The 72,089-nt window shown below is 42.1% G+C and overlaps 1 protein-coding gene and 1 pseudogene across 1 annotated transcript; both read left to right on the forward strand.

Annotated features, from left to right (window-relative positions):
* The first annotated feature begins 10,385 nt into the window (after positions 1-10,385).
* LOC100775018 lies at positions 10,386-10,722 on the forward strand (annotated as a pseudogene).
* A 16,183-nt stretch (positions 10,723-26,905) lies between these two features.
* Positions 26,906-42,176, forward strand: CUNH1orf185 (chromosome unknown C1orf185 homolog). The gene is made up of 5 exons (XM_027402280.2): positions 26,906-26,915; positions 27,319-27,424; positions 32,135-32,270; positions 36,842-36,878; positions 41,791-42,176. The coding sequence occupies exons 1-5, from the start codon at positions 26,906-26,908 to the stop codon at positions 42,174-42,176; spliced, it is 675 nt and encodes a 224-aa protein (XP_027258081.1).
* Positions 42,177-72,089: the final 29,913 nt, after the last annotated feature.

Below are 72,089 nucleotides of genomic sequence, written 5' to 3' on the forward strand. Positions count from 1 at the left end.
TCAGCAATTAACTAGTCCCACAGTGGCTATCCCCAATAAGTGGGTAGCCAGACAACTGATAGTTGCTTTGTCCACATTCAGGTGCCTCAGCAGTTCCAACCTGCTGCCAGAAGGCCAAAAGGTACCTGAAGAGTTGGTGGTGTGTTCTACAATGAGAGTTTGGAAACTTTGCTTCTGGCATCAGCAAAGGACTCAGTAGCAACAGGACAAATCTAATTCAGAGGCAAGAGTGAAGCCAAGGAGCAATAGGTGGGATGCTCTTCCTTCTGCTGCATCCTTTCTATCCAGGACACTCCCAGAAGACGCTGCTCACAGTCAGGGTGAGTCTTTCTATCCATCAAGGAAATCAGGACACTTCTTCGGGTGAGGTTCCCAGCATAGGAGATTATAATTTGTGGTAAATTGGCATTAAAACCAACTATATTAAAAACTGACTCCCAGAAGTTGTTCTCTGACTCCTGAGTGGACACATAACAACAACAAATTTTAAACATATAATTTATTTTATCCTGTTCATTTGTGTTTTGCCTGCATGTATGTCTACGTAAGGGTGTCAGCCCTGGAACTGGAGTTACTGACAGGTGTGAGCTGCCTTGTGAGTGCTGGGAATTGAACCAGGGTCCTCTGAAAGGTCAGCCAGTGCTCTTAACCTTTGAGCCTGATAGTCTAATTTTAATATTACTTTTTTACTTGTTGAAATGCTTCAGTAAAATGACACTTTTCCACGTCTATTATCTGGTCACCCAATGGTGTAGTGTATGTAGGAAAGATACTATAAATTCTTGACCTTCCAAAGGTCAAACATAAATGCCTCCTATCATTGAACATGAGCAATGTTTTATCATTGCCGATTCACAGAGTCTGATAGGTTTGAGATTTTTTGTGGTTATAAACCTCACTGAAGCTCAGTGGGTCACATCTGGGAAAGTGAAAGCCATGTCACATTCAAGTCTGTGTCCTTTTAACTCTAGGACTCGTTGCTAGCTTCCTTGTTAAATAGACTGGCAGGACTGCCCCGGCTATGGACCAAGGCTGGAACACATAGAAGACCTGGTTTCTTAGGTCAGCAAATGTTAGTTCAAGTATCTGGCTATGATGTTTGCTAATTTGCTTTCTTTTTTGGGGGGGGGGAGGTCAGAGCTAAGATAAACACATATACACGTGACATCTCAAAAGTTCATGCTAGTACCCCAAGTTCAAATTGAGTACTACATATGCCCAACTTGCATTGAAATTACAGGGTGTTAAAACCATTGGAAGTTGGCAAAACATACTTAATCCAGTCCACCAAACCCCATAGCTTAGTAACATAGTACACTATAGAGTATTAGCTGACAGCTGCAGTTTGTGGCTGCTGCCCAGTGCATGATAGTGCATCTCCTACCATCTGCCTGACAAAGATTAAAATACATATCCTGTTGAATGCAATCAGTTCTGGGGCATTGTCATTAAAAAAAAAATCCTTGAATCAAACCAGGGATCCTCTTTATGGGCTTTTTCTAAGACCCTTCTGTCTTCTATAGTGTTTCTCTAGTTCCTTTCTTTCCTATTGAGAATCTTGGCTTCTAAAAATACAGAGATGTTACCAATAGCAACAGGAAACTTTAATGTAATTTGTCAGTAACTGATAAATCAGATTTTAAAATATAATAATATCAAATATTTATATATGGATTGACTAAATTGGCAAGGTTGACTTAATAGGTGTACTTAAAGCATTGATTGCATCTTAAACTAAAAATTTGATTTTATTACGCAGGGTCTCAATAGGAAACAGATGGTACATTTGAAAGATGATAACTCAACAGGGCTTATTATAAAGGAATACTTACAGCTGAAAGAATAAGGCAACCGCAGGAGATGGTTCTGGGTTTAATAGCTGCAAAGCTGTCATCATCCTGTGCCCAAAGACACAATGGAAGGAGAGAGGTAATTTGAAAAGACAGAAATAGACGGAATTAGTGACACTGGGAGGAACTTTTTGATGAATATGCCGCCAGGTGAGGAAACAGGGCAATCTAAGGCAATTCTTAGCGTGAACTCAGTCTCCCTCCAATCTCCTGTTGGCTCTTCACCCAGCTTACTTGCTGCAAGAACCTGATGGTGTCTATGCTTCTTCCAATGCTGTTTTTCAATATCCTGAAAACAGTAGCTAAAGTGACCGTATTATAACACAGGGCAGATCCGGTCATTTATCCGCCAATGATTTCCATTTACTCACAGTCAAAGTCTATAGGAGAAAATGCAGGCATGATCTGGCAACCAGAATACTTGGCTCACTGCACTTCTAAATAAGAAGCATGACACACCATGCCCCAGAAGGCAGAACACTAAATTCTGAAGTATCATGAGTAGATGGTAGCAGGGCTGTGGACGAGCCTGCACTCTCCTCATGTCCTTTTAATGTGCTTCTTCCGCATAGAGGCCCTGGTGGTGAGAGCACTCACTGTCCAATCCCAGGGAATGTGCTAACCAACCACAGTCAATAGGCTTCCACTATACAAGTAAGTGGTCGTTCACATGCAAGAAAGCAGCAATGTTCCCTGAAACAGTCTCTGCAGTGTTTATCTCTGTGCCCTTTACGGACACACAGCATTGTGGTCCTGTGGTGGAGGTGGTGGGGGCAGTAACTATAGCAAACATCAAAGCCCTTCTTAAGATTCTCAAGACTCTTCAAGATAGGAACACTCATTATCACTGACCTTATCTTACTAGCTGTAGGGAAAAAGGGCCAGCCAAAGAAACACACCCTGAGCAGAGCCAAAGAAACACACTTTGGCCCGGCAACCAGAACCAAAGAAATACACCCTGACCCTGAAACCAGAGCCAAAGGAACACACTTTGTCCCTGGAATCAGAGCCAGCGAAAGAAATACACCCTGTCCCTAAAACTAGAGTCATAAGGCTAAAAAGGACCAGTGAAAGAAACACACTTTGGCCCTGAAACCAGAGCCAAATCTGACCCTAAACCTGTGCACAAAACTAACCAATCCCTGAGCAGCAGGAGATCTAGCCATCCTAAACTCAGAAATTTCTGAAATCTCACCAATCCCCACCCTGGAAAAACTCCACCCCTTAAGAATCCCTACATAAACCCTGTGTCTGTTCAGCTTGTGGCTGTTCATGCTGTTCGGCTACAGGGCAGCCATTCTCCTTGATTTTTCTCTCCCAATAAATCTCTTGAATGATATTTGGGTGAGACCTTATTTCACTGGAGCAGGGACGACCCAGGGCGGAATGGATCGGAGAAGGGCTGTAACACTTTTCCCTGGGGAAACCTTCCCCTGTCCAACTGAAGTTGTTACACTTGATCTGGGCGGGGGGGGGGGGGGGGGGGTGCTCTGATACTCTGGGGAAGCCTCTCCCTGAAGCAGGGCTGTAAGCTGCTGTGCTTACTGTGACCTGTGGTATTCCCTGGCTCCCGAGTGCCAGAATACCCTTCCATTCGAGCTATAATATTCAGTATTCTTTGACTCCCAAGTACCAGAATCTATCCCTGTCTATCCCATCCATCCATCCATCAAAATGCTTACACTAGCCACTCTTCCATATTCTTTCCTAGTCACAGTGACCTTAAAACCTCTGCTCTTGAAGTTTGAGGGATTGTACTTCCTACATTGCCTGCCGGGCTCGGTCTCTGACTTCTCTCAATACAGCTTTTTTTTACCACCTCTTTTTTAAATTGCAGAAATTCCCACACCCATTCTACCCCCCCACCCCCAATTCACCAGTTTGCTTTTCTACTCAGCACTTGCCAACCAGGGTGCAATGTCACATCTTCCCAGTTGTTATTTATCTTACTGCTTCCATTTCCAACAAGAATGTAAACTTCATAATGAGAACTTTTGTTCACAAAAGTTCGGAATTGACAAACATTTGTTGGATTCATGAATAAAAGAATATGATTTTCAGAAGTAAAGTTAATGTATCTTTCATATTCATTCAAAATATTCATATGTTTTCATCAGTTTGTGTGTTTTTCTATCAGTCTGGTTATTAATGCCAGCCGTGTTTTGCTAATCACAACTTAAAACTCAAGTGTGTTCTGCTACATATTGTCTAGGGCTAAATGGACTTGGAGGCAAAGGTCAAAAATAAAGGTACATGGGCCTGTGCCCACAGAATCAGACAGGGATGTGTATACCAGGTATTCCACTTGATAGGGCATGTAATTAAACCACCACGTGTTTCCACTAATAGAGGAAAGAACACACTGGCTTAGGATGCCAATCTAGTTATGACTCTGGGTAAGCTGTTCATTCTTGGGCCTCATCTTCCTCGACTATAAAAGAAAATATCCCCTTTATAAGATGCCTATAAAATGTGCAGTAAACACCTGAAATACAATTAATCAAAGTATCCACGACTGTAGGAACATAGGGCACTCATGAATTTTCTGTCTAAGGTACCTACTTGAGAAACAACTTTTTCTCCAGACTACTGCCCTCTTAAAGATGTTAGGGCAGTTGTGTTTCAATAGTTCTGATAATAATCCATATCACTAGCAGACAAACCAGAAGCATATTCCTATTGGCAGATTTCCCCCGTAGCTACACATTCCTGAGGAAATGGAAGGCAATAGCATGGACTCGTTCCTCTTGCATCCCTTTCTGCTTCCTATTACAGGTGGAATCTCATTTGGATGAGTTGAACTTTAAACATCTGTTTCTACATACTAAGGTTATTTTTTCTAGCAGATGGGGCCACAGTATTTTGTCGACTTGGCTAAAACAAAATCTTATAAGTAAAAAAAATTTTTTTTTTACAAATACTGTAGAAATCAGGGTTTGTTTGTTTTTTTTTTTTTTTTCCTAATAAAGAGCAACTCTCTTTTGTAAATGCTACACACCTTGGCTGAGGCCGCTTCCAAGAAAATAAGCCAAGGGTTGGGTTGGGTAGGTGAATGACAAAGTAAACTGGACAGCAATAGAGAATAAAAGACAAGGAATGCAGAAGTCTCTCAACTAAGGTCTGTTAGGAGCAAAATGGGAGCCAGAGTTCCACAGGAAAACCCATCCGTTCCCTTGAGGCCTACTTCACACACTGCCTCCTCCACAAAGCCTTTCCAATTCCCTTTAATCATAATAATTCTGTTCCTTGTATTTCTGCTTGTGCTGAATCTGGGCAGCTGCATTTACCAGCATCCGTCCTGTACTAAGAAAGAGAACTGTTGTCTGCCTTGTCCTGTCCTGTCCCCCACCCAAGACTGCCAGTTCAGACATTAGGACAAATAATGATTTCATTTTTATGCCCAGTACCCAGCCTGGAACCTAAGACATGGCTGATGTTTAATATATGCTCATGGAATCTAATATATATGCTAACTGACACACTTGGATTGAGTATTGTACCTAATCTGAGTGCTCCTTGAGGGCAAAAAGCATTATTTAATTTTCTCAAGATTTGGTATATGGATGTTCACTGTTACATGTTGATTGAAAAAAAATTACTTACCAAAATTAATGTCAAAGTTGATGAGACCAAAGTCAACTGTTTAACCCTTAATTTCCCTCAGGACTTTAATGCACACACAAATGGATTGCATGTGTCTAAAATACACTGTGGGTGATAGTAAGTGACTAAAACATGCCTTGTGCTCCAGGGACCCAGTCTAGGGCTCCTCACTCTGGCCATTAATTACCTAGGAGGGACAAGGGTGAAGTTCCCCAGGGCAGGGCCTTGGAAGAACTGGACAATCCACTGGTTCTGATGAGCTGCCAAGGAAGGTTATTCGAACCTGAGCCAGACAGTGAACTGTGGAGGAGGAGGCTTGGTCTCCTCTGTTCTACATGAGCCTAGGGACAGTGGCCAACCATTCCCCAGAAACAAGAGTTTCCGATCTGAACCCCAGGTTTCCGGCTCACAAGGACTGGCTTTAGCCTCTTGCTAGCCCTGGCATTTCCTCCCTGGAATTCATCTTTACCCCTTCAGCAAGTTTCCGGTGCAAGGCTCTGGCTGATTTTCAGCTTGTCTTCAAGGCGCTGCCAAGTTACAAAAGTGCTCAACTCTAAGGCCCTTTTGATTGTCCCGGTTATCTTCCCAGCACCCCGGCCGGCCGCCCCATTTCTGCAGCCTAGCAAGCTTCAAACTCTCTGGGGGGAAAAAAACAACTCTATATCCCTTTTCTTTGATGGAAACTGGCCGCTCCAGGAGGTAACCCTGTGGCACTCCTGCTCTCTCATCTCCCTTTGAGTCCACTGGTTTGGGGAGTTTTGAGGTCAGTGGCTTTCCTCTTGCCCAGAGTTCCTGGAAAAAGGAGCAAATGCCTCTCTCCTCTCTCTCTCTCTCTCTCTCTCTCTCTCTCTCTCTCTCTCTCTCTCTCTCTCTCTCTCTCTCTCTGTCTCTCTCTCTCTCTCTGTCTCTCTCTCTCTCTGTCTCTCTCTCTCTCTCTCTCTCTCTCTCTCTCTCTCTCTCTCTGTTGTGTGTGTGTGTGTGTGTGTGTGTGTGTGTGTGTGTGTGTGTGTGTGTGTGTGTGTGTGTGTGTGTGTGTGTGTCCCTCCCTTCTTTCATCTCCGGCTCTCCTTGTCTCTGCTCTGTCCTATTCTTTGGTGTGTGTGTGTGGGGGGGGGGGGGGTAATGCATGCCTGTGTGTGGCCGCCTGAAGTAGAGGTTTAGTTCTTCCTCAGTTGCTCCGCATTTTATTTATTGATGGAAAATCTTTTTTCTGAATCCAAAGCTTGCTGATTCTGGCTAATCTGGTTAGCTGGCTTACCCCAGGGATGCTCTGTCGAGTTCTGGGATTATAGGTGGCCTGATTTTTATGTAAATTCTGGGGATCCGAACTCCACCCCTCATGTTTGTTCAGCCAGCACCTTATCCACCCGAGCAATAGCCCTGGATCCCTGTGGATTTTTTTATGTGTTTCCAATAGACCATAGTAAGACATTACTTTTTTAAAAAAAACCTATGAAGTACTCTGACAAACTAGGGATATAAAGGCTGGCAAGAAATCTCCCATTTGGAATATTCACAATTTTTGAGGTCAGATGTAAGTAAAACATTAAACACCTAAAACTCGGTGTTAGTTACGTTTTTCATTGTGATGGCAGGTAACTGACAGAGCCACTTAAGTCAACAGAAGTTTGTTTGGGATCACAGTGCCAAGGGACACAGTCCACCCTGGTGAGGGAGGCACAGCCCTGAGAGCTCTTCTGTAACAATGGGTGCACATGGCGGTAGCTCTCACATGCTAGCAGATGAAGAAGCAAAGTGCTGGAGCTGGAACCAGAAGCAGGTAGGGCTTTCAAGGCCCACCCCAGAAACTCACTTCTGCCAGGCCATAGTCCTAAGGGCTTCTGCACCCTTCTGATGCAGAGCCACCAGGTAGGGACTGAATTTCAAACACATGAGATGAGGGGCGCTACATTCAAAGGGTAACAAATATGTGTTGATACTGTGATAGAAGGCGGAAGATAGGTAAATAGAAGGCGGAAATGATTACTGACCGTGAGAGTCAGAGAACACTTCAGGGGAAAATGATACCCAAGCTTAGGGGTGACTGACAAAGTAGGATCAGTTTGGAAGAATACAGAGCAGATTGTTAACAGTGGAGAAGGAAGTGTGTGTGTGTGTGTGTGTGTGTGTGTGTGTGTGTGTGTGTGTGTGTGGCCGTGTGAGCAATTGGGGGAGAGATAACTTTTTACTCTTTATTTTGTGTTATGTAGATGTTTTAAGAGGAAAATGCAAAGAAAAGAAAAATGTAGGCTGTCGGTGGTGGTGCATGCCTTTAATCCCAGCACTCGGGAGGCAGAGGCGGGTGGATCACTGTGAGTTCGAGACCAGCCTGGTCTACAAGAGCTAGTTCCAGGACAGCCTCCAAAGCAACACAGAGAAACCCTGTCTTGAAAACCCAAAAAGGAAATGTAATTACTTGTGCCACTTAAGAAACATGTTATTGGGCTGGAGAGATGGCTCAGAGATTAAGAGCACCGACTGCTCTTCCAGAGGTCCTGAGTTCAATTCCCAGCAACCACATGGTGGCTCACAACTATCCGTTAGGAGATCTGGTGCCCTCTTCTGGTGTGCAGATATACATGGAATCAGAATGTTGCATACATAATAAATAAAATCTTAAAAAAAAGAAACATGTTATTTATTTTACTTAAGCTAATGTATGCCAGTGTAAATGCTTTGCACACTACATTATTGCATTTAATTCTTGTATATGAAATCGATAGGCTAAAACATTTTGTTTAGTTCTAAAGTTAATAAATTCTGAGCCTAATTTGAACCCCAAAGGTTTTTTTTTTTGTTCATTTGAGATCCTATGCCAGATGTACTTTAGGGTTTAATGAAACCCAAGATAATGTTATTTATGGACTATAACGTTTTATGCTGACTGGAGTGTGGGAAGGATAGACCTAGAGTTGAAGCCAAAGAGTAATAGCAAATTAAGGTGGGGGGTAAGGTCAAGGCTTTGAAAATATCAAACAAAAAGTAAAGTTAGGTTTGAGTGGTAAATCCTGAAGTGCAAATCAGAGAAAAGCATACTTTAGTCCGAGAGTGCAGAGGTTAAATTTTCAGTGATGCCAGTTTGCTGGGAGATGCTGTGAGGATAAAGAACAACACAGGGGCTAACGGTTTCAGGGCACCACTGGACACTGCGCTCCGCTCCTGGTGCACACCACCCCATTGACTCCTCTTCACAAGGGGCTCACATGACTTCCATTTGAGGGAGGTGATTTTTTTTAAACCATTCCCAAATTAAGCTAATAGAATCAGACTTTCATAAAAGAGCTACAGTTTACATGTAGTTAATCACTTTATACATTGTTTAGAAGATTTTTTCCCAATATTTTTACTATTTCTTCAGATTTAAAACAAATAATCATAACTGGGCATGGTGGTGTATTACACCTTTAACCCCAGCACTCAGGAGGCAGAAACAAGTGGATCTTTAGGAGTTTAAGGCCAGCTTTGGCTACACAAGAAGTTCCAGGCTAGCCAGGGCTACACAATGAGACTGTATCTGAAAAAATCAAGAGGGATGGAGAGATGGCTCAGCAGTTAAGAATGCATACTGCTCTTCCATAGGACCAGAGTTCAGTTCCTGGTGCTCACATGGCAGCTCACAACCATCTGTAACTCCAGCTCCAGGAGATCCTGACTCTTTTGGCATCTGTTGGCATGTGGTGTAAATACATATATGCAGACCAAACACCCATATATACATAATGAAATAAAAATAAATTTAATAATTTTTAACTTACAATAAATAAATAATTTTTAAAGGGTGGAGGGCTGGAGAGATGGTTCAACAGTTAAGAGCACTAACTGCTCTTCCATAAGACCTAGGTGAAATGCATGGCACCTCCATGGTGGCTCATAACAGTCTACAACTCCAGTTCCAGGGAATCTGACACCCTCTTCTGGCCTCCTCAAGCACCAAGTACACATGTGGCACACAGATTTACATGCAGGCAACAACACCTATGCCCATAAAACAAAATAAGAAGCAAATTAAAAAAATTTAAATCAAAGAGTATCTTAATAATGAATTGTTTAATATTGAAAGCAAGGTGATTTAAAACATTAGCTTTGTTGTGTTCCGGTTCTGTTTTATAAGGCTTTTCATAACAAATGAAAGAAAGACACTAATGATCAGAGTTAAGCTGAATTACTTATATGTTGGTTAGCCACTATTTTCATATTCAAAGCAGACCACTCTATGAAGATTAAATTCTTTAAAGGTCGGGAGATGATTTTATTAGAACAGGTGGGGATTTTAACACAAATTATGAGATAAAGTAAAGAATTGTTAACAAAACATTGCCCTAGAAATTGTTTAGAAACTGTAAAGCAAACAAAAGAAAATGCCAATTAGATGAAAATGTCTGTTCACAGAGCTAGATGGAGAGATTCACCCCAGTAAATCCCATCTCTCAGGAGGCCGAGGCAGGAGGATGAAAGGCAAGTCCTGCACTGCATAGGAAGACCTGTCTCAAACAAACAAGCAAAATGTGTACTTACAGAACATAAACAATAGAAAAAAACCAATTCTCCTTTAATCATAAAAGAGCATTTTAAAAAGTGGTGGAACATAAAGGTATCAGATTACATGTTACAAAGCTGAGTGTAGTGGTGTGTGCCTTTAACTGCAGCCCTTTCCAGGTGGAGACAGAATGATCCAAGTTTCAAGGCCCAGTCTGGCCAGTCTGGACTACAGATCGAGTTCCAGGAAAAGTCAGGGCTATGTAGAGAGACTCTGTGTTTAAAAAAATAATAGTGAATTTGTAGAAGTAGTTGGCAAGAATATCTATTGAACATACTTTAATAGATATTGACAGTGTGGCCTGACACCTGGCTCATGGATGCATTTAGAAAAGTCCTTAAAAATAAAAAGGAGGGCGCACTGTGACGCTGCTTGGAGCTGCCAAGGCACTAGCAATGGACACGCAGAAAGACGTCCAACCCCCCAACAGCAGCCGATGATATATATTTGCAGAGAGTGTCACACAAAATGAAATAAAGTCCAGGGATCCAATCAGATGCAGAGAATGTGGATACAGAATAATGTACAAGAAAAGAGCAAAAAGATTGGTGGTTTTTGATGCTCGGTGAAGAGTGGGAACTCAGGAGTGTCTTCATTCGCCCCTTTGCTGTTTCTCTTTATAGCTTTTGACCTAGCTTACTCATGACTACAACTGTGTACCTATGGTTTCATTTTAGAAATGTGATTGTATTTTAGTATCCTTTAGTATAAAGGAAATTTTGGTTTAACATATGGCTTTTAATTTATTGCGCTTGTAATCTCTCACACAATGAAGATTAAAATTGTTTCTCCAAACCACACTTTTATTCGGTCTTGTTAAAGAAAGTAAAGTTTCAGGCTATCAAACCGGTGCTTGCCACCTACCTAACCAGGTGACTTGCCTGGAACCCACATGGTATGGTGGGAAGAGAACTAACTTCTGAAACCTGTCTGTCCCGGACCTCCACGTGCACACCAAGACTTGAACATGTGTGTATGTGCATACCCACAAAGAGAAAATAAATAAAATGCATTTAAAAATTAAATAAAAATAAAAATAAATAAATAAATAAAAAGGAGTCAGTAAATCCCTCAGCATTAAATTTAGCCAGCTCTGTTCTTCATCACATTCATCTCTTTCCTCTGGGTGTAGGTGTGTGAATATACCATGTGTGAAGGTCAGAGGGCAACTTGTGGGAGTAGGGTCTTTCCTTCTACCACATGGATTCCAAGAATTGAACTCAGGCTTGGCACCAAGTGTCTTTATCCTCTGAGCCAATTATTTTCAGAATGTCAGAAACAATTATTTCAAACCAACAATGAAAAATAGATGGCTTTCGGCATACATTTTAAACTCAAATTCAGGGGAGTTTGAGAGCATTAAAAGCTTATTATGGTGCACCCAATCACTTCATTCAAAACTGTTTTACGTGTTAAAGAAGGAAATAAACAGGGATATCTCATAGTATTTTATATAAACATGTCATGGAGGGCTGTGGTCTTTATTGTTGGTGGTGATGGGAATCGAGCCTAAGGTCACCCAAATTCCTACCACCATGAGTGTATTAGTCATTTTTGTTGTTGTTATTGCTGCTGTGTAACAAAACACCTGAGAAATTTACTTAAAAGAAGGAAGACTTACTTGGCCTTCTGCTTTAGAGGTGTTGGTCTGTGGTCACTTCTGTCACTTCTTAGCACTGTGACTTACAGGCTGGAGCACCATGAGGCAGGACATGGGAAGCCACAGAAGAAGAAAGCTGCTCACCTCATGGTGGAAGGAGGCACAAAGGTGGAGGAAGTGTCAGGGGAACACATGTACCAGCCCTAGTGACTCACTTCCTCCAACACAGTCTGTTCAGCTATGACTTTGTCAGTAGATACCAATGGATTTAATCATTGATGAAGACAGAAGCATAATGACCCAATCACCTCTCAATAGAACCAAGAGCTGGGGACTCTCTTCAACATACATGGCTTTGGAAGGGACACTTCTCATCCAGCACCAAGCCAGCACTCTGCCACTGAGCCCTGGGAGTAGCTTAACAAAAGAAACATTTGACAAATGGTCTCAGAAAAAAAAAAAAAATACCAAAGCTTACTCCCCAAATGGGAATATTACTGAGTGTCCTTCAGTCCTCCGGACCTCTATTGAACAAATAAACTCAAAAGAGTCAAATTATAGAGAATGTAGACCTGCTGTTAATAGGAAGAGGACTTAGGGATAAAGCAAGCATATTGGAATGGTTATTCAACTTATTTTAGAAACCAAAAGAGCGCAGCACCTTCAGAGTTTATTCAGGGAACACTACAAGCCTTATGCCTTTTAACTTGACACCCTCAACTAGCAAAGAGTGAGACTGAAATATAGCCATGTGATTCAGAATGTTTTGTAAGACTCCACCTCAATATCTAACATAGTTACTAAAGGCACAATGCCACAAAAGAATCAGAAGTTGTCTATGGAATGTTGAAATAATAAGTGATGGGATGAGTTTCAAGGGATATCTGGGGCGGGAGAGATGGCTCAGAGGTTAAGAGTACTGGCTGCTCTTCCAGAGGTCCTGAGTTCAATTCCCAGCAACCACATGGCAGCCCACAACCATCCATGATGAAATCTGGTGCCCTCTTCTGGCCTGCAGGCAGACATGCAGGTGGAACTCAGTATACATAATAAATAAATCTTTTGGGAGGGGGGGCGGGTTCGAGACAGGGTTTTTGTGTGTAGCTTTGGAGCCTATCCTGGCACTCGCTCTGGAGACCAGACTGGCCTCGAACTCACAGAGATCCACCTGCCTCTGCCTCCCAAGTGCTGGGATTAAAGGCGTGTGCCACCAACGCCCGGCATAAATAAATCTTTTAAAGAAGAAATTTCTTTAAAAGAGAGAGAGAGAGAGAGAGAGAGAGAGAGAGAGAGAGAGAGAGAGAGAGAGAGAGACCTGGAATTTTTTAATTGAAAAGGAAATAAAACACACAGGTATAAATTTGATCTACAGTCAGCATCATATTCAGGTTATTATATCAGATTCAAATAATGTAAACTGGCATTACATTTATGTAAAAATCCTTCCCTCTTTCCCTCTCTTTCCACCTCACCCACCTCCTGCTCATTGAGTAGTTTCATTCTGCCACATCCTCCTGCCCCCGTGCTCTGGGACGGTACAGGCTTACAGTAATGGTCCCAGCTATTCACAGATTCTGAAATGGAGTGAAAATGCATTCTTCCCTCAAGTCCTTTCTCTCAAATATGTGTCAAAGTGATGGTAACTAGCAGACATGCCTAGGTTTCTAGAGAAATTGTCTAAGACATTATTTTCCTATTCCTAACATAGAAGCACTGCAACAACAATATAAATAAATACTAGAGGCATTTGTGCCTATCTCAAGTGAAAAATGATGAAGGTGTTTCCCCCATCCCCAAATCCTTTCAGTTAGATTCGTGATTCATGTCAGGGCTTTAAATGGTAGGGACTCCTTGAACTAAGAATTTGAGCATGTAGAGTATAAGGGGATCTCGTGGGATTCACACAAGTCTTCTTTCTGGCATCATATTGCGTCATATCCATTGCTGTTTCCCCTTCACCACATTAAACTAATGCGGTTTCCACTGCAGGTACACTGCAGTTTCCTAAAGACATCAAGTCACAGTCCTCGGCAGTCACTTGTCTTTGCTGTGTCTCCTGACCTAAGGAAGAAATAATGCCATTTTTTTTTCCTGTCCCTTTTTGATTGTGAGATGGCTCAGCAGATAGAGACACTTGCTGCCGATCCTGATGACTTGAATTTGATATCCAGGACCCTCCTGGTGGAAAAAGGAAACAGACCCCGGCAGGTCGTTCTCTGACCTCCATACCGGTGCTAAAGCATGCACAGACACCACCCCCTGCCCCCGTCCCTCCCACACAAATGTAACTTTAAGAAAAAATAAATAAATCTCTTACAGAGAAGGCTAATCTTCTATCAGTAACACTCATCTGGTGTGTCCCCGTATTCACGTTCTTTACAGTAGTGTACATTTTAGATTTTTTTCAATGCTAAAATGGTATTTGTCTCTCTTGATCTCGAGTTAAATTGCAAACCCATCGCTTGCTAACTTTGCTTTAGCATGCACATATCCATGAGACTCTTTTTGATGCTTGAAGGAATTTTGCTTTTCCTTGAGCACAGCAAATCAGGATAGCAATCTGGACACCACGGAGGACACAGAGCTCCACCTCTGAAAACCTTGACCATCGTGGTTGTGAAGACTCCTAATTTCCTCAAGGAAAGGGGATTTAAGAGTAAACATTCCGACTGGGTGTGAGGTTTAGTGGATTTCCCTTGAAGCCGAGTTCACGGAGCTAGCTGTGTGGTGAGTTTTAGACTGTGTATTTATTTAGGAGGGCTTGGGTGGAAGCCAGCTGAAATTAAGGGAGAAGTGACCAGACTGCCTCTCATGCTGCCAGTGCCTTTCAGGTTCCAGTTCTGGTTTTATGTGACTTTTGAGAGGAGATGTACTCAAGAGATAGGATGATGGCGCCTTAGATAAACTGTGGAGATGAGGAGAGAAGAAGCTGAATTAATTCCAACTGCTAAAACTGGGCTAGCTTTGTAGAGAAGGTAGCATTTGACCACAACCTTAGAAACAGGCATGCTTTCAAGAAGTACGGTTGGGTAAAAAGCATTTTAGAAGGATGCCATTCGGTAAATAGTAACTAAACCCTGAAAAGCTGAGCCAGTTGGGCCAGAGCATTTTGAGTTTAAGCTCAGCCTTGACTACATAGCCAAAGCCTGTTGAAGAGAGGGAGATAGAGACAGAGACAGATAGGCAGAGAGACAGGGACAGAGAGGAGGGTAGGGGGAAGAGGGAGAGAAAGAGGGAGAGGATAGAGAACAGTGGAGTATTAAAGTCACCCATTATTGCTGTGTTGGGGTTAATCTGTAACTTTATATTTAGTAGGTTTTTTATAAAATTGGATGCACCTGTGTTCAGTGCATATAACATTTAGAATTGTAATATCCTTTAGATGTGTTGTTTCCTTAATTGTATAACCTTTATCTCTTCAGACTAGTTTTGGCTTGAGGTCTATGTTGCCAGATAGTACAAAAGTAACACAGGCTCATTTCCGAGTTTCATTTGTTTGGAACACCTTTTTCCATCTCTTTGCAGATATAGGGGTGGTTCAGCATTGGCAAATCAGTAAAGATCATGCATCACATGAGTGGCTGGAGAAAAGATGAAAGAAATCACACCACCATCTTAATAGATGCAAGAAAGGCCTTTGACCAACTACAGCATCTCAGCGTCATGATAAAAGTACTGAAGAGACTCAGAATGTTGGGGAAATATCTCAACATAGAAAGACCATATACAACAAACCTGAAGACATTCTGACCATATAGTTTGTGTAACCACCAGCAATCAGTAATAGTGCCATTGAAACTATGTACCAGAATTTTTCTTCTTGGTTGGCCTCATGTACCTCAGTCCTTGCATAGAGTTGTTTATAGGATAAATTAACAATAATGTCACTCCCCTCCATATACAAAAAAAAAATGCTTCCTATGGTACACAGCTGTAACCTTCACTTTTCCTAAAGATTCATTTATTTTTATCTTCTCTGTGTGTGTTTGCCTGCATGTATGCTTGGATTCCATGTGTATGCACGGTACCCACAGAGGCTAGCAGAGGGTGTCGAGTTCCCTGGGACTGGAGTTACAGACAGTTGTGAGCCACCTTGTAGATGCTGGGAATGGAACTCCGGTCCTCTGAAAGGGCAGCCAGTGCTTTTAACCACTGAGCCGCCTCTCCAGCCCTAACCTTGCTTTCTTGAAGCTGTGGTAAGCTCCCCTCCACCTCTGCTCTCTGCTCTCTTAAGTTCAAAGGATGAGCTGAGCTGGAGGGCAGTCTGAAACAATATGCTTTTTTTAAAAAAAAAAAGATTTTATTTATTTATTATGTATACAGTCTTCTGGCTGCATGCCAGCAGAGGGTACCAGATCTCATTTAAGGTGGTTGGGAGCCACCATGTGGTTGCCGGGAATTGAACTCAGGCCCTCTGGAAGAGCAGTCAGTGCTCTTAACCGCTGAGCCATCTCTCCAGCCCTGAAACGATATGCTTTTAAGCAGTTATAAATTATATTCTCTTTCTGCTTTCTTTTTTTTATTTCTTGCCATCTCCCTTCTTACACAGCATGTCTATTAAATAGTTTGCTGGTTATGTATGCATTCGCGTGACACAGAGTTCCACCTTATCACTTTGCATATGCTTACTGGCCATCACTTTTCTGATTCTGATGGAGAAACAGAACTGTAGACTATGGCACTAACATTACTTTCATTGTGATAAATTCTCACCACTAAAGATTCAATTGTCCCTTGGGAATATGTATTTTTAGTTAAAAAGATGCATTTGTTTTATTTTATGTGTATGTGTAGTTTTGCTTATAGGTATGTATGTGTGTTGTGTGTTCAAAGAGGTCAACAGAGGAGGGTGTTGGATCCCTGGAACTGGGGCTATAGACAGTTGTGAGCTGTCACGTGGGTTCTGGGAACTGAACCTGGGCCCTTTGAAAGAGCAGCAAGCACTCTTTTTTTTTTAAGATTTTATTTATTATGTATACAACATTCTGCTTCCATGTATATCTGCACACCAGAAGGCACCAGATCTCATAACGGATGGTTGTGAGCCACCATGTGGTTGCTGGGAACTGAACTCAGGACCTCTGGAAGAGCAGTCAGTGCTCTTAACCTCTGAGCCATCTCTCCAGCCTCTGCCTTGGAAATATTTTAATTGTTTTTTTAATTAGCATTTTAACACTGTGAAGTATTAGATCCATCATCATACTTTTTTTTTTTTTTTGAGACAGGGCTTCTCTGTGTCTTTGGAAGCTGTCCTGGAACTAACTCTTGTAGACCAGGCTGGTCTCGAACTCACAGAGATCTGCCTGCCTCTGCCTCCCGAGTGCTGGGATTAAAGACGTCCACCACCACCGCCCGGCTCATCATCATACTTATTAAGGTGATTATAGTAAAGCAATCAATCATAAATATGGACCTTATTGCCTTTGAACTCTGAGAGTGCTTGAGAATGTGTAGTTTAAACAATGGACCTTAATAAAATATTTTCTTCTTAACATCAAGGTCCCGATAGAAATAAATAGGTGTGTATTAATAACTTTAACACTTGAAAGGTGAGGCAGAAAGATCGAAAGTACTAGGCCACCTCGGCTACAAAAAGTATATTGAGGTTGGAGACAGAGTCTGGCAGACACAGAGAAAAGGATGCTGTGTGGGAGATGGGAAATAGAATCTAGCAGAAGCTAACCAGGTGGCAGGCCCTTAGCCCCAGAGAAAGAGGAGACCTTGAGGCTAGGAAAAGCTACTCCTGGTACCCACCCCACACTGAGGGCTGCCTCCAGAACGGGTCCTACTCTATTGGTGAGTCTTTCCACTGAGTTTATAATTTGGTTTTCTTCAGTATTTCTATCTCTTTGTTGAATTGTAAATACTTTCTTATTTGGTCCAGCTGTTTGTATTCTCACAGTATTAATTCAGGAGTTTGTGTGCTCTGGTTTCTTTGAACACATAACCATTTGTTTGGATTTATTGTCAGGGATTTTGTTTTTTGTGTCATTCTCTTGGGAGCCATTACTGTTGGATGGCTCATTTTTGGAAGAGATTTGTTTTTTCATGCTTCTTCAGTTTTTGTGTTGAGATTTGTGCATCTGGAGTTTGGTCATTGATGCAACTTGGGTTTTATTTATATCACCTTTCTTCTTTCGGTAGAAATGTTTGCAATGTTCAAGGGGGACTAGGTTGAAGTTGGATAATGGTCTTGGTTTTTTTGTTTGTTTGTTTGTTTTGTTTTGTTTTTTGTTTTTTTGGTTTTTTGAGACAAGGTTTCTCTGTGGCTTTTGAGGCTGTCCTGGAACTGATCTCTTGTTCGAGACCAGGCTGGTCTCGAATTCACAGAGATCCGCCTGCCTCTGCCTCCCGAGTGCTGGGATTAAAGGCATGCGCCACCAACACCCAGCTGGTGTTGTTTTCTTTTTTAGACTGGTCTTCAGTGCACCAGGCTCCATCCTTAGCACTTCCCTCTCTATGTATCAGTTACTTTTCTATTGCTGTGATCAAACACCGTGGCCACAATAATCTATAAAAGAAAAGGTTGTTTGGACTCACCATCCCAGAAAACTTTGGAGTCCATAATGGCACCAGGGCTGCAGGCAGCAGACATAGCATCTAGAGCAGGAAGCTAAGATCTGAGAGCTCACATTTCCAACCATATTGTGAATTCTATTGCCCCTCTAAGAATTTATTTGTTGAATTTTTATTTCTAAAATTTTTAGAAGGAGTTTCCCAGAATCTCAGTTTCCTTAAAAGAAAAACATCTCTCTCTCTCTCTCTCTCTCTCTCTCTCTCTCTCTCTCTCTCTCTCTCCTCTCTCTCTCTCTCTTCTCTCTCTCTCTCTCTCTCTCTCTCTCTCTCTCTCTCGTGTGTGTGTGTGTGTGTGTGTGTGTGTGTGTGTGTGTGTGTGTGTGTGTGTGTGTGATGAGGAGGAGCATACATGAGGCAACAATCTGCCTGCTGGAGAATTTGCCACTGTGCTGGCTTGTTTTGTGTGTAAACTTGACACAAGCTAGAGTCATCAGATAGGAAAGAGCCCCAGTTGAGGAAAAGCCTCCATGAGATCCAGCCGTAAGACATTTTCTCAATTAGTGATCAATGGGGAGGGCCCAGCCCATGGAGGGTTGTACCATCCCTGGCCTGGTGGTCCTGGGTTCTATAAGAAGGTGAGCTGAGCAAGACATGGCAAGTAAGCCAGTAAGCAGCACCTCTCCAAGGCTTTTGCATCACCTCCTGCCCTGCTTTAATTCCTGTTCTGACCTCCTCCAATGATGGACTATCATCTGGAAATGTAAGCCAAATTAACCCTTTCCTCCCCAAGTTAGGTTTCGGTGTTTCATTGCAGAAATAAAAACCTAAGACAGCCACCCCTCACCTAACTCTTTTTAAAAAAGATTTATTTACTGTTTGTTTTTACATGTGTGTGTATTTTATCTGCACAAAGTACAATGCTCTTGAAGTGCTCATGGAGCCAGAAAAGGACATTGGATCTCCAGGAGCTAGAGTTAGAGGATTGTGTGTTGTCATGTGGGTGCTGGGAATTGAACCTGGGTCCTACTGGAAGCCAATACTGTTAACTGATGAGCCATCTCTCCAGCCCCAACCTCATTTAACTCTTAAGTAGACATCCTTACCTTATTTAGCTGCCTGTTTGAATTCTCTTTGATGTAGCTTTCATTATTTTAAAACTTAGAGTTTGCTTTGTCCAACCAGTTCAACATCTCTTTTTGGATTTCATTACTCAGAGGTTTTTGTTGTTATAGTTGTTTTGTTTTGTTTTGTTTTTATGTATATACTGTTCTGCCTGCATGCTAGAAGAGGGCACCAGATATCATCATAGATGGTTGTGAGCCACCTTGTGGTTGATAAAATTGAACTCAGGACTTCTGGAAGAGCAGCTAGTGCTCTTAACCTCTGAGATAACTCTCCAGCCTCCTGGTTACTGAGATTTTGGAGGAGTCCTCTTTCTTTGCTTTTTTTTATTCCTTGCATTTTGAGTCCATCTGTTGGGATGATATCAGTTTATTTTAAGAGGGTCTCCTTAGAGGGTAGCCTTCTCTTGGAATCACAATCCTCAGAGGAAAGAAAGCACATATCAATAATAAAAACAATAATTAAAAAACAAACTAGCTATTTAATTGTAGTTTAAAAAATAGAAACATGAACTTCATCCCCAGTAAAGTTAGAAAAGAGTTCTAATACTTATAAATTAGATGTTAAAAATTATTCAAATTAAAGATATTAATAATTAAATAAGAACAGAGGATGGGGCAAGAGGAAAAGAGAAGCAAGAAAGAGGGGACCAGCAAGGTGGCTTAGTAGGTAAAAGTGGTTGCTGACAAGCCTGCCAACCTTGTTTCAATACCCAGTAACCATGTAGAAAGCAAGAACTGACTTCTGTTGTAGAATATTAGTTTAAGAAGTGTTACATTTGTTTATGCTGTGGAACATTTGTTTAATGGTGCAAAGATGTGTTGCATTCTTTTATGTTGCATTTGTTTAACTCTATGAAACTGTGTAACTTTGCCTGCCTAAAACACCTAATTGGTCCAATAAAAAGCTGAACAGCCAATAGCTAGGCATGAGAGGGATCGGTGGGGCTGCCAGGCAGAGAGAATAAATAGGAAAAATCTGTAAAGAGAGGATGGAGGAGCAAAAAAAGGAGAGAGAAGGATGTCAGGTACCAGCCACCCAGATACACAGCCAGACTCAGAGGAAGAAGAAAAGAAAGGAATATAGAATAGAGAAAGGTGAAAGCTCAGAAACAAAGGTAAATGGGGTAAATTAAGAAAAGCTGGCTAGAAATAAGCCAAGATAAGGCTGGGCATACATAAGAAAGAATAAGTCTCTGTGTATCTATTTGGGAGCTGGGTGGCAGGCCCCCAAAGAGTAAAAAGCAAAGAAAGAAAGAAAAAACTACAGACTTCTGCAAGCTGTACCCTGACCTCCAAACCTACACCATGACACATGCCTAAATCCTTCCCCTACCATTCATAAATAAAATAAATTAATGTAGTGCTGGAGAATTGGCACAGCTGTTAAGAGCACTTGTTGTTCTCTGGGAGGAGCCAAGTTTGAATCCCAGCACCCATATGGCAGCTCAAAACCTTCTGTTACTTCAGTCCTAGCGTATTTGGAACCAGTGACTTTCCCTGGCACCAAACATGGACATGGTACACATATATATACATGCATGCAAAACACTCATGCACATGTAATAAATCTAAAATAATGTTTAAGTAAAACAAATGGATATAATAAAAAAGAGACAAGCATATGGGATGATGGTAGAAATAATGAGAAAAATTTTTGATAGAAAACACAAAAGTCGCCAGGCAGTGGTGGCGCACGTCTTTAATCTCAGCACTCGGGAGGCAGGGACAGGCAGATCTCTGTGAGTTAGAGACCAGCCTGCTCTACAAGAGCTAGCTCTAGGACAGCCTCCAAAGCCACAGAGAAACCCTGTCTTGAAAAACCAAAAAGAAAGAAAGAAAGAAAAAAAAGAAAGAAAGAGGAAGGAAGGAAGGAAGGAAGGAAGGAAGGAAGGAAGGAAGGAAGGAAGGAAGAAAACACAAAAGTCATTATTTCTTCTTTGCAGGTAGAAAAGGGGGACAGAATGTTTTGTCCCCACCCCCACCCCAGGCTTGTCCTTAAGCACTTTACTGGGGGGGGGGCAACTGTTTTCTCTCTGAAACCCGAATGGATTACACCACTACCGAGTATTTGCAGTCAAGTCCTGCCCTTCTGTAGGGTCATGCCACTGTGCCAGTTTCTGGGCTGAATTCCTATGAGTGTTTTTCTGTGTGCCGACCTGCCAAAACAGGACATACAGCAGCTCCACTCCACTAAGGATCGCATTACCCAGCCCCTCCTGGATGCTGCCTGCCACCTGCCAGAATAGGTTTGGCCCCAGAAATCCCAGAGCAGCAGCTACTTTCCACCAAGTCTCTCTGGCCCTCTGAGAATATACAAAATAGTAAGGCCGTGCCATCTGTGCCAGAGGGTCAAGAGTAATCCTGAGTGCCCTAGCCCCAAGCAGTATGCCCAGCTATTCTCTGTCTTTTACCAGAATTTAACAAAAGTTTCCCTGACATAATCACTCCCAGATTCCCTCTTGAGAAAGATTCACATTTTCAACCCAAAAGTAGAGCTGTCTGAGTATGAGCAAATCACAGTGGTTGGTAGTTGTGTCCAGACTGAGTGAGTGGTCACTCGTTCAGCTGGGGGTTGGGAGAGCTATTGGTTTTCTGATTTCCTTGAATGGGAGCTACAAATGTAAGACCTCTCCTAGAATAAGTCCCTTCCACAGCAGTGGCAGGCAAGCTAGGAGACACAGGGCCTCCCCTTCCACTGCTTCCTGGGCATTTCTGCAGAGCTGCCAACTTGTGCCCCCGTGGAGCCCAGGGAGGTTGGCCTTCACCCCTTCACTTCCCCACTTCCTGCCATTTTACCTAGTGTTGCAAGGGCCAATATGTTTGGATTTTACCTGTTCTCTGTCTGCTGTTTACTGCGGCCCTTCCACATCTTTTCACGCCATCCACACCTCACTCGCTGCAGTCATGGACTTGAGATTTTATTTCAGATTTCTGGAGGCATAGGAACGTTAAAAGTTCTGGGCATCTCTATTCCACCATCTTCTCCCCACCCCCAGAGGCATTTCTTTAGAAAGAGAAATCTACTGTCATACACTCTCTAGAGGGTCACTTACCACTTGTAATATTTACTTATTGCATAGTTAATATTTCAGATTTCATTTGCCCACACTGACTTCAAAGGGTCAGATAGCCATCGGTTTAAGACAAGGATCTGGCAAGGATACAAGGATACTTATTTCTCAAAGGAACTCGGTATATTTTATATGGAGCATACACAGGTAATAAAGCAGCTGTTCTATTTTGAGAATTAAGGTTGGGTTTTATTCTCACATGATTAATAACAAATATTTAATACCTCTTTCAAGATTTAATTCTTTTAACTCATTAGCTTCAAGCATCTCCCTGAAGTAGATGTCAAGATGCAGAATCAGAAGGCAGCTCGGTATATTTTCCACTAATATTTCACTGGCTTCTAGGGGGAAGAAATGAGTCTCTGGGCACCTTCAATGACTGCTACATTTTCTTTTGACCAGAAGAATTTCTCTTTGTAGCTCTTGTTTATTGCATTAGTGTTTTGGTTATTGAATATGGAATATGTTGTCTTTGTTGGGACTTTTATTTTATGGCAAAGAGTTATTGTTTCATCTTGGCATCTATTATAAGACTTGTTTGTACTGAAATGTAATGTCATGTCCAGATCGATGCCTCAGGATGAATTAGCTACACAGCTTAAAACTGAAAACATAGATCTAAAGAGGGAAGCTACTTACATTGTCCATTTGGAAGAGGGAAAGTATTTTCTGTAACTAGAAATATTGATTTGGTCATAATAAATATTAAGCTCTTCATTCTTGTTTATGATGGTAAAGCCAGAACATTGTCTTTAACACAAACCTTTGCATGGTTGTATGTGTGCATACATATTCCTTTGTGTGCATATGTAAGTACAGGTATGTGTGCACATGTGTGTGGGGGGGATGCATGTGGAGGTTAGATGTTGATGTGGAGTGTCTTCCTCAATTACTACCCACCTTAATTTTTGAGGTAGGGTCTCTCACTAAACTTGGATGGCCAGCAAGCCCCAGGGAGCCCCTGTCTCTGACACCGCAGTGCTGGAATTACATTGTATGCTGCTGAACTGCTTTTTCTATGGATGTTGGGGTCCAAACCCAGACCCTCCTGCTGCATGTAGTGATCGCTTTACTGACTGAGCCATCTCCCCAGTCACTGGTATTCTTTATGTCTGGAATGTAACCAAACTTAAACAAGAAAGTCATTTAAAAATACAGTGTGAAGTTAAGATGAACAATTGGCAGAATATTTTGTTAAATAGAAAAATCTACATAATAAATATGTTTAAAGTAAAACTTAACTCTCACCCTCCTACAAGACAAAATATGGAAGGAAAATGTCAACCGCTGCTCTTCCTTCTCCTCTTCCTTCTGTGTAGCCCTGGCTCACCTGGAACTCACGATGTAGACCAGGCTGGCCTTCAACTCAGAGTTCTGATTACATCCTGTCTCCCAAGTGCTGGGACTAAAGGCCTGGACCATCATTTCCAGCCAACACTTTCTTTTTGTTCAAAACATTTTTTTCTCATTCCTCATGAATAACTTTATTGAGGAACAATTTGGTGAACTAGAAAACTGCACTCTCAAAAAAAAAAAAAAAAGATTTATAGAATTGGGGGCTGGAGAGATGAGAGCACTTGCTGCTCTTGCAAGAGGACCTGGATTTGGTTTCTAGCATCCATACCCCATGGTCCACAACCACCTGTAACTCCATCCAGCTCCAGGGGAATCTGACACCTTCTTCTGGCTTGTAGGTGAAAGGTTCAGACAGATACCTAGGCAGCTTAAAGGGCCCTGGGTCGCGTGGCCACGCCATGGCTACGTCACTCGTTACAGGGCTGCATAGGGACTCAGTGCACATGCAGCATTATTCTCTTCTCTCTCTCTCTCTTTCCGGTGGTGGACCCCTCTCTCTCTCCTCTCTCTCTCTCTCTCTCTCTCTCTCTCTCTCTCTCTCTCTCTTCTCTCTCCTCCCTCTCTCCTCTCTCTTTTCTCTCCTCCCTCTCTCCTCTCTCTCTCTCTCTCTCTCTCTCTCTCTCTCTCTCTCTCTCTCTCTCTCTCCTCTCCTCTCTCTCCCCTGCTGTATTCTTCCATTTCGCTCTCTCCCCCTCTCGCTCTTCCACCCTATAATCAACTGGCTAATGTGCTCTCTGTAGTCCATGTCCATCTCTCTCGAATTTCTAATTTAAGCAAAAAGAATAACAGTAGGTACCTGCACACACATGGTACACATATATGAATTCTAGCCCAACACATATTCACATGATTTTAAAAAATCATTTAAAAATATTTCTAACCAAGCAGGATGGCAAATACTGTTGGTCCCAGCACTCTGGAGTCCAGAGTGGATCTCTATGATTTCAAATCCAGCCTGGTCTACATAGTAAGTTCCAGGCCAACTAGAGTTTCACAGTGAGACACTATCTTAAAAAAGAAAATAAACGAAAAGGCTGGTAGCATTTTCAGATGTGAAAGATACACAATTTGAAAGCATGTAAAAGTTCTAAAGTTAGAAATAGTAAATAGATGGCGTTGGAACTTTATCAAAAAAAGAGAAAGTTTAGAATATTCAGAGAATAGCAGGAGCTCACTGAGTGGCTATGAGATTCATTTGAGTTCATTCACTCAAAAAACAGATAAGAAAGCCAGGTAGTGGTGGCACACAACTTTAATCCCAGCATTCTGGAGGCAGAAGCAGGTAGATCTCTGAATTCAAGGCCAGCCTGTTCTACACAGAGAAACTCTTATCTTGAATAGAAAAAGGAAGAAAAAACAAACAAAACAAAAACAGGCAAAGCAGAAGTCACAGGAGAAATACTGGTTTATTTTTCGAGTTTCTCTCACATGAGCCATTAGACAATGGACTCTAGTTCTATAATTCACTGAAAAAAAACTTTCATCTTTTTTTTCTATGAAATATACTAATGGACTGATACTTTGTTGTTTGTTTGTTTTGTTTCTGGAGGCCAGGTTTCTCTGTGTATCATCCTTGGCTGTTCTGGAATACCAGGCTGGCCTCAGATTCACAGAGAGCCACTTGTCCCTGCCTCCTGAGTGCTGGGGTTAAAGGCATGTGCCACTACCACCCAGCTTGATATCATATTTTCACTATACTCATTAAAAATATTTTATGTGTCTCCTTAAGTTTTTTTGTTGCCTATAGGTTGTTTCAGAATGTGTCATTTCCAAGTTTTACTGGTTTTCATCTGTTTCTCTATATTCTATATTGGAGAATACAGAACACACCTCTGTAAAGAGAATGAGATCTTGTGAGGCTGATTTTCTATGATGTTGATCAGATCCAGTAGACTGATGAAGGGGCTATCAACCTGTGCCTTCCACAGTTCCCTTGGGGATCACCTCTGTCCCCCACAGTCAGGAAGAAAGAGCTGTAGAGGTTTTTATGACATCATTGCCCTCAGATTCCATTGGTCAGAACTCTGTCACATTACTTCACCTAATAGTATGGGAAGCTGAGACAGTCTAGCATTTTGCCCACAAAGAAGAAAATGTGTTTGGAGGAACAGCCAGCAATGTCTTTCTGTTCTCTGGAAGAACTTGTATAAGATAAGAAATGCTAGCATCATGGGTATACAGTAGAATTGTAACCTTTTGGGGCCCACCAGTTTCTTTGGGGGAAATTTGTAACTGCTGATTCAGAGTAATGAATTGTGTTCCCTTGGGTTTTCTGTTACTTTCTCCCCCCTTCTTATTTTGAGTAAAAGCTCATGGTTTATTGTCTTTCTAGCAAAATCAGCTTAGAACTGAATTACTTTCTCTTAGCCTCCAGTTCACACATGTGTGGACTTATGTATGTGTCCATTGGTCAAATTGCTGGGTTATAGAGTATGCCTCTATTCAGCTTATTACTGGAGCCAATTTCCCAGAGCTTTTCCCCAATCATATTCCCTCCAGCTGTTAATGAGATTTCAGATTCCTGCTCCCTTTTCAACAATTTATATTTTGTCTTTTTCATTTCCCACATTATACATTCATTGGGTGTCGTCTACATAGCATTTTAATTGTGGTTTAATGTATAGTACATTTATAATTAGTTTTTACATGATTATTGGCCACTTAGCCATTTTCTCTCTTTTTTAAGTTTCTGGTGTTATCTTATTTTCATCACATTTAAACTATTTCCTTATGCTTTTTTAATTTTAATCATTTTAATTTATTTTTGAAAAGCCACCACCCAAAACACTAAATAAATGCATACATGTAAACATTAAATTTTTAATATTTATTTATTTATTTATTTATTTATTTATTTATTTATATGGTATTCTGTCTGCCTGTATCCCTGCATGCCAGAAGAGGGCACCAGATGGTTGTGAGCCACCATGTGGTTTCTGGGAATTGAACTCAGGACCTCTGGAAGAGCAGCCAGGACCTCTGAGCCATCTCTCCAGCCCAACATTAAATTTTTAAATTTTATTTTATTTTATTGAGATAGGGTCTCTCCACATAACCCTGGCTGCCCTAGAACTCACTATGAAAAACAGACTGGCCTCAAATTTACAGAGATTTCCCTGCTTCTGCTTCCTGAGTTCTGGGATTAAAAGAGTGTACCACCATGCACAGCCCTAAAAGAAATAATATTTTTTAAAGGGTTAATTTAATTTTCCTATCTAGATTGTGTTTCTGTATGTGAATATGTACAGATGAGCACAGGTATTTGTGGAGGTCACATGCATGGGATCCTTTGGAGCTGGAGTTACAGACAGTTGTGAGCTGCCACATGGGGGTACTGGGAGATGTTTGCTAGCAAAGAAAATAGAAAAAATCAGAACATTGGTGTGAATTGCTGTACAGTTTGGTTCAGTTACTTGTGTTACATAGGCTTCAATTTTGCCACCTCTGAAGTGAAATCCCTGCAGGCTTTCCAATTCTATTTATATGTTGTTCTCTAGCTCTGGGTCCTCCCATTTGTTTGGACTGTGTAGGACTAGAATTCAGGCTCCCTGGTTTCTTGGTCAGTCTTAATATCACATATATCATTGTAAATATCACCTCATTTATTTGTCTAGTGAACTGAGTTGTGCATGACATGATCTTTTACCATTTGTTTGTGTAGGTTTTATTAACCACTTAACCTATTTTCTGGCTGCTGGTGCCGTTAGTCTGGGAATCGGTTTCTTTGCTTTGGCGTCTGCTTTGTGGTTCCTGATTTGCAAAAGAAGGTAAGGTTTATTGGAAAGTCTAAGTTTTTGTTGCCTGTTGTTGTTGCTAAAAATTCAATGCAGGACTTTTTTCACAGCTATTAAATTTAAATAACTGTGATGGAATTGGCTGGAGACCCTGTAGTGGGACAAGGCTTTATGTGCTTTAGATACCCTGGAAGAAGGACTAGGACCATGCAACAGAGATCTTTGTGCACTGAAATTTTGAAGAAAAACAAGTACTATTTTACTTACTGGAAGACATGGGTATGATTCTAATCTAAAGCTAGAATCTATGGGGGAAACCTTCCAGTTTGGAGGTTAGAACATGCCTGAAGGGCATGCCCTCCTTTCTTTAAAAGCTGGGAGAACAGATAGAATGGCCTGATAGGTCTGAAAATACTCTCCCTTCAGAAACACACAAAAGCTTAATTGATGCCTTCTTCTTTTTCAACTCTCAAATTTTGTTTATACTTATTTAACCAGCTCAGGATTTGTTTTCTGGTATTTTTAACATATAAATTGTAAGATCATCTTCCCACATTTTCTCCCAGTGATCTTACCTCCAGCTGTCTCTCCACCATGTACAAATCAGAAAGTATTCATTTGTTCATTGTTTCAACAAATATTCAATGACTGCACAATAAAACATCAGCAATAAAGGAAAATATTTTGCTATCTTCCATTGTTATTGGAATTGAGGATACAACTGTGAACAAAGCAGAAAAAGTTCTCATTTCCTAGACTTGACAGGAGACAGATAAATGAGCAAATATAAAAAGGGTACCAAAAAGGCCTGTACAAGGAGTTTGTGTTTAATCTGAGACTTGAGTTAAAAGAATGACTTATTAAATATGCCTTGTGCAAAATTTTCCTAGGGTCAACAAGATGGCCTAGCACATAATAGCACATGTAGACCAGGCTGACCTCGAACTCAGAGAAATCCATCTGCCTCTGCTTCCCAAGTACTGGGATTAAAGGTGTGTGCCAACAACGCTCAGCACATGATTGCTTTTTAAGAAACTGCTAATAAAAGTGAATGTGCACTCCCAATAACAAGATATGACAGGTCTGGCTTACATTTTCAAAAGACATTCCTCTGTAAAGTCTGGTTTAATGGAGCAACAAGAAAGTAGGCAGGCAAGTGAGCAGCCTAGCTTTCATCTGAGAGAGAGGTGAGGATGTTTTGAACTAATGTGACCAGAAGAGACAAGAAGAAGGGATTGGACCTGAAACGTCTTTCACGGGTAGAGGTGGGACTTGATAGAATGACGTAGGGAAAGAAGAGAGAAGTGGCAGGGTGAAGACTGGCACCTGGGCCTGGGCAGCTGAGTGGTCATTCCATTTTCTGCGATGGGAAAATTATCATGAAGGGGATCAATTTGTGGGGGAGATGATAAACTAGGAGCTGCATCTTTGGTGTGAGTTTAAAAGCCTAAAGTCCTAAATGGGAATGCCATGGTAACCTTGATGAAATGTTGGTGCAATGATAGGTTAAGAGGTTGATTCTTGGAGACGACAAGATGTGAGAAAATTGAGAAAAGTATACATGTCTCTTTCTAAAGGGGCGTGTGTGTGTGTGTGTGTGTGTGTGTGTGTGTGTGTGTGTGTGTGTGTGTGTGTTTAGAAAACTAATAAAGGGACAGTAGAGTAGCTGGAGGAGCATAGAATTTTATTAGGTGTTTTTGTATCACAGTGACCAAAATGCTTGACACAATAACTTAAGGGAGGAAAGACTTCTGTTGGCTCATGGTTTCACAGTGGGAAAGGCATGGACACATTCACAGATGCAGGAGTGTATGGCGGAGGCCCTTCACAGCACCGTGGACCAGAAAGTAGAAAGCTATCAAGGTCCACCTCCTAATCCTCCCACAGCCTCCCCCAAGCAGGGCTTTCAAAGCATGAGTTTGTGGACAACATTTTATATGCAAGTCATAACAAAAGTCAAAGGAAGCATGCTTTTCTTGTCAAAGTAGAAGACACACTTGACAGGTACCTCTTGTTTCCCGCCCTAACACACTTGAATTATCACCAAATTAGATTTTTTTCCCCTTGCAAATCACTCACATCCATCTCATTCCATTAACCACGGCTACACTCCTCGAGTCTTCATTGTCCTTCACATGAGCAATTTGGCTGGGGTTTATAGTGGATCCCTGTCTTCAATGGCAAGCTCATTTAATCTCCGCTCCATACCCCAGCCATACATTTTCCACTTGCAAATCTATTCTTATTCCCCATGCCCACTATTTTTCAAAGGACTTCCCATTGATTTTAAGAGAAACCCAACTGACATGTTTAAGGCCCCGCATGATCTGTCCCTGAACGTTCCTCCATTCCATGCCCTATTTCCTGTTTTGCTTTTTGTGTTTCTCCTACATGGAGGAAATCCAGCCTTTATATCTTTGTGTTTGATATTCCATCTCTCTTGAAAAACATCTCTTCCACATTTCCCTCTTCCTACTGAATATTACTAATTACTAATCCTATTTCTTTAGCAGTCTAGTTCAATCACCCTTTCCTCAGGTTGATTCCCCTAGTACAAACCCACACACAGTACCTGGTAATTTTCCTCAGTGGAACGTTCCAAATCCATAATTTTTCAACTTCTTGTAATATCTGCCTTCCTTATTAGTACTTGCTATATGAGAGGCCATAAAGGTGATGGTTACCGGCCCTGCCCCCAACACCCAACATTTCTGACATAAGGTTAAATATTTGTTTAGTGAACTGAATTCAGGGAGTGATTGGATCTTCATTGTTCATATCTTATGGAAGAATCTAATATACTCTCTTGAATTAACTTGGAAATTTTCTAGTACCTCTGGAAAAATAGTTGGCCACCATTATTATTATTTGGGGAGAGTTAAAACTGAAGAACATGTCAACATGTTAGCATCCATTTGACATTAAAGTTCACTCTTCATGTACATTCCAAAGTTTTCACAAATATATAATGACTTGTGCATACAAGCCAGAGTATTCTCATCACCCTAAAATTCCTCCGTGCTTCTTCTATCCTTCCTTTCTTCTCCCTAACATCAGGCAACCACTGATATTCCTAGATCTCAGTAGTTCAGCCTTTTCCAGAGTGAGGTCATAGACTTGAAATCGGATGTCAAAGCATAAAGAATGTTGCCTTCTTAGACTTTTTCTCATACAGTGCTTAACTATGTAGCCTAACTAACCTAAAACTCACTAGGTGGCAGAGGTTGACCTTAACCTCATAACAATCCCCCTGCCTCTGCCTCCCAGGCTCTGGATTACAGGTGTGAGTCACTATATCCAGCAGTTTTCCTCTATGTCTTTTTTGTGACTTGGCAGCTCCTTTCTTTGTATCACTGAACAATATTCCACTGTCTGGCATCATTTTTTAAAACATTGTTATTAGTCAGGGTTCTCAAGAGAAACAGAACTGATAGAATGAATACTCTCTCTCTCTCCTCTCTCTCTCTCTCTCTCTCTCTCTCACACACACACACACACACACACACACACACACACACACACACACACGGGATTTATTAGAGTGACTCACAGGTTATAGTCTGACTATTCCAACAATGGCTGTCTCCCAAAGGAAAATTGAAGAATCTAGTAGCTGTTCAGTCTACAAGGCTGGATGCCTAGCTGCTTTTAAGTATGCATCAGAATCCCAAAGAAGTAGGTCCTAACACCAGCAAAAGAATGAGCTCACAAGTGATAGTGAGGACAAGCAGGCAAGCACTTTCTTCTTCCAGGCCCTTTTACAGAAGGTGTGGCCCTGATTTATGGTGGATCTTCCTAACTCAAAAGATCTGGATTTAGGATGGAATTTCTTACTTCTAAAGAGTCAATCAAGACAAACCTCTCACAGGTGTACCCAGCTGGTCTACCCAGCTGCTTGGGTTTTCATTAATTCTAGAGGTAGTCAAGTTGTAGTCAACCAAGAATAGCCTTAACAAATATTTGACTTTATCAAGTGGACTTCTTTCTGATCAGCTGAGGTTTCGCTTAGCAGCACTCGGTTGCTTTTAAGCCTCCCCCTCCTGCTTGTGACTGTGTGGATGAGAAAAGCTCACAGGTGCTCTCCCAGCATGCCATTATTTTCAATCCAGATTCTGTCCTCTCTGCCAAAAGGGACCAATGATTTCATTTTATTTCACTAAAAACAGATTTATGGAAAGACTAACTAAACCAGATGGCTAATCCCAGCACTGGGGAGGCAGACGAAGGTAAATCTCTGAGTTTGAGGCAGACCTGGTCTTCAATTCCAGGACAGCCAGGGCTACACAGAGAAACCCTGTCTTGAAAACCAAAAAAAAAAAAAAAAAAAAAAAAAAAAAAAAAAAAAAAAAAAAAAAAAAAAAAAGAGCTGGGCATTGGTGGCGCATGCCTTTAATCCCAGCACTTGGGAGGCAGAGGCAGGTGGATCTCTGTGAGTTCGAGGCCAGCCTGGTCTACAGAGTGAGTGCCAGGACAGGCTCCAAAGCTACACAGAGAAGCCCCGTCTCGGAAAAAATAAAATACTAGCTTTCTATAATTAGCTACTTTATATTTTCTGAAAAGTAGACATAATGAAATCAGATCTATGTTTAAGGAGTATATAAACTGATTGCTACTTTTAAAGGTCTTCAACATGCTGATTTTAAACTCCTATGAATAAAGGTTAGAGACAATTCTTTTAATTGGCATATGTAATAATATAATTTGATACCTGTCTAATAATAATTTCTCTACAATGTTTTCCAGAGAAATATTTCAAAGTCCCAAAGTTAAATCAACTGATGAAAAGGTGATGCAAGGACCACCCAAATCGAAGATTAAATCTCATTCTCAGTGTGTTTTCATTTCCCGAAACTTTCATGCTGGCCGATCTCAACCAAAGGTAGAGTGTCATGTTTTAAAGCAGTCTCCTTGGAGATCCCTAGACCATGTTACTAGCATGTTGTCTTCCCATTGGAAGGCTAATATATTCACGGTTATATTTTAGTGTAAGAACCAAAAGTTCATACAATAGGAAAACTAAAGTTTTCTTTTATATTTTGGAGGGTGATAAAGCTTATAAAAGAACAGAAAAATTAAATGAATATTTACTCTGTCTCCAGTCGCTTTTATAAACCCTTCAGCAAACAAACAAACAAAACCCTACACTCTCCATAGTAGGCTTGGAAGAAGGATGAGGATAATGGCATGTTGGAAGGGATGCATGCAAAATTCTTGGGACTAGGGCTGGAGAGGTGGCTCAGAGGTTAAGAACACTGGCTGCTCTTCCAGAGGTCCTGAGTTCAATTCCCAGCATCCACATGGTGGCTCACAAACATCTGTAATGAGATCTGGTGCCCTCTTCTGGCTTGCAGGCTGACATACCGGCAGAACACTGTATACATAATAAATAAATCTTTTAAAATAAATTCTTGGGACTACCAGAAAAAAAAAAGAAATTTGGAGATAAGAAATGCTCAGATAACCAGATAGCCTGACCAAACCTGTTAAGTGTAATTTAATCCAATTTGGTAAGTAACTATTAATCCATATTGTATTTGAAGATCTTGCCCCTGCCCTGTTGTGAAGGTTAAAATATTGCCCCTACTTTCAAGGTGCTTGTGTGACACTTGATGAGAATATCAGACTATGATTAACAAAATTGTGTGTCAAAACAGATTCATAGACAAAATAGAACATAGTCTAGTAGAAATCTAAAACTATGACATAGCTGAGTTAAATAAATGAACTGATGGTCCTTCAGCATTCGGAGATACACTGGATGGCAGGCCTTCATTACATATCCTTCACCTTGGTTGAACTCAGCAACCATGTGTCTAGTAACCATCCCGCAACACTATTTTACCACAGAGCCTACACAAGCAAAAAAGAAATGAGCCCAGACCTAGATAGACTACAGTCAAGATAGAAGAAAAATGAATTATTAACCTCAGTTTGTCCTTTCACACACAGAAGGACATCCTGGTTGCTTCTAAGTTTGTGCAATTATGAACAAAGTTGCTAAAAAAATTTTTTGTGGAGGCTTTTGTATGGACATGACTTTCCAACTCACTTGAAGATATCAAAGAGAATTGTTGTTAATCATATTGTGTGTGGTTTTATGAGAAACTCTGTCTATTTATGTTCCCACTGACCAGGAAGGAGACCGTTGTTTAACCCTGCATCCACGTCAGCACTGGCTGCTGTTGGCGTTTTTTAGCATTCACCATTATGAGATGCAGAGTAACTTCTCACTGTCATCACAGGTCATATGGTGTTGAATATGTGCCTAGGGCTGGGGCCAGTTAAACTGTGGGCTCTAATCTCCATTTACCTTTGCGGAGGCATGGATAATGATTTACGGGACTAGGCTTAAATATAGGTTAAATATGATTTATTTCGGGGAGAAGTAACTTACACAAGAAGCAGGTGGCCGCCGCAGGTTGCCGCTCTAAGGATCACACAGGCTGTGCTCCCTGTGACCTGACCAGATGTGAGAGCCACTTGTCCCGACTGATGGGAGACCTAAACTCACTCCCCATCACATCCGCACCTGTGACCACGCCCAAACGGGCATGGTCAGCTTTACAGGTGAGGGTGGGGTAAATGTCTCACTACATACCTTGATTTCTGCCGGTGCTGAGAAGCCTGTACAAATGTCTGATGTCAACTGTGTGTCAGTAGTGTTCCTTCTTTGTGTACCACCAGGCCTTGCTGGTCACCCTTAGCTTTTTCAGTCTGTGAGAACCACCCCAAGATTTGCCAGCTCATACCCTCTAGACTGGTGACTGTTCCGGCTGAGTAGTTTCTTTCTGTCCCTTTCATCAGAGGTAGGGGAAGCATCCACAGCACTGAGCTCCATACAGGCAAACCCATCTTCGTCTTCTCAAAATCCCTTTAGCAGGGCTGGAGAGATGACTCAGATGACCCATGATGCAGTTGCCGAAGACCAGGGATCCAATGCCCTCTTCTGGCCTCTGTGAGTTCTGCACACATACGAAGAGGCACATATACACACAATTTTAAATTAAAATAAACCTTTAGTTTTAATTGTCTCTCTGTTGTGTTTGTGGTCTTAGCCAGAGAGTTCAAATCCCCTGGAACCAGAGTTACAGGCGGTTTTTCTGAGTCACTTGACTTGAGAACCTGGGTCTTTTAGAAAAACGGCAGCTGGAGTTTCAAAGTGTGCAGACTGTATGATAGTTAACCTCATAGCAGATAGGTGGCTGCGGACATTGATTCACTTGCTGACTTCAAAGTTACATTGATGACATCTGCTCCCAGGGATTGATGGTGGAGCTACCTGATGCCTGCACTTCGGGGCCTCTCAGTTTATGTCCCTCCCACACTCTATAGTTGTCTCCTGGCAGGTGCCGTCTCCCAGGCTAGGGCTGTGACAGGTTGCATTCAGGCTGGTTGACACAGTCTCTGTTCTTAGGACCCCAGGGTAGTTCAGTTTTAAACATTATGTTCGCTCTAGACATGACACCTAGCCTCAGTCTCTGAGCCAGAGAAACTCCTTCCATGGCTGACACATCCCACAAGTCCCTGGTTTTGAGGTTTGTGAGAGCTGTGGACGTGTGGACATGGCCTGTGAGTAGGAATGCCAGGGGCTTTTCACCAGGACCCTCTGAACGACTTTGTGGAAGAAGCATCTGCTTCCCCTCCCTCTCCTTGGAGCCTGGAGGCTGAGCTGTGTTGGGCTACGTCTCTGCTCTTCACAGCTGCGCTAGATGCCCACTTGTGGATTTCTGAAGCTCTTCCCTCATCTCCTTTCTCCAGCATACACTCTGTGTTTACACATCACAATTCTTCTTCACGTGGTCACACTGAGGCAGCTTCTAGTCCTCCATCTAGCCCAGAATCTTTCGAAAGTGGTTTCTTGAGATGGGATTTACTCCTGATTTAGATGCTATGAATATTGTTGAAACCATAGCAAAGAGTTCAAAATATTAGGTAAACTTAGATGACAGAGTATCGACAAGGTACAGTTCTTCCATGCTACAGAGAAAGATGTAATGAAAAGATGAGTAATATATGGTGATCAACTCAGTCGTGGGGGGGGGGGGTGGCAGTGCACTGCACTGCACTGTTCAGTACTGACCTGCAGTGCTAGGACCTTGCGAGTGCTAGGTAAGCGTTCTACCACTCCTCCACCCCAGCCACTTCATTATCTTACTCTAAGAAATTTGGATCAGTAAGATGGCACACTGGGTAAAGTGCTTGCAACCTAGACTGATGACCTCAGTTCTATCCTAGGATACACACAGTGAAAGGTCAAGTCCCAAAACGTGTCCTCTGACCTTGTCAAGGGTACAGTTGCATGTAAACAAGCACGAGTCCGTGAATGTGCGTACACACACACACACACACACACACACACACACACACACACACACACAGCCCTTCGGCAGCCACAACCCCAGTCAATCAGAAGTTGTCCCCACCAAGGCAAGATCCATGCCCTTCTCTGTATAAAACAATATATTATGTTCCAATTTTTATTTCCCAGTAAGTGGTTTTACATATCTTTTATTTACCGTCTATACTCTTAGTGAAATATCTCTAAGTATCTTATATATTGTCTAATTGGATTATTTTTTAACAAATTAAGAACTCTTTTCATATTGTGGATGCAAGTCCTTTGTTGGTTATGTGCTTTTCCATTTTCATTGTTTTGTTTTGTTTTGTTTTTTGAGACGGTGTCTTTCTATAATATGGTCCTGGTTGTCTGGGAATTCACTATATAGACCAGGCTGGCCTTGAGCTTTGGGGTTCATATATACCCACCCACCTCTTCCTCCAGGTGATCAAAGGTGTGAGCCACACCTGGTCTGTTTTCTATTTTTAAATCTCACTTGGTGAGTTTTTCACCCTAGTAACAGAATTTGATAAAAAGTCTTCAATATTAGCTAGGTGTAATTTCTGGTCATACTGTTGATAAAACATTCCAAAATTCAACTTAACAATAGATCTCAAGGATTATATCTACTTTCTCTTTGAAAGTTTTCTTTTCAGAACACTTTTGTTTTGCACATAACAGCTTTATTGAGATGCAGTTCAGTTGCTGCCAACATTTAGATGTGGCTCGTCTCCCAAAGGCACCTGGGCTGGAAGACTGGCAACTGGGGGCAGCACTGAGCTGGCAGAAGCCTTAGGAGGTGGAGCTCCCAGGAGCTTTACCCTCCTGAGTGGATGCTCAGTCTCAGGGTGGATCAGATGTCACAGGAGTGGAAAAGGAGTACTGAGCAGTATGTGCTGTTAGCCACCAAGCCACCTCTCCAGCCTCAGATTTTCAAATAACTGGTTTTCCTCTTCTGTTAATATAGTTTCCAAAAATAAATAAATAAACATATTGTAGAAAAATATTTTTTATCCAAAAATTTTAATATTACATTTCTTGTTAATATAAATATATTATAGAAGCTATACAAATTTCCTTTTTTAAAAGATGCAAACGATTCTTTTATGTAGGTGGAGCAAAGAGAAAGGGAAGCACCACAAATAAAAGGTACTTGTTTTCTTTCAATTGTTAGAAGAGTTTATATAGCAAATATTTTTCCTAAGACTTAAAGAACAAAGAGACTATCCTAAATGCTATTCATTTTATATTCCATGAAAATTTAAAATAAATAGCAATTTACTAGTATGTGAATTGGCATATCTTTTTAAAGAAAAAGTAGTATCCTGTCTTAAAATGTGAAATTATTTTTTCTTATTTAAATTCAAAGACATCGTAATGGTGACCACAAAGTAATGCCGAGTCAGGGTATGGGACAAAGGCAAAAACCTTGAGTATTTTGTAGTCATTTAGATATTTATGCCACATCTTTATAACTCACAACTTGTCCTACATAATTCTAGAAATGGATATAAAATACAATATTTTAAACAATTTTGAATTTAATGTGTAAAATATAACAGCTAACATGTAAAGTAGTATAAAATGTATTGTACGAATTTTGTGATATTTTCTAAAACTTAACTTTGGGTTCTGGTGGGGTTTTTTTACGTTGTTTTTTATTTTGGAGTTTGTTTGTTTGTTTTGTTTTGGGACAGAATCTCACTGCTTAACCTGGAGTGATGGCCTCAAATGCTATTTTTCCTTGGCCTTCCAAGGGCAGGAATTGCAGCATGCACCAACACACCAGGCAGCAAACAACATTTTAAAGAATCCACTGCATAGTCTAAGTAATATGAAAAGCAAGAGACTTAATATCTAGGTTGAATCCACTGTGTGTCTAATTGATGGTGGGTGGTTTCTTTGTGCTACCATTTGCTTGTTTGTGAAGTGGCACCAACCATAATTACTCTGAAGAATTATTGAGACAGCAAATGAGATCTGGAAGCATGATCAAAAGCTTTGTAGACCATATAGCTCTATAGAAAAGCCTACTGGGGCTGGAGAGATGGCTCAAAGGTTAAGAGCTCCGGCTGCTCTTCCACAGGACCTGAGTTTGATTCCCAGCAACCATATGGCAGCTCACAACCTTCCGTAACTCCAGCCCCAGGAGATCCACTGCCCTCTTCTGACCTCCAAGGACACCAGGCACTTGCACACATAAAACAAAATAAATCCTTTTTTTTTTTTTAATTCTAAAGCTGGCTGTGGTAATATACTCCTTTTACCACAGGATTCAGGAGGCAGAGGCAGGAAGATCTCTATGAGTTCAAGGCCAGGCTGGTCTACATAGTGAGTTCCAGAGAGATTCTGTCTCAAAATAGATAATTAAAGAAATGAAGTTAAAAAAAGAAAAAAGAAAGAAATGCCTCCTACAATTATTGGCAGAAGACCACCCCATCATGAGCTCTTACCACTCACTGTTGGACCAAATGATTTTTTTATGATTCTGCTCATTGAATTTTTTAAAATAATGTAATATTCAACTACAAATCATTGAGAAACTTTTTTTAGCTTCAAAAAAATTTTTTGTTGGTGCTGCTGCCTGGAGCCATGGAGACATTCAGGCACTGGCTGCTGCCTAGGGCCATGTATGGGTCCGTGGTTTTGGTGTCCATGGCTCCAGTTGACACAGAAGCTTGGGGTTGGCCAACCACCTGGGTCCATGTTGATGCCTGGGGACCATACTGCTTTCTGGGGCAGTGCTGACACCAGGCGATGGTAGCATCTGGGCTCTAACTGCTGCCTGGGGCCATGTCTGGGTATATGGTCCTGCTGTAGCTGGGGTCTGTAGTGATGCTCATGACAGGTATTAGCATGAGGTCATTGGAACCATGCTGTGCTGAGCCTGTCCTGCCCTTCACTGGCCCTCAGATAGCTGGTCCTGCCCCTCCCATACATTGCAGCAGGGGAGAGCTCCTCCCAACCCTCACTATAGGTGTGCACCTCACCTGAGTAGCACACGAGAGCTAGGGGATGCAGGTGAGCCAGCCCTGAGAGTGTGAGAGCAACAGAGCTGACCCTGCTGTCGTCCTTCCTCTGCCCCTTCTTTCCTGTGGTGTAGCTTGAGTTTCTTTCCAGCCTGGTCCCTCAGCAGATAAGACCTAACTAAACACACAAAGACTTATATTAATTTATAAACTGTTGGCCCATGGCTAGGGCTTCTTATTGGCTAGCTCTGTCTTAATTATTAACCCATTTCTATTAATCTATGTATTGCCACAAAGCTGTGGCTTACCCATAATCCAGCATGTTACTCCATAGGCAGCATGGCATCTCTTCGGGGTCTCTCTTCCCTCTTCCCAGCCTTCTCCTGGTCTGGTAGCCCCACCTATCTTTCTGCCTGGCTATTGGCCAGTCAGCAATTTATTCATCAACCAATAAGAGAAACATATATACAGAAGGACATTCCCCTATCACTACGGCACTCACGAGAGAGCTGAAGCACACAGGACAGCAAGCAGCACACTAAAGCTGACCCTATTGTTGCAGGTGAGCCAACCCTGAGGGCATGATAGCAGAAGAGCTGACCCAAACCCCATTCCCCCTACAGCAGTCAGAAGAGAGGGCCCAGCTCTCCCTGGAGATAAAAGTGTGGGAAAACCTAGATCTGAAGGCTCAAGAGCAGAACTGGCCCTGCTCCTTACTGTAAGATGCATTGGGTGAGCTACCCAAGGCAGTGCTGGCGTAGTGATGAGGGAAAGCTATTGAGCTGACCAACCCAGCTAACACCCAGGCCCAGAACATCCACCAAATCTATGAACTGTTAGAGCATGTGAAGGGACAAACTTACAGATCCAAAACAGCAGGATCTCCATGACACAGGACAGCAACAAGATATCAAAGAGGAGTCCCAGTGAGAGCCCATTTAGGTGGTATAGCAGAAACCAGAGGCCTCAAGCCAGACCAACGATTCATTGGAGTGAATACTTACAAGTAAAGATGAATGGACCAAGGGTAAACTCACACTACAGCTTCCATGATTCATCTTCTTTCTTTGTTTTTATTTTTGTTTGGTTTCTTTGTTTTGTTTTGTTTAGGTTTTTCTTTTAAATTGCTTTTTTTTTTTTTTTTTTTTTTTTTTTTTGGTTTTTCGAGACAGGGTTTCTCTGTGGCTTTGGAGGCTGTCCTGGAACTAGCTCTTGTAGACCAGGCTGGTCTCGAACTCACAGAGATCCGCCTGCCTCTGCCTCCTGAATGCTGGGATTAAAGGCGTGCGCCACCAACGCCCGCCTAAATTGCTTTTGTGTTAGGGGGAAGTTGCAAGGGCAAAGGGCAGGCGCAAGGACACAAGGAGATAAGTGGGATCGGAATGTATGATGTGAAATTCACAAGTACTGAATAAAAAAAATAAAAGCCAGGCATGGTGGTGCATGCCTTTAATCCTAACACCTTAGGAGGAAGAGACAAGATGATGTCTCTGAGTTAGAGGTCAGCATGGTCAACATAGTTAATGGCCCAAAACTATATATAGAGAGACCCTGTCTCAAAAAGTTTTAATAGGAAGGGTGGTGTGAGTTCAGTTGATCAAGAAGTCCAGATTCCCCTGGAGCTGGAGGGGAATGTAAGCCACATGAGTGCTGGAAAAAAAAAAAAAAAAAAAAAAAAAAACTTAGGTCCTCAACAAGAACAATGTGTGTGCTCTTAACCACTGAGCAATTTCTCCAGGCCCAAGACACCTTTTTAAAAATTAGTATAATTACATTTCTCCCTTCCCTTTCCTCTCTCCAATTTCCTTCAAATCCATGACCTCTTTTTCATTAATCATTATTATATGCATATACTTACATGTATATACATAATATATTTCTAAATACAACCTGTTCAGGCCCTATGACATTACTTGTATGTATGTTTCCAAGGCTGACCATCTGATAATGGACAACCAGTTGGTGGCTTTGAGAAGACCACGTCTACTGCTCCCAGCTTCCCTGGATTTCCTATAGTTCTTTGTGTAGGGTTGAGGCCTTGTGGGACTTTCCTCTGTCCACTTGGGCATGTCCAGTGATGTCATCCATGTTCAGCTCATGGCTGGGCAGTCATGTTGGTGAGGCTTTATGGATGTAACTTCAGACACAATCTCACAGCAAACTTCCTGATCCTCTGGTGTTTGAACTCTTTCCACTCCCTTCCCCACAGTGTTCCCTGAGCCTTAGGTCCTGGAGTGTTTTAGAGACATATCCATTGGGACTGTGCTCCGCAACTCCGAGTTTTGATTCGTTCGGGTTTTCTATAGTGGTACAAGAAACTCGTTTTTGGGGGGATTTTGTTTGTTTGTTTGTGGGTGGGTTTTTTTTGGCTTTTTATGACAGTGTTTCGCTATGTTACAGCTCTGGCTGTTCTGGAACTCACTCTGTAGACCAGGCTAGCCTCAGACTCAAAGATCCACCTGCCTCTGCCTCTCAAGTGCTGGGATTAAAATGTGTGCCACCACCTCCTGGCTACAAGAAACTTTTTAAAGGTACGTTGTAGAACTGAGGTTTCCAACCTAATTGGAATATTTTCCTGAATTAGAATATTTAAATGTCATATGCTAACTATTGTACACATGATATTAACTTGGTGTTTTCCCTTCTAGCATTATCTTACCCATGATAATCCTAAAAATACTCTTAAGACTTGATTTGTCTGTTGGGCATGCTGGCACATACCTATAACCCCAGCCCTCAGGGAAGTAGAGGCAGAGGCAGTCAGATCTCTGAGTTTGAGGCCAGCCTGTTCTACAGTGCTAGTTCCAGTATAGCCAGAGCTACACAGTGAAACCCTGTCTTGAAAAACCAAAACAAACAAGTAAGTAAATTATCTATTTACAGCGGGGCATTGGTGGTGCACACCTTTACTCCCAGCATTCGGGAGGCAGAGGCAGGCAGATCTCTGTGAGTTTGAGACCAGCCTGGTCTACAAAAGGTAGTTCCAAGACAGCCTCCAAAGCCACAGAGAAACCCTGTCTTGAAAAACCAAAAAAAAAAAAAAAGACTTGTCAATATGTATTATTCACTGTAGTTTTTTTTTTTTTTAACAGCAATCAACTCTAAAGGTGAATTCTGCCCTCTGGCTCCTGCTGTCCATGAGTCCCCTGAGATGATCTCAGTAGCAAATGCCAGCAGTGTGACACTGAGCTTGTCAACGTCGGTCTCTAGTTCTTATTGCAGCCAAAGCGTGGAAGCAGCTGATGACTGGTTTTCTGATGATTCTTTAGAAAACAAGAATGCCCCAGAGCCTTTACTTGGGGAATCTCTAGCAGAAAAGGTGTTTGCATACCTGTCAACCATTTCGTTAGAAGAATGGCCTGGAACCACAATGAATGTGACATTTTGTGGCGATCAAAATGATGATAGCATTAAGGAAAAGTTTTTACAAAGAAATGCAGAGGTTGGCACGCACAACCTTCAGGATGATATTGAATGACTATTTTCTTTTGAAACCTGTTGTATAGTGCAATCAGGTGACGTTAAAGCTGAATTATGAGCTCCCAAGTCTCCCATCATGTCCCTACTAATCTTGCTTTTCTTGTTCTTTATCATAAAGTGGTTCTAGTCCTTAATGGTATTTATTTTTAATTATTTATATTTTATATGCATTTGTGTTTACCTGCATGTATGTCTGTGTGAGGGTGCCAGATTCCCTAGAAATGGAGGTACAGACAGTTGTGAGCTGCCATGTGGGTGCTGGGAATCAAACTGGGTCCTCTGGAAGAACAACCAGTGCTCTTAACTGCTGAACCATCTCTCCCACCAATTTACATCTTTGTTAATGTTTTGACTTCAGAACTTAATGCATGACAGCACGCAATAGACATATACGTCCAGAGTTCACTTAAGGATTCAGAATTGGTATATATCTCCCTTCAGGTACACCGATTTATTCTTTTCTTTCTACATCTGTTGCTACCCTCATCTGTGTCATACACCCTGCCTAGATTACTACAGGCCTCATCACCATCTCTCTGCTGCTTCTTTAACAGTCCACTCTTCATGCAAGCCCAAAGTCATCTTTTGAGACAAAACAAAGTTACCACAGCCTCCTCTTAAAACTTTCCAGCATCTTCATAATTCACTAAAATTCTTCTAAGTGTCTTTGTTATGTCGTATGCAGTTTCATATACATCTCCTTCCTGATGGGTTGATGTCATTTCAAACCATTGTCTTTGGAAAGTCAGCAAAAGTCCAGACACGTTGGCTAGTCTGCCTCTCGAACACTGTTTATTTCTGCCCCAATCTTTGTGCTTGTACTTACTTCTGACTATAAACATCTGTTTCTAGATTTTTGCATAGCTGGCTCTTAAATATTATTTCAAGTTCATCTCAAGTATCGGTTTCAAAAAGAGACACACCTGAGCCACTAAGATTATTCTGCTCAAATTAGGGTATATATGAAATAAAAATTTTAAATGGTTATGTCTATTATGCACACTGCAGCAGTTTATAATATAATATATTGAATTGTAAAGAATCCATGAGGGGCTAGGAAAGGGGCCCAGCGGTTAACAATTCCTTCTGTTCCTGAAGAGGACCTAAGCTTGGTTCCCAGTACCTGTGGCTTACAGTGGTACATTTATTTTCTCTGATGTTTCTAAAGCTGTATATTCATACTCTGTTATATATAATTCATCCTCTATCTGCAGCTTCAGGAAATCCAGCATCATTATCTGGCCTCTGCAGGCACACATAGCCCTGCCCTTCTGCCATACCCACATATACACATAATTAAAAATATTAAAAAAGAAGAATACAAAGTGCAGGGCTATGGTGGCATACATCTTTAATCCCAGCATTTGGGGGGTAGAGGCAGAGACAGGCAGATCTTGAAGTTCAAGGCAAGCCTGATCTAGAGAGTGAGTTTTAGGACTACTGTCTTAGTTAGGATTTTTATAGCTGTGAAGAGACATCACAACCATAGCAACTTTTTTTTTCCAATTTTTTATTTAAATTAGAAACAAGATTGTTTTACATGTAAATCCCAGTTCCCTCTCCCTCCCTTCTTCCCCTGTCCCCCACTAACACCCCACCTATCCCATACCCTTTCTGCTCCCTAGAGAGGGTGAGACCTTCCACGGGGGTCTTCAGAGTCTGTCATATCATTTGGGATAGGGCCTAGGCCCTCCCCCATGTGTCTAGGCTGAGGGAGTATCCCTCTATGTAAAATGGGCTCCCAAAGTCCATTCCTATGCTAGGAATAAGCACTAATCTACTACAAGAGGCCCCATAGATTTCCAAGGCCTCCTCACTGACATCCACGTTCATGGGTTCTGGATCAGTCCCATGCTGGTTTCCCAGGGGACCATGAGCTCCCCCTTGTTCAGGTCAGCTGTTTCTGTGCGTTTCAGCAGCCTAGTCTCGACCCCTTTGCTCATCATTCCTCCCTCTCTGCAACTGGATTCCAGGAGTTCAGTTCAGTGTTTAGCTGTGGGTGTCTGCTTCTACTTCCATCAGCTGCTGGATGAAGGTTCTAGGATAGCATATCAAAGTTAGTCATCAATCTCATTATCAGGGGAGGGCATTTAAGGTAGCCTCTCCTCTGTTGCTTAGGTTGTTAGCTGGTGTCATTCTTGTAGATCTTCCTTGTAGAAATCCACCTGATTTCTCTTTAAACCTATAAAAGCTCTCTCTATTATGATATCTCTTATCTAGCTCTCCTCTATTCTTCCCCGACTCAAACTTCCTGCTCCCTCATGTCCTCCTCACCCCTCCTCTTCTCCCCTTCTCATTCTCCTAGCTCCCTCTCTCAGGTCCCTCTCCCCTCCCCCCATGCTCCCAATTTGCTCAGGAGATCTTGCCTCTTTCTCCTTCTCCAGGGGACCATGTATGTCTCTCTTAGAGTCCTCCTTGTTTCCTAGTTTCTCTGGTGGTGTGGATTGTAGGCTGGTAATCTTTGCTCTATGTCTAAAATCCATATATGAATAAGTACATACCATGTTTGTCTTTCTGTGACTGGGTTACCTCACTCAGAATGGTTTCTTCTAGTTCCATCCATTTGCCTGTGAATTTCAAGATTCCATTTTTTTTTCCACTGAGTAGTACTCCATTGTGTAAATGTACCACAGTTTCTCCATCAGTTCTTCAGTTGAGGGGCATCTAAGTTGCTTCCAGGTTCTGGCTATTACAAATAGTGCTGCTATGAACATAACTGAACAGATGTCCTTGTTGTATGAATGTGCTTCTTTTGGGTCTAAGAGTAGAATTGCTGGATCTTGTGGTAGACTCATTCCCATTTTCCTGAGGAATTGCCATACTGATTTCCAAAGTGGCTGTATGAGTTGGCACTCCCACCAGCAGTGGAGAAGTGTTCCCCTTTCTCCACATCCTCTCAAGCATAAACTGTCATTGGTGTTTTTGATTTTAGCCATTCTGACAGGAGTAAGATGGTATCTCAGAGTTGTTTTGATTTGCATTTCCCTGATGGCTAAGGATGTTGAGCCCTTTCTTATGTGTCTTTCAGCCATTTTATATTCCTCTATTGAGAATTCTCTATTTAGTTCTTTACTCCACTTTTTAATTGGATTATTTGGTGTTTTGGAAACTAGCTTCTTGAGTTCTTTGTAAATTTTGGAGATCAGCCCTCTGTCAGATGTGGGGTTGGTATCTTTTCCCATTCTGCGGGCTGCCATTTTGTCTTGCTGATTGTGTCCTTTGCCTTATAGAAGCTTCTCAGTTTCAGGAGGTCCCATTTATTGTGGATCTCAGTGTCTGTGCTACTGATGTTATGTTCAGGAAGCAGTCTCCAGTACCAATTCATTCAAGGGTACTTCCCACTTTCTCCTCTAATAGGTTCAGTGTAGCTAGATTTATGTTGAAGTCTTTGATTCATTTGGACTTAAGTTTTGTGCATGGTGATAAATTTATCTGCTGTCTTTTATATGCCAGCATCCAGTTATGCCAACACCATTTGTTGAAATGCTTTCTTTACTCCATTGGATAACTTTAGCTTCTTTGTCAAAAATCAGGTGTCCATAGGTGTGTGGGTTAATAATCAGGGTTTTCAATTCAATTCCATTGGTCTACCTGTCTATTTTTGTGCCAATACCAACATGTTTTCAGGACTATGGCTCTATAATAGAGCTTGAAGTCAGAAATGGTGATGCCTCCAGAAGTTCCCCTATTGTACAGGGTTGTTTTGGCTATCCTGGGTCTTTTGTTTCTCCATATAAAGTTGAGTATTGTTCTTTCAAGGTCTGTGAAGAATTGTGTTGGGATTTTGATGGGGATTGCATTGAATCTGTACATTGCTTTTGACAAGATTGCCATTTTTACTATGTTGATCCCATAGCAACTCTTATAAAGGAAAGCATTTAACTGAGGTGGTGGCTTAGTTTCAGAGGTTCAATCCATTATCATAAAAGGGAGCATGGTGGCATGCTGGAGGAATAGCTGAGAGTTCTACACCTTGCAGGTAACAGGAAAGCCAACAAAGTTACACCTCCTGATAGTGCCACTATTTATGAGATTGTGGGGGAAAATTGCATTCAAGCTATCACATTTCAGTCCCTGGCCCCCATAAACTTGTGACAATATCATAATGCAGAATTCACTTAATACAACTTCAAAGGGCCCCATGGTCTATCACAGTCTCAACAATGTTTAAAAGTTCAATGTCTCTTCTGAGATTCATGCAGTCTCTTAACTATAATCACCTATAAAATTAAAATAAAAAAAAAACAGATCACATACTTCCAAAATATTGTGCCACAGAATATGTTACCATTCCAAAACATAGGGAAGGGAGCACAGTAAAATACTGAACCAAAGCAAGACCAAAAACCAGCAAGGCAAACTCCAAACTCTGCATCTCCATGTCTGATGTCAAAACACTCTTCAGATCTCCAACTTATTCAGCTTTGTTGACTGTAACACATTTCTCTCTCTTGGGCTGTTTCCACTCCCTGTTAGCAGCTCTCCTCAGCAGGTGTCCTACCTCTGGCATCTCTAACATCTTGAAGTTTCCAAAGGCAATCCAGGCTTCAACTTTACAGCTTCATGCAATGGTCTCTCTGACACACTCCTGGCCTCAGTGGCTTTTTTTAAGGCACGGAGGCAAATTCCATAACCTCACATGGCCAAAACAGCCAACTTATGCTGCTTACTGGGCCTGGACATGGCACCCTTGTTCAATTGCATCTTCATCAGCTTTCTATCCTCCACTGTCTAAACGAGGCTATCCTGAAACTTGCTCTGTAGACCAGGCTGGCCTCAGAGATCCATCAGTTTCTGCCTTGCCAGTGCTGGTATTAAAGATGTGGGCCACCATATCTGGCTCTAAACTTTCTTTAGTTCCTTTTCACAAGTTGGAAACTTAGCTAGGTGGGATCTTGCCTTGGGGTCACCACTCCATTTATTCCATTTCTTAATCCATTTATCCACCTTGAACACAGAGTTTAGGTCTACTTCCTGATGCTCTTTACCTCCTCAAAATTTACATTTTGTAATTTACTCGGATCAGCTTGCTCCTTTTCATTATAAATCTTCATTAGAGTTACCACTAAAAACCACGTGACAGAGTCTATACTAGACTGTTTTAAGATTTCTCTGCCAATGGAATTAATTCAAAATTCTTCACTTTTGCCTCAGGCAGACTATTGCAGAATATTTGTACACTGTGAAGATGTGTTTTTCCAAGACACCATCTGATTGATTTACTAAAGAACTGAATGGCCAATAGCTGGGCAGGAGGTATAGGCCAGATTTCCAGGGAGAGAAAGGAAGAGGAGGAGGTATCTAGGCAAATGAGAGACACCAAGAGACATGGAGAGGAAACAGGAGATGCAAGATGGAAGGGAGTTAATGCCATGTGATAGAATATAGATTAATATAAATAGGTTAATTTAAGTTATAAGAGATAGTTAGGAACAAGCCTAAGCTATAGGCCAACCTTTCATAAGAATTCTCCATGTCATTATTTGTGAGCTGGCAGCCCAAAGAAAAATCCAACTACAGCAGAGTCTTCAGACAAGAGCAAAAAGCCACTTTCTTCACCAAAATATCACAAGAAAGATCTCTCTAGGCAACATACTAAAATTCTTCTCCTCTGAAACCTCTTGAGTGAGCCCCCCCCCAAACAGTTCAAATAATTCTAAGCACCTCTGTCTTCTATGTTCCTACCAGTATGGCCCATTTAAGCAGTGATTAAAGCATTCCACCAATTTCCAAACCCAAAGTCCTAATTCTTTTTTTTTTTTTTTTTTTTTTTTTTTTTTGATTTTTCGAGACAGGGTTTCTCTGTGTCGCTTTGGAGCCTATCCTGGCACTCCCTCTGGAGACCAGGCTGGCCTCGAACTCACAGAAATCTGCCTGCCTCTGCCTCCCGAGTGCTGGGAGGTGTGTCAGTTGACTTCCTGTTGCCCAGAAGATTTAGAACTCTCAGCTATTCCTCCAGCACCATGTCTGCCTGCACACTGCCACGTTGGTGCGCCACCAACGCCCGGCAACAGCAACTCTTATAAAGGAAAACATTTAACTGAGGTGGCAGCTTACAGTTTCAGAGGTTCAGTCCATTATTATCGGGAAGGGAAACGTGGCAGTGTGCAGGCAGACATGGTGCTGGAGGAATAGCTGAGAGTTCTAAATCTTCTGGGCAACAGGAAGTCAACTGACACACTGGGTGATATCCTGAGCATAGGAAACCTCAAAGCCCACCCCCACAGTGACACACTTCCTCCAACCAAGCTATACCCACTCCAACAAAGCCACACCTTTTAATAGTGCCACTCCCTATGTGTCCAATTAAATTCAAACTATGGCAGCTACCCACAGAAATCCTGTCTCAACAAAACATAGGAGGAGGAAGAAGAGTCCTAATCAGGGCCTGGTGGTACACATCTTTAATCCCAGTACTCAGAAGGCAGAGACAGATAGATCTCCATGAATTCAAGGCCAGCCTGAACTACATAGCAAGCTTCAGGCCAGCCAAGCTGCAAATGATACCATGGCTCACAAAAATAAAAAGAATCCATCAGTCCATGCTGAGATTTTTAAAAATGTATAGAGACTGTCTTAGTCCGTGCAGGTTTCCACAGCAAAACAATATAGACTGTGTGGTTTATAAATGGTTTCCATAATAAAACAATGAGACTGTGTGGTTTATAAACAACAGAAATGTTCTTCTCCCTGGGACTGGCAGAAGGTTCCAGTGAGAATATGCTTCCTGGTTTATAGAAGGCTGTGGTAGGTTTGGGGTGTAGCTCAATATAGAGTATGCATTTTGCATATATGAGGCCTTGAATCAACACAAGTACTACCAAGAAGAGGGGGAAAACAAGAGAAAAGGAGAGAGAGAGAGCTGTCTTTTTATTGCATCTGCATTTGAATGAAGACTTGAGAGCTGAGACTTCTTCCTCCCCAGTCCTGGGAATCACACCTAGGGCTTTGGACACATGAGGTTAGTGCTCTACTACTGAGCTACATCCCAAGCCCCGTAGAGCAGTGGTTCTTAACCTTCTTAATGCCATAGCCTTTTAATACAGCCCCTCGTGTTGTGGTGATGCCCAACCATAACATTATTTTGTTACTACCTAATAACTGTAATGTTTCTACTATTATGAATTGTAATGTAAATATGGTTTCTGATGGTCTTAGGTGACCCCTGTGAAAGGGTCATCTCTCCCCCAAGGAATCTCAAACCACAGTTTAAGAACCACTGCTCTAGAGCCTTTGTTTAAAAAATAAACTTTGGCCGGGCGTTGGTGGCGCACGCCTTTAATCCCAGCACTCGGGAGGCAGAGGCAGGCAGATCTCTGTGAGTTCGAGACCAGCCTGGTCTACAAGAGCTAGTTCCAGGACAGACTCCAAAGCCACAGAGAAACCCTGTCTCAAAAAACCAAAAAAATAAATAATAAATAAATAAAAACTTTGTATCCCAGATTGGCCTCAGACTCCTGCTATTCCTGCCTCTACCTCTTGAGTGTTGGGATTATAGAGCATGCCACCGTACCTGGCTATCGGGTCTTTTTCATTAATCCCATCCATGAGGACAGAGCCATCAAGACCAAATCACTTACTAATCACTGGCAGTTAGGATTTCAGCATACAAATTTTGAAGGCCCTAAACACATAGCCAGCATCATTCCACCTCTAGCTCCCTCAAATCCATGTCCTTCTCACATGCAAAGTGCATTTAGTATATCCCAATATTTCCTAAAGTCTTAAGTCATTCCAATCTCAACCCTAAAACCTAAGAACCTGAGAAGTAGATCAGGAATAGAGCACTCCCATAACATATGAGAGGCCCTGAACCCAATCTCCAGCACTCAAAAAAGGAGGAAGGGAAGGAAGGAAGGAAAGAAAAAGAAAAGGCCAAAATCCAAAGTTTCTTATAATGTCATCAGAATCAGATGTGGCACATCCCTGTGAATCCCAACTCTAGGAAAGCTAAAGAATTGCTTCAAGCTCAAAGTCAGGCTGAACTACTTAAGGAGTACCAGGCTCTATCAGATGCGGTGAGATTCAAGGCACTATCAATACAGGGCAAAGTTCTTTCCAACTATGAACTCATAAAGTATCATATGCATCCAAATACAAATGTAGAATGGGTGTAGAAGAGACATGTTCATTCCAAAGGGACAATAATCGAGAAGAGAGTCTAGTGTGTGTGTGTGTGTGTGTGTGTGTGTGTGTGTGTGTGTGTGTGTGTCCTGTGCTGATACATATATACAAAGAGTGGAAATGGGTCACATTAAGTTCAAACTCAAGACAGAGAACTTTCAAAGCGTGGTTGGATTCCTTTGACTTTGTATACTGCCTTCTAGACCCCTACAGCTTGGCAGAAGGTGCTGCTGGGGTGCTTTGCTTGAGACATATGTGACAAAGGCTCTCTGACGGGTTTCTCCCCTACTAAGCCTCTACCTCATGCCTTGAGACTCCTGAGTTGAAGCCACTCAGGGTTCCTGGTGGCTCTGTCAATTTATAAGTGGAGACAGTCACATCCCTCCAGCCCCATGCCTCTCATATGCCTTCAGAAGCCAGGCTGCTGACACCATCAAAGTTTCTGGTCTGTGCCTCCGAAAAAAACCCATTATGGCTTGCACTACAGCTTGCACTCAGTACTGCAGGCAGAGTTTTTCCTGTCCCAACCGCTTGCTCTCAAATATCCAACACAGAGACTTAAGATTATTTATAAATGCTCGGCCAATAGGGCAGGCTTGTTACTAGATAACTGACATTTAAATTAACCCATATTTCTTTTTTTAAAAGATTTTATTTATTTATTATGTATACAACATTATGCTTCCATGTAAATCTGCATACCAGAAGAGGGCACCAGATCTCATTATAGATGGTTGTGAGCCACCATGTGGATGCTGGGAATTGAACTCAGGACCTCTGGAAGGGCAGTCAGTACTCTTAACCTCTGAGCCATCTCTCCAGCCCCTAACCCATATTTCTTATCTATGTTTTACCACATGGCTTGGTACCTTTTCTCAATATGGCATGCCCATCTTGCTGCTCCCTGCATCTGGTGGCAACTCCCCTGACTTCCACCTTTTCCCCATCATTCTCAGTTTGGCTTTCCCCCTAACTTTATCCTGTTTAGCTTTTGGCCAGTCAGCTTCTTTATTAAGCCAATCACAGCAACATGTTGTATGTGTTGTACTTCAGGTGTACAAAGAATGACTCCACAGCACAGTTCCAGAGTGAATGTTTAGCATATAGCAACAATGAGACTTTGAGTCAACCTGCAGCACCAAAGACAACAAAACAGGTTTTTGACCTTTATCACCCAGCACTGAATGTTTGAGTACAGACTGCAGGAATCTCAGTAACTTCCCTAGGGGAATCTCACCTACATCAAAACTGCAGGAACCAGTGGCCCATAACTACTGAATACGCTCAAATGTCAGCATCATTGGAAAATTCAAATCAATCTTTCATGCAAACACAGAACTACAATTGGAGTTGCAGGAGGACACAAAAGAGACAGTTCTATTTTGAGTAATGTAGGTCTATCGCCAGAGTGTCCTGGTATTTTACTTGAGTGTCTGATCAGCTCATGTCCATAGGAAAGAAGGGAAGGGAGGGAGAGACGGAAGGAAATCACTGTGTCAGCATGTAGGACTTTTTATTACAAACAACGACTAGTTGTTGTTTGTAAGGGCTTTGCAAAAATTACATTAATATATTAATATCTGTACATATAGCATATAGCATATAGTCACACATATATACACACATATAAAATTATATGTTTATAAATTATACATATATACATATGCATACACATGTGAACACTATTTCAAAATACCTGTAACTTAACATTATCCCTTTGGAACTAACATCATTATTCAAGAAATAGATCCCAGGGCTGGAGAGATGGCTCAGTGGTTAAGAACACTGGGGAATCAGGTTCAATTCCCAGCACCTACATGGTATCTCACAATTGTCTGTAACTCTAGTCCCAGGGGATCCCACACCCTCTTCTAGCCTCTGAGGGCACCGGGCACACATTTGGTGCACAAACATACATACACACAAAACACTCATACACATAAAAACAAATGAAAAAGGAAAAAAATAAAGAGAAGAAAAGGGGAAAGATTTCTGATTCTCAACACAGTGTAAAACCAACCAACCTAACACTTTATATTCTGTTTCTTGCCTCCTTCCACAGGAGGTCTACTACCTTCAAGTCTGTGGGGACCTTAGGTTTGTAGCAAGGGCTCCCTCTGTTGGCAATGCATCAGCAAAACAGCCGTCATTTGACAGCTCACAGAGCATTTCTTTGGATCTTCACGATCACCGTTTTTTGTTTTGTTTTTAAGAAAACCATAGCTAGGTGTAGAGGTGTACTCTTGTAATCTGGAAGCGAGGCAGGAGGATCATGGGTCTGAGGCCAGTCTGGGCTACATGATGAGTTCCAAATCAGCCCAGACTACAAAATAAAAACTTTTCTATTAAAAATAAATAAATAATAATTTTGATTTTCCTTTTGTTTTGAGATAATCCTCACTGTGTTGCCCTGGCTGGCCTGGAACTCACTATGTAGACCAGGCTGGCCTTAAACTCTCAGAGCTCTGCCTGCCTCTGCCTCTGCCTCTAAAGTCACTACACCCAGCTCAAGAAATAATTTTAAAGAAAATGTCAGAGCTCTTGCCTTTTAATTACAATAACAAAGTATTTGAATGAATAATTTAACTTTTAATTTTGAGTTGAGACCACTGAAATATTTTTATAATTTCAACCACCATGTTCAATGCCCCATTATTCCATTTTTTTCATCACAACTGATATTTTAGAACCAGACTTGATGACATAGATCTGTAACCGCAGTTTCTTGGAAGGCTGAGGTAGTTTTCCAAGTTCAAGGCCTATCTGAGGTACAAAGAGAGTTCAAGAGACAGTCTGGGTAATTTAGCAAGACCCTATCTCAAAATAAAAAGTAAAATAAGAGTTGGTTATGGAGTTCAGTGGTAGAATGCTTGTGTAGCATGTGAGAGGTCCTATATTCAAATGATCCTTAACACTAAGTAAATTTTTCAATTAAAAAAAAACTGTATAGCTATATATTTGTACTCCATAATAGAATTATTCAAGTATCTATTTTCCATTGTGCCTACAGCCAGATAAACTTTGTTGGCATTTGTTAGTCATAATTATTCATTAAGAATATAATGTTTAGCCAGGCGTTGGTGGCACACGCCTTTAATCCCAGCACTCAGGAGGCAGAGGCAGGAGAATATCTGTGAGTTCGAGACCAGCCTGGTCTACAAGAACTAGTTCCAGGACAGCCTCCAAAGCCACAGAGAAACCCTGTCTCGAAAAACAAACAAACAAAAAAAGAATATAATGTTTAGCCATGCGTTGGTGGTGCACGCCTTTAATCCCAGCACTCGGGAGGCAGAGGCAGGCGGATCTCTGTGAGTTTGAGGCCAGTCTGGTCTCCAGAGTGAGTGCCAGGATAGACTCCAAAGCTACACAGAGAAACCCTGTCTCGAAAAAACAAAAACAAAAAAAAAAGAAGAAAAGAAGAAGAGGAAGGGGAAGAGGAGGAGGAGGAGGAAGAGGAAGAGGAAGAAGAAGAAAAGAAGAAGAAGAGAAGGAGAAGAAGAAGAAGAAGAAGAAGAAGAAGAAGAAGAAGAAGAAGAAGAAGAAGAAGAAGAAGAAGAAGAAGATAATGTTTAATATTAAGGTTTTAGTGTGTGTGTGTATGTATGTGTGTGTGCACACTCTGCTGCATGAGTATGGAGTCAGAGAACACCCTTGGCGATGGTCCTCGCTCTCTACTTTGGTTCTTCCCTGTTGCTTGTCCTTACACTGTGTACTACAGGGTAGCTGGCCCCCCAGTTTCTGTCATAGCCTTTTGTCATAGCCTCTCATCTTACCATAGTACTTCCAGGATAATAGACAGGAGCCACCATGTCAGGCTTTTAGGACAACCAGGCTTGTATAACAAGTGCCCTTACTCACTGAGCCATCTCCCTAGCCCACGATTGTAATTATTCTACAGTTCCAAATCCCCAACCTGTGCAGCTTGGCTCTCAAGTACTGCAAATTAATACCAGGCAGAGACTTCCAAGAAGGCTCTGCCCTTGGACTGTCATCCAAAAAGGACCCCCTGGCACTTCTCTAACCTGCTCTGTCAGGAGACAGATGACTAACACAGATCCTAAACCCAAAAGCCCTGTTAGTTTAGTGAAGGAGATATTGACATCTGAGATGTCTAAATTGCTGAAGATAAACGAAATGTAATTGCAGTGCTACAACAAGCTGCAAAAGCAAAAGGAATTTTTAAGTGGGATTGAGTTCAGGCAGACATCCTGAGGAAAGTACTATTTGTCTCTAGTTAGTAAATTGTTGGAACATGGTCCAAGAAAAGAACCGTGTGAGGAGAATTATGAACACTTGTGAGAAAACTCCAAGAAAACAAGAGTTTTGTGGCCTCAGTTTCCTCAAAAACATGGGATTGTTCTTGGAATGTAGTCTCCCTATCCTCCCAGGTGTAGCATATAGAAGTGAGTTTGCTTCAGTTGTTCCATGTTCCTCCATGGAAAAAACACGTTTTTGCCATGTGCAGCTTGTCCTTGTGATTGTATACTTTATTCAGGAGATGCTTTTTTGTTTGTTTGTTTTTTGTTTTTGTTTTGTTTTTTTGTTTGTTTTTTCCCAAGAAATTATATTTTATTAGTTCAAATTAGAAACAAGCCTGCTTCACAAGCCTTCTCCCTCTCCCTCCCCTCCTCCCCAACTCCAGCCAACCCCCTACTCCATGCCCCCTCTGCTCCCCAGGGAGGGTAAGGCCCTCCATGAGAGATCCCTAAAGTCTGTCATATCATCCTGGACAGAGCCTAGGCCCTCCCCAATGTGTCCACTCTGAGAGAACATCCCTTCACGTGTAATGGGCTCCCAAAGTCCTTTCTTATGCCAAGGATAAATACTGTTCTAATACCAGAGGCCCCATAGAGTGCCGAGGCCTCCTCATTGACATCCATGTTCAGGGGTCTGGATCAATCCCATGCTGGCCTCCCAGATATCAGTCTAGGGTCCAAGCGCTCCCCCTTGTTCAGGTCAGCTATTTCTGTTTCACTAGCCCGGTCTTGACTTCTTTGCTCATCATTCCTCCCTCTCTGCAACTGGGTTCCAGAGTTCAGTTCAGTGTTTAGCTGTGAGTGACTGCCTCTGCTTCCATCAGCCACTGGATGAAAGTATATAAGGTAGGCATCAGTCTCATTATAGGAGAAGGGCATTTAGGGTAGCCTCTCCACCGTTGCCTAGATTGTTAGTTGGTGTCATCCTTGTAGATCTCTGGAAATCTCCCTAGTGCCAGATCTCTCCTCGAACCAATAATGGCTTCCTCTGTTATGGTATCTCTCATCCTGTTCTCCTCTATTCTTCCCCTGACTCAACCTTCCTGCTCCCCCATTTCCTCCTCTCCCCACCTCTTCTCCCCCCTCTCACTCCAGGAGATGCTTCTTAACCCTCAGGATATAAATAGTCTTATGCTCTGAATAAAGTTGGCGATTGCATGAGACTTTAGTCCACTTCACTTCTAGGTCCACTCTCCCAGGTTCACACCTTCAACTAGAGTGGTGAACAGTAAATGAATTAGATTTTTTTCAAAACAATACAAAAGATAATTGACAAAAAGTCAATTCGTGCTTATCCTCAGAATTATCTGAATAGGAGAGCATGTGCTTAGCATATATGAAGCCATGAGCTAAGTTCCCAGCAGCATAAATAAGGAATACTTGTTCTCAGCCGGGCGGTGGTGGCTCACACCTTTAGTCCCAGCACTCGGGAAGCAGAGGCAGGCAGATCTCTGTGAGTTCAAAACCAGCCTGTTCTACAAGAGCTATTCCCAGGACAGCCTCCTAAGCCACAGAGAAACCCTGTCTCGAAAAACAAAAACAAACAAAAAAAAGAATACTTGTTCTCAAAATCTTAACAAGTTCATGGTTTGTTCATCCTCCTTATGCTCTTCCTTTGGCTGTGAACTTCTATATTTTTAGGGTAAATTGCTGTTCCATTCACTTCTCCAGACTCATAGGCATGTGTTCCCTACATAGCTATGAGGGCTGACAAATGTCTGCTGTGAAATGGGGCATTCTGTATTTCCTCTAACTGCCCCCAAAACAAAGAAATACAAAATATATACTACAAGGCTAGTGAGATAGCACCTGTCACTAAGCCTGATGATCTGAGTTTGATCCCCAGGTCCACATGGTAGAAATGGATCTGATTCCTGCAAACGCTGTCCTCTGAACACCAAACATGCACTGTGGCACACACCCACTAAATAACTGTAGTAAAATCATTTAAAATATATTACAGTATAAGTTGCTCACAAACCACCTAGTCAAAAAGAGAAGTTTAAAAGTGGGCCTAGTGCCAGGTGGTGGTGGCTCGAGCCTATAATCCCAGCACCCGTGAGACAGAGGCAGGTGGATCTCTGAGTTCGAGACCAGCCTGCTTTACAAGAGCTAGTTCCAGGACAGCCTCCAAGGCCACAGAGAAACCCTGTCTCAAAAAACAAAACAAAACAAAAACAACAACTTGCATATTTCTATGGTGAGAACCATGAGCAAATTGAGAGCATGGGAAGAGGGGGGAGGGAGCTACGAGAATGAGAAGGGAAGAAGAGGAAAGATGCAGAGGACATGAGGGAGCAGAAAGGTTGAGTCAGGTGTAGATTAGAAGAAAGGATATGCGATAGGTAGGGGTTTAGTTGTGGGGGTCGTAGGGGAGGTAGGGAGGGAGAAAGGAACTGGGATTGTCATGTAATTCAATCTTGTTTGTAATTCAAATTAAAAAAAAAAAAAAAACAAAAACAGGAGGCAAAAGGAGAGGATCTCTGTGAGTTTGAGACCAGCCTGGTCTACAAGCGCTAGTTCCAGGACAGCCTCCAAAGCCACAGAGAAACCCTATCTCGAAAAACAAAAAAACAAACAAACAAACAAACAAAAAATAGGCCTGGTGTTTAAGCATGTTGGTATACACCTTTAATCCCAACACTTTGGAATCAGAGCTCCATGGATCTCTGTGGGTTCAAGAATAACCAGGTCTACATAATGAGTTCCAAGCCATCCAGGACAACACAGTGAGTCAGTTTCAAAAATTAAAAAATAAAAAGGGGGTGTGGTTGGGCTGGAGAGATGGGTCAGCAGTTAAGAGCACTGGCTGCTCTTCCAGAGGATCTGAGTTCAATTCCCAGCACCTACATGGCAGCTCACAACTGTCTGTGACTCCAGTTCCAGGGGATCTGATATCTTCATACCAATTCACATAAAATGAAGTTAAATAAAAATTTTAAATGGAGGATCTGGTGGGACTGGAGAGATTCTCAGTGGTTAAGAGCACTTCTCTTCCATGGACCCTAGTTCAGTTCCCAGCACCATGACAGGGGGTTCACAAGCACCTGTAACGCCAGCTCTGGGTGAATCCAATGCCTCTGACCTCTGAAGGCACCTACAAAGACACAAACACATATGTTAGTCTACAGAGTGAGATCCAGGATAGCCAGGGCTGCACAGAGAAACCCTGTCTCATAAAACCTTTTAAAAAGTATTTTTTCACAGATTTTTTTAATTTGAATTAGAAACAAGATTGTTTTACATGTTAATCCCAGTTCCCTCTCCCTCCCCTCCTCACCTACCACCCTCCCTCGACTAAAACCCTACCTAACACATATCTTTTCTGCCCCAGATGGAGAGTGAGGCCTTCCATAGGGGGTCATCAGAGTCTATCATATCCTTTGGAATAGGGCCTAGGCCCACCCCGATGTGTCTTGGCTCAGGGAGTATCCCTCTATGTTGAATGGGCTCCCAAAGTCTACACCTAGGGATGCGTACTGATCTACTACAGGAGATCCCATAGATTTCCGAGGTCTCCTCATTGAAACCCATGTTCCTGGGGTCTAGATCAGTCCCATACTGGTTTCCCAGCTATCAGTCTGGGGACCAAGAGCTCCCTGTTGTTCAGGTCAGCTGTTTCTGTGGGAAAAAGTATTTTTAAATACTTGGTAGTGCAGAACTACAACAAGCTACTAGGAAGGCTGAGGCAGGAGGATTGCAAGTTCAAAGCCTGCCTTCATGGGTGACAGAGTGAGTTCAAACACAACATTGGCAACTTTGTAAGACATAGTCTCAAAAATACATACACAAATTAAACAAACCAGGCATAGTGGTGCTTGCTTGCAATCCCAGCAACCAGGAAGCTAAAGAGGCAGGAGGATTACCAAAAGTTTGAGGCCATCCCTGGCTATAGAGGAATCCTGCCTCAAAATGCAACAAATTAATTAAAAGATTTAAAAGGAGGCTGTCCAAATAGCTCAGTAGGTAAAGTCACTTATCACCAATCTGATGATGTGAATTCGATCCCCAAAACTCTTGTTGGAAGGAGAGAACCAACTCTCACAAGTTGTCCTGTGATCCACATATGTGCACTGTAGCACATCCATCCCCTTGCTCTACACAAATAAGTAAATAAATAAATATAATTTGAATTTTATAAAGAGTTGAGGATAAAGCCAAATGGTAGAATGATTGCCTAGAATGTTTAAAGCCCTTGGTACAATTGTAAGCACCATAGAAAGAGGAAGAAGAAAGAGAGGGAAGGTATCTTAGTTATGGTTCTGTTGCTCTGAAGAGACACCATGACCACAGCAACTCTTATAAAGGAAAATGTTTAATTGAGGCTGGCTTACAATTCAAGAGTTTAGTCTATTATCATCACGACATGGAAGCATGGCAGCATGCACGGTGCTGGAGAGGTTACAGAGTTCAACATCTGGATCCGAAGGCAGCAGGAAGTGACAAGTGACACACTGGCCTATTGGCTTGAGCTTCTGAGACCTCAAAGCCCAACCCCTAGTAACATAACTCCTCCAACAAAGCCACACCTACTCCAGCAAAGCCACACCTTTTAATAGTGCTACTCCCTATGGGCCTATTGGGGCCATTTTTATTCAAACCACCATATTCCACTCCTTGACCCCACAGGTCTGTAGCCATACCATAAGGCAAAATGCATTTAATCCAACTTTAAAAGTTCCATAGTCTATAACAGTCTCAAACATGTTTAGTCTCTTCTGAGATTCATGCAATCGCTTAACTGTAATCACATGTAAAATCAAAATCAAAAAGCAGACCACATACTTCCAACATAGAATGGCACGGGATATACATTACCATTCCAAAAGGGTGGAAAGGGAGCATAATGAGGAAATACTGGACTAAAGCAAAACCGAAAACCAGATGGGCAAACTCCAAACTCTCCATCTCCACATCTGATGTCAAAATGCTCTTCAGATCTCCAACTCCCTCCAGCTTTGTTGACTGCAACACACGTCTTCTCTTGGACTGGATCCACTCCCTGTTAGCAGCTCTCCTCAGCAGGTATTCCACGACTCTGGCATCTCCAACATCTTGGCCTCCCTGCAGGGACACCCCTCATATATGCCTGACCTCAGTGGCTTTCCTTATTCTCAAGGGAGATTCCATAACCCCTTTCTTCTATCCTTGATTCTAAACTCAGAACTATGTGGCCAATGCTGCCAAGTTATGCTGCTTACTGGGGCTGGAACACAGCCGCCTCGTTCAAGTACATTTTCACACACTTTCTGTTTTTGATGATTCCCTTCACTGCCTAAGCTTGGCTGTTCTGAAACTGGATCTTTAGACCTGGCTGGCCTGGAACTTAGAGATCCACTTGCCTCTGCCTGCAGAGTGCTGAGATCAAAGGTGTGTGACACCACTGCCCAGCTCTAAATTTTTCTTAAATTCCTTTTCACAAGTTGGAAGAAACAGCCTGGTGGAATCTTGCCCTGAGGTCGCCACTCCCTTTATCCCATCTAACATCAGGCTTCTCTTTAATTTGTTTATCTCCTTGAACACAGGATTTAGCTCCAGCCCACTTCCTGGAAAGAGGGAACAAAAGGGAGTGAGGGAAAATGGAAATTGATGCATAGTCATCACAGGCATCTGTATTTCAGATTAGGATCCATTCTGTTGCAAGTCAGAAAATGAATTCAAACTGGGCTAATCAATGAAAGAATCTTTTGGCAAATGTAATTGAAAGTCAAACAATAACATGAACCCAGAGCACTTCAACCAGTGCTTCCCTAGTGCTCATCAAGTGTGCATCTCTGAGCTCCTATACAAATATTGACTATATCCTTGAGCTGCCTTCCCAGTGGGCACATACTACCTGCTAGCAGAAAAGAGATCCACATACTTTCTTGTTTGCAGGCCAGAGGATAAAGCAGTATTTCTCAAAACCAGTGGATGAAAGTCCCAGCCTCGAGGCTGGAGGAATGGCTCAGCAGATAAGAGTGAAGGGTTGCTCTTACAGAGGACTGGAATTCAGTTACCAGCATCCATATCAGGTGGCTCACAACCACCTGCAACTCCAGGTCCAGGGAGTCTTCTTCTGGCCTACACACACACACACACACACACACAACACACACACACACACACACACACACACACACACACAGACACATTCATAACAAGAATATAGTTTTAAAAAACAAATTATACTATATCATATATCATACTCAGTTTGTGGGGCATTTTTTGTTTGTTTGTTTGTTTGTTTTTGAGACAGGGTTTCTCTGTGGCTTTGGAGACTGTCCTGGAACTAGCTCTTGTAGACCAGGCTGGTCTCGAACTCACAGAGATCCACCTGCCTCTGCCTCCCTAGCTGGGATTAAAGGCGTACGCCACCAATACCCGGTTTGTGGGACTTTTTAAGGTACTTATTTTATATGTAGACCCTGCCTCAAAAATAAATAAATACAAACTTTGTCTATTTGCTACTGAATACACATGTGAGTTTGGTCTTTGTTATACTCAGAAATTGTGCTTTCATGTTGGGAAAACAACATTTCCATAAAGAGCAGGGCCAGGGCAGTCACTGTCTATGGTTGTACCTACTGATGAACACCAGGCTCCAGTGGACAGTTCCAAACCCACGGTCACACAGATGGCCCTGGCTAAGCTCAGTGCCATAAAACAAAACAGGAAGAATATGAGAAAAGGATTTGTAGGGAGGAGTGGGGAGTTGACAGAGGAGGGAGATAAGAGACAGTGTCGGGTAAGAGTATCTACAATGCATTATGTAAATGTATGTGATAGTCAAAGAACGAATTCAATAAAAAGATTGAGCCAAAGGGCAGAGCAGGACATAAACTGGGTGGTGGTGGTGCACACCTTTAATGCCAGCACTTGAGAGGCAGAGGCAGGCAGATCTCTGTGAGTCCAATGCCAACCTGGTCTACAGAGCGAGTGCCAGAACAGCCAGGGCTACATAGAGAAATCCCATCTTGAAAAACAAAACATAAAAGGGGAGAGGAGCCAGGGCATGGAGGTACACGCCGATAAGCCCAGCACTCTAGAAGCAGGATGATCAGGAGTTCTGGCCAGCCAGAAACTAAACAGTAAGGCTGTGCCTGGGGAAAACAAAAAACAGAAAACAAACAAAAAGTAAAAAGAACCTTGTTCTGAGCACCAAGGAACAGAAGCAAGAGGACTGCCACAAGTCTGAGGCCAGTCTGGCTGGGCTATATGTCAGGCTCTAGGCCAGACATGGCTACATAGCAAGACTCCATCTCTTACAAATAGGAGAGCAGGATGTGGTGGTCCATGGCCATAATCCCTGCAGTTTTGAAGCAGAGGCAAATTCTAGGCCTGGCTTACACAGCAAGGTCCAGTTCTGCAGATCTGCACTACCATACCTATTTCCTTTCTCTATTCTTTTTGTTTGTTTGTTTGTTTGTTGATAATGAACACAAACCGTATACAAGATATGGTTATTGATGGTATATTATAAATGATAACAATGAAAACAACTCACACGGGCACTCTGAGCCACTAAGATCCCAGATGCTTCCAAGAGCTGGCTGAACCCCCAGAGAGAGCAAGTGCCTCCTGACCTCTCTCTTTATCCTACCCCTCTACGTAACTGTAGAGGGCATGGTCAGCGTACAGGTATCCAGGGTCTCTCCCTACCTACAGTTTGTTTTCTTTTGTTTTTTTGTTTTGTTTTGTTTTTTGTTTTGGTTTTTCAAGACAGAGTTTCTCTGTAGCTTTGGAGCCTGTCCTGCAACTTGCTCTGTAGACTAGGTTTACCTCAAACTCACAGAGATCCACCTGCCTCTGCCTCCTGAATGTTGGGATTAAAGGCATATGCCACCAACGCCCCCTTTCTCTATTCTTAATGAACCTAGAGGCTGCAAGACCAGGGTTTAAATTTCAGCCAGCATAGTGGAGGTTGGGTTCAGGGTCTTGCCGTGTACCCCTGGATGTCTTGAACTCACTATGCAGACCAGGCTGGCCTTAGACTCATAGAGATTCATTTGCCTCTGCCTCCACAGTACTGGATATAAAACTCTACCATTCATAGCATATATATATATATATATTATATATATATATATATATATATGTATATATATATATATATTTTTTTTTTTTTGAGAAGGATTTAGGAGGCTAGAAAAATGACTCAGTGATAAAAGCACTGGCTGGGAGGACCTCAGTTTCCAGCACCCGTATAATGACTCACAACCATCCATAACTTCAATTTCTGGGAATCTGACACTATTGTGACTTCTGCAGACACTAGGCATACACAGGTGCACATACTAAATACATGCAAGCAAAAGACTCATACACATTAATGATTTAATAAATAAAAATTTTAAAACATGTCTTTTTTAAAGGAGAAAGTGTGAGGTAAAAGACAGGCATCACTATACCTACAATTTTTGTTTTGTTTTTTTGAGATGAGGTCTTACTCTACAGCCCAGGCTGGCCTCTGATTTGAGTGTTCCTCCTTCCTCATTCCCCAAGTCCCAGGATTACAGTCATATGTCACCACACCCAGATCAGACATTGGGATCGGCTAGGCTAAATCCTGCCTCTGTCCTTCCTGGTTATGACTTTAGACAAAATATCTAACTTCTCCCTTTATTCATTGGGAAAATGGAGCTCAAAATGCCACTGAAGATGGTGATGGGTGATTCAGTTCTATGGTGAATACAAAGCCCAAGCACTCTGACCCCTAACCGCTCAAAGAGTGGTAGGAATGCTATCCTCTACAGAGCAGAAACAGTGACAGTACTGAGGGAGCCATGACGGGTCTTAAGGTCAGGGAACATTCCTAGCATCTACAGTAGGAAGACTGCGAGGGAGGGAAACCATAAGAAGTCAGTAAGAGCCACGGTGCAAAGGATTAAGTTGAGCCTTCATACTCTAGGTAATGAAAAACAATCAAAGACTTAGGTACACTTATGACTAAGAGCAAATTATAGATGGCCATTGTGTGCACCATGAAAAAGGCCAGGACAGCTGTGTGGGGCCATGCTAGCAAGTCACTGAACCTTATGGAAACTGACATGGGTCATACACTCGGACTATAGCTACATAATGTCAGCCTTTCAGATGGAAATGGAAAACTTCAGTGGAACATCTGGTTGTTTAGTCTACCCGACATCAAAGCGGGGCTCTTCTGGAGCTTTCAGATGTTAATTCTCATCTTCATCTAAGGGGCCTGGGAGACATAACCACTATGATTTTTGTCAGATTTAGGCTTGAGGGGTCTTTTTTCCTCTTTCTTTCTCTCTTAATTATAAAAACATTTCTTCTGACAACATGAAAGAATTTTTTTTTAAGAAAAGCAAAAATACTTTAACTTTATCTCTCTGTCACAACTGGTTTTCCTTTTACATACTTTATAAGCAAATAAAGCTAACATTACTAACCCACAGTGAACATGTGTTAGTGTGTTAGTGTCCTTTCCATTGCACTAATTGTTAGATTTTAATTTTAAAGCAATGCACATTCTAAAATAATTACTGTATAATATCCCCAACTGGATATGCTAGAATCTAAGTTTAGCAATCTGGGGTTGTTGGAGGTTTTTTTTGTCTAATTTTTAAAAGTAGAATGAGTAATGGGTTTTGTTTATTGGTATTTTTCTCCAAATAATTTCTTTGAACAGCCAGTTAAGAAGGAAAGCATTTCTATGACTCAATAAAGATTTCTACATTCCAAAAGGATTATACTGGTGTCTATTGATACCAACAATGTACGGCTTCCCACAAAAAGATTTTACCACAACCTTCTTTTTCTCATATTGGGGGGTCTCCCATGCTAGGTAAACACTCTACAGTGAGCAATATTCCGGTCCTCTTTTTGTATTTATTCATTGTTTGTCTGTTTAGAGAGGGTCCTATTCTGCAGCTCAGACTGACCTAGAACTCCTAAGTAGACAAGCTGGCTTGGAAACCACAGCATACTCTTGCTTTATCCTCCCAAGTACTAGAACTGAAGTTTATTACCATGCCCCATGCTCAATATTTTATTTTGAGACCTACACCAACATGCCATGCCGTGTTTTAACTTAGGTGTTTGGGGGGGGGAGTTTACACATGAATTCAGTGCCCTCAGAGGTCAGAAGATGTCAAACCCCCTGGGACTGGAAGCTACAGGCTATTGGCAGCTGCCAGACATGAGTGCTGAGATCAGAACTCCAGTCCTCTTCAGGGTCATGTGCTCTTAACAGCTGAGTCATCTTCTTAGCCCCAGGAATCAGCTTTTATCATAAGTATTACTACATGTGAAAATGTTACTTTGATATTTATTTATTCTTAATTTTTAAAAATTTACTTATTTTATGTGTATGGGTATTTTGTCTACATGTATTCTGTATTCACTCATGGTGCCTGCAGAGGCCAAGGACAGCCTTGGATTCCTTGGGACTGAGTTACAGATGTTTGTGAGCCACCATGTGGGTGCTGGGAATTGAACTTGGATCCTCGGGAAGAGCAACCAGGGTTAAGTCATTTCTCCCGCTCCTACTTTGATATTTATAAACCTTATCAGATATTTTTTTTTGAAACAAGTGATTAGGTTAGCCTCAAATTCTCTATGTAGCCCAGGTCGGCCTTGATCCTTCCTGCCCCAGCCTAACAAGGGCTAGGATTAATTATACATGAGTTCCATAACCTCCAGCTGAGAAAAACTAAACCTTTATCCTTAAAATATGCTTTACCTGCAGGAGAGAAAAACTAGCAATCGAGTGGTTACTAGACAGATGTCAGTTATTCTAAAAGAAAAACATGATGGGAACATGGTAGCAGAAGAAGGGTATGTCTGGGCTTTTTGTTGAGATGGATCTGAGGTAGGTCTGTCTCCTTAGAAGAAGCTAACATTAGTTCAGTACCCTGAACAACTTATAGAGTTTTCTAGGGAAATTGAGTTGATGTGAATGGTTTGAAGATATCAGCAAGTTTCTTTTTTTCAGGTTTGGTTTGGTTTTGAAGCTAGAGAGCAAGACAAGACATAACATGACAAGGGATTATAAGCCAATGCAATGGGTTCACAGCATGATGAGTGCAAAGCCAAAGTGAGCACAGCCAAGACATGAGAGTGCAGAGATGTTTCCAATAGCAGGCAAGGAGAGCCAGGCAGTCATTTCCAAAGCAATGCTCTCCCTAACAAAGGAAGCACGGGGCTTTTATTTGGGGAGCCTATAGATTTATATAGGGGTTAGCCCATTCCTGAGCTTGCTCCGTTTACAGTCATGGAGAGTAAAGTGATGGTCAGGAATACCTCTGGGCATGCTCTGACTACACCGGTAAAGTCACAGCTGTGAATAAGAGAAGGCTCCCCTAAGGGTGCATCAGCACAGGGAACTGCTTAACAGCTGACAACTTGTCTTAGCCTTTGTTCTGTTTTATTTGGGTCAGACCCAGTTTTCTGGTCTTCCACAGACTTCTTTTAAAATTTATTTGCAGAGACAAGGTCGTGTCATGTTGCCCCAGCTGACCTAGAAGTCCTGGACTCCAGTGATCGTCCTGCCTCAGCCTCCAGAGTAGTTGCAACTACAGGTTGATACCATGACACATGATCTGTAAACACTTCACTTTTTTTAAGTTTTTTTAAATAATTTATTTAACCTTTATTTTATATGCATTGGGGTAAAGGTATTGGATCCTCTGGAACTAGAGTTATAGACAGTTGTAAACTGCTATGTGGGTGCTGGGAATTAAACCTGGGTCCTCTGGAATAACAGTAGTGCTCTTAACTGCCTAGCCATCTATCTCTCCAGCTCCATTGAACACTTTAAAACAAAACTGGGAGGGGTCTAGAGAGATGGATTGCTCAGTAGTAAGAGCATTTGTTGCTCTTACAGAGGACCTAGGTTCAGTTCCCATCACTGACATGGTGGCTCACAATGGCCTGTGACTCCAGTTCCAGGGGATCTGGTATCTGTTCAGACCCTTGTGGGCACCATGGCTGCATGTGGTGTATGCGTGTCTACATGCAGGCAAAAGACTCGTATACATAAAATAAATAAATCTGAAAGGAATTTTTAAACACAGCTGGAGTCTAGCTTTGATGTAGAAATAATGGGATTACCTATAGATGGTCCCATGTGACAAATATAAAGGCCATGAAAACACAAAAGGATTAAAACTCATGATGTGTGTTTCTTCTTCTGGCCTTGGTGTATCTGATTTTCTCCATATCCTGGTGAGTTTTGGGGGGTTTTTTGTTTGTTTGTTTTTCAGGGTTTTTGTTTTGTTTTTTGTCAACTTGAACCAAGCTAGAGTTATCTGAGAAGACTTTCAGATGAGAAAAAACACCTCCATCATAATGCCTGTAGGCAAGTCTGTGAGGCATTTTCTTGGTTAATGATTGACATGGGAAAACCCAGCTGACCTAGGGCAGCAGTACTACTCCTGAACAGGTGGTCCTGAGTGGGATAAGAAAGCAGACTGAGCAAGCTAATAAATGGTATTCCTCTGTGGCCCCTGTGCCAGGCACCTGCCCTGCTTGAGTTCCTGCCTTGACTTTCCCTGATGATGGACTTCAACCTGTGAGCCAATGATATGCTATCTTTGCCCAAGTTGCTTTTGGGCATGATGTTTTATCACAGCAACAGAAAGCAAACTAAGTCTCTCTGTTGTAGGCAGGACTTCTGACTTCCCAGATGATGAAAATGAGCCTTTTGAGCCAGGCCTATAATCCCAGAACCCAGGAGGCTGACAGTTTAGAAGACTACAGACAGTTTAAGGCCACCCTGGGTTAACATAGTGAATTGCAGGTCGTCTTGGACTACAGATTAAGACCTTGTCTTAAGGGATAGTAAAGAGCCTTTATCCTAGCCTCTTCAAGCAAAACAACAAGCAATGTTTAATTTCTCAAATTATTGTGTCCTGCATGTTTTGGTGTGATGATTTAAGAAGAAAAACAAACAACAAACAGCACAGTTGTTTTCCATGTTTTAATGTGGTAATAGTTTCATCAAGTTTTTTGTAGTACTAGAAAAAAGTCATAATTCAAAATATTCCAAATACATCAGTGGATGGATTGAGTAGGTATAAGGAAGCCAAGGAAACCTATGCTGTAGACCCCAAATGCTGTCCAGTGCTAGTCCTTGCTTATGGGTGGGTAGAAAATCGTGTGTGGTCTGTTAATACATCCCCAAAGGTTTTCTTTGATAGTCGAAAGGATGTTAGTTCAGACACAGAGGTGGGCAATGAATGGCTATTAAAGAGGGCAAACATAGCCCAAGACAGACTGTATCTGGGCTCTAGACCTGCAACATTCCAACCTCTTCAAAATCATTTAACTGTAATCAGTTACTCAGACTTTGGAGGGTGTTCAGTGTAAGATGCTGCTTCCTTCCAAGGACTTTAGTTGACACCTGTAAGCCCAACATTAAAGAGACTGAGGCAGGAAGACCAAAGGTTCAAGGCTAGCCTGGGACACATACAAAGACACTGTCCAAACAACACATTGTAGGAAGTAGATATTGGCTGTGAAAATAAGCATGAATCCGGTAGTCCTTGACTCACTCTCCCCTATCCTGGCTGTCACCATTCCTAGTATAGGCCTCCCTGCCCAGCCATTGTGTCCCAGTTCTAACTACCTTCCATTCAATCCATTTTCCCTTGCCACCTTTTTCATATACTCCTGTGTCACTTACTGACGAAAAACACAGAGAAAAAAGACAAACTATTTCAGTGGCTCCCCAGTGCCACCTGGACCAAGTCCAAACTGTATTTTCTAGCATTTGGGGTTCTCCCATCCCTGGTCCTGAGCTGCACCTCCAGCACCCCATGGCTGTCATCTTCTTTCATCTCCTTGCCCCACCCCCAACACACACTCACAAAATGTTCCCTAGCTTCTAGCTTCTCTGAAAGTTATTCTTGGAACACAGTGAACTTTCATGTCATCAAACATTTGCATATGGGTTTTGTTCTGGTGTTCCCTTAAAAATGGCCTTTGGCTTACATTTTGTTCTTGTTTTTTTTTTTTTCAAGATAGTGTTTCTCTGTGCAGCTCTGGCTGGCCTCAAACTCAGAGATCCATTGGCCTCTGCCTCCGGAGGGCTGGAATTAAAGGTGTGTGCCACCACCGCCCAGCTACAAATAGAACTAGTTTGAATGTCTCTGCTTATGCTTAAAAAAAAACATGATATCTAGTCCAACTGGGTCCAATTAAGCCTTGCTAAAGGAGTCACCTCAGAACAAATTATCCAGGCCCTTCATCTCCTCCTTTGAGGTTTGGTTTTGTTTGTTTTGTGTCCTTTTTGTGACAGGGCCTCTGGTAGTCCAGACTGGCCTTGAATTTGCTAGTCCTTAAGGATGATCTTGAACTCTTTTCCTCTTGCCTCCACCTCCAAAAGAGCTAGCATTAGATGCCTGCACTACCTCAACCTATTTCAATTAATGTTTTTAATGAGTTTGAAATATGAATCAGATCTAAGAAAGCAGAAGCAAAGGAAAGGGACACCTGAGGAAGAATAAACAGAGATTAGACTAGGAAGGTAGCAAAAGCTAGGCTTCGGGCAGACAAGACAAGTGTTCATGGTTTGTTTTTGTTTTTCGAGACAGGGTTTCTGTGTAGCTTTGGAGCCTATCCTGGCACTCACTCTGGAGACCAGGCTGGCCTCGAACTCACAGAGATCCGCCTGCCTCTGCCTCCCGAGTGCTGGGATTAAAGGCGTGCGCCACCAACACCGGGCCCAAGTGTTTATGTTTTATCTTTGACTATGAGAAACACTGAATGTAAATGTATCAACCAAGTCTTCAATTTGTCCAGAAATCAGGATATTTAATGGGGCAGAAGAGATGGCTCAGCAGTTGAGAGCATGGGCTGATTTTCTAGAGGATCCAGACTTGATGCCCAGAACCTACACAGCCACTCACACCTGTCTGTAACTCCAGTTATAGGGCATCTGACTGTCATCTCTGCAGGCACTGCACAGACACATACAAGCAAAACACCCATACACATAAAATAAAACTTTATTTTTAAAATGCAGGGGATTGTGGTGCACGTCTTTGATCCCAGGACTAGAGAGGCAGAGGTTGGTGGATCTCTTCGAGTTTCAGACCAGTCTGGTCTACACAGAGTTCCAAGACAGCCAGAGCTAATATATATTGTTTATTTTATATATTAAATTCGTATATATTAATTTAAAGAACACAGCGTGTTTACCTGTTTCCTTATTAGCCTTCACTTTAAGCCAGAACTAGTACTGCTGAGCTCTGATTCAGCATCTGACCTTGTACTGTTTCACCTATTATTATTTTATACCTCGACAGTATAAACCAGGCATTATTTTTCTATATTTATTAAACTGATAAGAATATACACTCTGTGGGTTGGAGAAATGGCTCAGCGGTTAAGAGCACTGGCTGCTCTTCCAGAGGTCATGAGTTCAATTCCCATCACCCACATGGTGGTTCACAACCATCTGTAATGAGATCTGGCACCCTATTATGGCCTGCAGACCTATATGCAGACAGAACACTGTATACATAATAAATAAATAAAAATCTTAAAAAAAAAAAGAGCATACACTCTGCTGCATCAGGTCAAAAGCTGAGAAGTGAACTCTTCACATAGAGGAGGAGCTGGATGTAAAGCTGAACTGCACGACCCTGTTTCAAAAATGTGCGTTGCGCCGGGCGTTGGTGGTGCACGCCTTTAATCCCAGCACTTGGGAGGCAGAGGGAGGTGATCTCTGTGAGTTCGAGACCAGCCTGGTCTACAAGAGCTAGTTCCAGGACAGTCTCCAAAGCCACAGAGAAACCCTGTCTCAAAAAAAAAAAAAAAATGCGTTGCAATTGGACCTAGAAAGCACTTACCTGCAATCTCAATGCGTTGAGGACAGAGGCAGAGGAGTACTGTGAGTTTGAGACCAAACCTTGACTACAGAGTGAGATCCTGTCTCAAACAAAACAAAAGAATAATAAAATTGAGTTCTTAGTTATGTATATCCCTGTCATCGGAGAAATGCCCAGATGCATTGAACTCCAAATCAGAGCTAGGAAGTCCCTCAGAAGGTAGGTACTGTGGCTCACCCTGGAGGCTGATGCAGAAGTAGGCTACATAATGAGTTACAGGCTAGCCTGGGCTACACTGTGGTAGCCTATCTCAAAAACAAAAATAAGATGACCTGCAGTCTTCACTGACTTCCCTTTATAGCATCCAATCTGGTAAAATAGTTCTGGAGTGGAACAAACCCGAGTGTTTAAAATAGTAACAATTTTTTTTTTTTAAACAGAGTTTCTCTGTGTAGCTTTGGAGCCTGTCCTGACACTCACTCTGTAGACCAGGCTGGTCTCAAACTCACAGAGATCCACCTGCCTTTGCCTCCTGAGTGCTGGGATTAAAGGCATTTGCCACCAACGCCCGGCTAATAGTAATGATTCTTAAGTTTGGTAGAGATGTGCTCAGACAGATTTCCCAGGGATCAGCTCCTTTAATAACGCTAGTCACTCCCCAAGGAAGCTGAGACAGGTCAAAAGACAGTCTTCAGAAACAAGGGCTATCCTTTACATTACAGAGCTTAGAAGGTAGGGGGCTCTCTGAGCTTGTAGGTGGGTCAGGAATTCAGTGACCTAGGTAAGTCACTTCTGTTCATGAAGTCAACTGGGGACACAAAGAATACTCTACTACAGAGACCCACAACAGCCCACTGCTCTCACACCATGCACTCAATGTGTTATTCCCTGCAAAAAAGTCAAGATGTCATCTGGGGTCACTCAGTGTCATTTATTTCATTGTATCTCCTTGGTTTGATCTAGGACAGAAATAACTAGGAAGCTGGGTTTATTTGGTTCCCCTCCCCTTCGTGTGTGTGTGTGTGTGTGTGTGTGTGTGTGTGTGTGTGTGTGTGTGTGTGTATTAATGGGATCTACAGCAGAGTGCAATAGTGGTTCAGGGCTCTCAGGAAGTAGAAGCCACCGGTCCCTGGATTACTTGAGCTTAGACTGTCAGTCACTCATAACCCACCCAGACTCAAGAGCAGGAGACAAACTCTAAGTGGCGGCCCATGCCTTTAATCTCAGCACTTGGGAGACGTTACCAAGAGGATTTACAGTTAAAAGCTGGCCTGAGCTCCCTAGCAAGTTAGAGGCCAATCTGGGTTACATGAGACTCTGTCAAAAGTAGAAAAAAAAAAGAAGAAGAAGATATACATGGTCCCAACTTGCCCAATGTCTAGCTATCTCTCATGTGTCACCATTTCCGTCCTCTACCCACACATTATCACATTATTTATCTTACTTTCAGATGTAAAGTTCACTCATGTTCAGAGGGCCTGCCCCGCAAGATGCAGCCACTTAGTTACAGCAGCAGACTCAGGACGGAGGTCTTTAGCTCATCATGTGGGCAAGGCTCCAGACACAGCTCCTGAAATCCGACTTGGTTAGTATTGTCCCTTTCAGCCAGAAGACAGAACTGAAGACATGTTATCTCTCTTTACACACTAAGCTGCAATTCTGAGATAGAGGTACGATAAAAAGCAGTACACACCCCTCATCAAGAGCATAGTGGTAGAAAAAACAAACTTTAACCGGCAGTGGTAAGGAGTA

The sequence above is a fragment of the Cricetulus griseus genome, chromosome 2 (genome assembly GCF_003668045.3).
Source record: "Cricetulus griseus strain 17A/GY chromosome 2, alternate assembly CriGri-PICRH-1.0, whole genome shotgun sequence".
NCBI lineage: Eukaryota > Metazoa > Chordata > Mammalia > Rodentia > Cricetidae > Cricetulus > Cricetulus griseus.

What these genes read in the sequence shown, in the direction of transcription:
- CUNH1orf185 (XM_027402280.2), top strand. An exon ending in TTCCTGATTTGCAAAAGAAG is followed by an intron (nt 27,425 to 32,134) that starts GTAAGGTTTATT and finishes AATGTTTTCCAG; the next exon opens with AGAAATATTTCAAAGTCCCA. An exon ending in CTGGCCGATCTCAACCAAAG is followed by an intron (nt 32,271 to 36,841) that starts GTAGAGTGTCAT and finishes TCTTTTATGTAG; the next exon opens with GTGGAGCAAAGAGAAAGGGA.